General features: G+C 30.4%; 2 protein-coding genes, 2 long non-coding RNA genes and 1 other non-coding gene across 7 annotated transcripts; 1 reads left to right on the top strand and 4 right to left on the bottom strand.

Annotated features, from left to right (window-relative positions):
• Positions 1 to 26079: 26079 nt before the first annotated feature.
• On the bottom strand, positions 26080 to 27012 carry LOC108468871 (uncharacterized). Its single transcript, XR_008269665.1, has 2 exons — positions 26636 to 27012; positions 26080 to 26128 (listed from the first exon to the last, which is right to left on the bottom strand). It is a non-coding gene; the product is annotated as an uncharacterized LOC108468871 (long non-coding RNA).
• Positions 27013 to 29743: 2731 nt separating this feature from the next.
• Positions 29744 to 30664, top strand: LOC108469245 (uncharacterized). Its single transcript, XR_008269705.1, has 2 exons — positions 29744 to 29923; positions 30238 to 30664. It is a non-coding gene; the product is annotated as an uncharacterized LOC108469245 (long non-coding RNA).
• A 2399-nt stretch (positions 30665 to 33063) lies between these two features.
• Positions 33064 to 33170, bottom strand: LOC128280196 (small nucleolar RNA R71). The gene has a single exon (XR_008270376.1). It is a non-coding gene; the product is annotated as a small nucleolar RNA R71 (small nucleolar RNA).
• Positions 33171 to 42214: 9044 nt separating this feature from the next.
• On the bottom strand, positions 42215 to 46938 carry LOC128279512 (L10-interacting MYB domain-containing protein-like). Of its 3 annotated transcripts, none has more exons than XR_008269714.1 (4): positions 46772 to 46938; positions 46639 to 46674; positions 45916 to 45990; positions 42215 to 42656 (listed from the first exon to the last, which is right to left on the bottom strand). XR_008269714.1 is itself a non-coding variant. In XM_053018470.1 (3 exons), the coding sequence occupies exons 1-3, from the start codon at positions 46816 to 46818 to the stop codon at positions 42383 to 42385; spliced, it is 357 nt and encodes a 118-aa protein (XP_052874430.1). In that variant the 5' UTR covers positions 46819 to 46938; the 3' UTR covers positions 42215 to 42382. The 3 variants fall into 3 exon arrangements, 1 of the variants encoding a protein (XP_052874430.1); XR_008269715.1 differs by having other exon boundaries at positions 45916 to 45982; XM_053018470.1 differs by lacking the exon at positions 45916 to 45990.
• Positions 46939 to 51650: 4712 nt separating this feature from the next.
• Positions 51651 to 52541, bottom strand: LOC108469406 (mitochondrial pyruvate carrier 3-like). The gene is made up of 5 exons (XM_017770294.2): positions 52416 to 52541; positions 52177 to 52278; positions 52038 to 52090; positions 51895 to 51968; positions 51651 to 51810 (listed from the first exon to the last, which is right to left on the bottom strand). The coding sequence occupies exons 1-5, from the start codon at positions 52468 to 52470 to the stop codon at positions 51768 to 51770; spliced, it is 327 nt and encodes a 108-aa protein (XP_017625783.1). The 5' UTR covers positions 52471 to 52541; the 3' UTR covers positions 51651 to 51767.
• Positions 52542 to 65208: the final 12667 nt, after the last annotated feature.

Below are 65208 nucleotides of genomic sequence, written 5' to 3'. Positions count from 1 at the left end.
AACTATTTATAGGACAATCTAATAATATTAGAAAATGAAGAAGGATAGAAAAAACTTTTTGAACTTGTTGGTGTGTCTTCCAAATGAAATTTCATTCCTATTTATAGGAATTTTCATGTCTCTTCATAGAGACATCTTTCAATAAGTGTCTTTATGAATAAATAAATAATAATTTATTTAATTTTATAACTATTCAAAACTATTCAAGTAATATTGTTTGAATAGTTATAATTCTTTTTTAAAATGAAATGATATAACTTCGACAAATGATCAAAAGATTTATCTTTTGATTAATTACATCCATTCATTTATAGTTATTGGAACACTATAATTTTTTTGAAAATGTTCCAACAATCTCCCCCCATTTTCAAAATATTTTAGATTTTGACATTCATGGAAACCAATTTGCATAAATGAAGGTGTCTTACGATTGAAGCTTCACTTAGTGAAAGTATGTTAAAGTTAATCGAAATTGCATGGTAGACTAAGCTTTGAACCAACTATTCCATTTGATTAACCAGACACATCTCACATAATGATTTCAACATCGGTCAATGCATAGTATCTAGGGACACTATAAGGCTATATGTCTGTGTCCTCTTTTCATGAGTGCTGTCAGAGTCAAGACCTTGAGCTCCTAGAAGCGGCCAAACTTCCACTCACATAGGTAGATCTCATCAAGAGTGTTCGCGTAATTATAACACTCTAACATATTTATGTTATGGTCCATTAAGAGTACATTACTCATCCTTCCCTTTTCATTACGAGTACCTAGCACTTTAATCTTAGGATGAATTTATTTACAGTGCTAACAGTCACATACCAATGATGTACTTTGTCTCATTGAACTCAAAACTTGATGTTATGCTAACGTTGAGTCGAGTTTCCAACATGGGTGACTCTAATTAATGGGCTTGAGTCCCATCACTTTTGAGGTCATTTTTACTGCATCTCTATCAAGACTTTTTGTCAAAGGATCTACCAAATTTTCACTTGACCTCACATAATTAATAGTGACCACTCTATTAGAAATTAATTGTCGAGCATAGTTATGTCTTAATCCAATGGGTCTAGACTTTCCATTATATACTTGGTTATATGCCTTTGCTAGAGTAGTCTTACTATCACAATAGATAGAAATAGGTGAAATTGGCTTATGCCATAAAGGTACATTATAAAGTAAATTTCTTAACCATTCTGCTTCTTTAGATACAGTGGCTAATGCAATAAATTCTGCTGCCATGGTGGAATCAGTAATATATGTTTGTTTCTAGGAATCTCAAGAAATGGCTCATTTATTAAGAATGAAGATCCATCCACTATTAGATGCATGATCTTCCAAACTTGTAATCCAACTAGCATTGAATACCCTTCTAAGACTAGAAGATATCCATTATAACACAATCTGTAGTTAATAGTTTTCTTTAAGTACCTAAGTACTCTATTCAAAGCTTGCTAATGCAAACTACTTGGATTACTTGTGTACCTACTCAATTTCCCAACAACATATGCAATATATGGTCTTGTACAAGTCATTATGTACATAAGACAACTAATTAGACTTGCATATTTCAATTGATCAATTTTCCTACCAACATTAGATACTAATTTTATTTGAGGATCCATGGGTGTAGATGTTGGTGTACAGTTGAAAAGATCTAACTTTTTAAGCACATTTTCAATGCAATGTGATTGTGATAAAGCTATAGTGTTTTCATCTCGGGTTATTTTAATCCTAAGAATAACATCTGCTACAGTTATATCCTTCATAGCAAAGTTGTTTGAAAAGAATTTATTTGTGTTTTCTATTTGTTCCAAATCCGTGCCAAAAATGAGTATGTCATCTACATATAAGAAAATTATGACACCTTTTCCATTTTCAAATTTGCTATATATGCACTTATCGGATTCATTTATTTTATAGCCATTAGCTAAAAAAATATTGTCAAACTTTTGGTGCCATTATTTTGATGCTTGTTTAAGTCTATATAAATATTTAACAAGCTTACATACCTTATGTTCTTGTCCTGGAATAACAAATCCTTCCGGTTGTTTCATGTACACTTCCTCTTCCAATTCACCATTTAAAAATGCAGTTTTAACACTTATTTGGTGAACAACCAAATTATATATAGAGGTAAGTGATATTAAGAGTCTAATTGTAGCAATTCTTGCTACTGGAGCATAGGTATCAAAGTAATCAATACCTTGTTTTTGTGTAAAACATTTGGCTACAAATCTTGCTTTAAATTTATCAATGGTTCTACCGACCTTCATTTTCTTTTTGAAAATCCATTTACAACCTATTGGTTTGGAACTTGGTGGAAGATCAACTAGGATTCAAGTTTGATTATACATTATAGAATCCATCTCATCCTTTATTGCTTCTTCCCAAAAAGAAGAGTCTTGAGATTTCATTACCTCTTCAAATGTAATAAGATCAGATTTCGTATTATGATAATAAGGTATCTTATTGCATATACTTTCACTTTTTCCTTCTACAAAAATCATAATGAAATCTGGTCCAAAATCTTTGACCTTTTTAATCATCTTACTTCTTCTTAATTCTTAACAAGATTCATCATTATTATCAATTTGCTCCAATGGAATCTCATTCTCATTTGAAGAATGAATCAATTGTTATGGCTTTAATTGTCTTGAAATAGAATTAAATTTATTTTCATCAAAAATAGCATATCTTGATTCAATAACAGTATTAATTGAAATTGAATCATTTGGTTCAATTACCATGAACCTATATGCCTTGCTATTATGTACATATCCTATAAATATGCATTCAATTCCTCTTTCACCTAACGTTTTATGTTTAGGTGTTGAAACTTTGATAATAGCTCTACAACCCCAAACCTTCAAATAATTAATGTTTGGTTTCCTTTTCTTCTATTGTTCATAGGGGGTTATTTTAGTTTCCTTATTAAGAACACTATTCAATATATGACAAGCTGTTAGAACAGCTTCTCCCCTAAAATCTTGTCTAAGACTTGAATATGATAACATTAAATTTACCATTTCAGTCAAGACTCTATTTTTCCTTTCAGCTATACTGTTTTGTTGTGGAGTGTAAGGGGCTAAAACTTGATGGACAATTCCAGTGGATTTAAAATAACTTGGATTATAGTATTCTCCACCTCTATCCGATCTTAAACACTTGATAAATGATTCACACTGAAGTTCAACTTCAGATTTATAAACTTTAAATTTATTAAGCGCTTCATCTTTTGAATGCAATAAATATACATAATAATATCTAGAACAATCATCAATAAAAGTAACAAAATATTTCTTTCCACCTAATGTAGGAGTACTATGCATGTCCCATAAATCACTATGTATCAAATCAAGCAATTTTGTTTTCTTTTTAACTTTAGGGAAAGGGTTTCTTGTAATTTTAGTCAATATACATGTATTGCATTTTTCAATATTATTATTAAAAATAGGAATTAAATCTAACTTATACATGTCATTCAATTTTCTATAATTCAAATGACCTAATCTATAATGCCACAAACAAAAGATTAAACCATATAAGCGAAAATAGTATTTTTATTCTTATTAATAATATTGAGTTTGAACATACTCTCATACATATACACCCTTTCCCTACAAAAATTCCTCCCTTAGACAAAATAAACTTATCTGCCTAAAAAACAAGTTCAAAACTGAACTTATTGAACAGACTTCCAGACATTAAATTCTTCCTAACTTCTGGTTCATAATATACATCATTTAAGGTTAAAACCTTTCTAGAAGTGAATTGTAGTTCAACAGACCCTTTTGTCTTTGATTGCTGAGGTGGAAGAATTTCCCATGTACAAGACATTGTCATTTTCACATTGTGTGAACTTTGTGAACATGCTTTTGTCTATGCACACATGTTTGGTTACTTCGGTATCAATCTACCATGTATTTTCATCTTATGCCATATTAATTTCAGATATCATTGCAACGAACTTTTCGTTATTATCAGCCTTAGAAGATGTTTTCTTCTTTAAAAATTGACATTCATTCTTGAAATGTCTCGGCTTACCATAATGATAGCATGAGCCCTTTTGTTTCTTTCTTAACATAGGTGCTCTATCAGTCTGTTTAAACTTTCTCTTGAATGGTTTAGTAGTCTGTACTTCCTCCATAACACGCACTTTGGCATTTTCAGAATTTAGGTTCTGATATTGCATTCGATATTCTTCTTCAATACGAAGATGGTTTGCCAAAGCCTCAAGAGATATTTCCTTTTTTCTTATGTTTTAGATGTAATGCCTCAATCTCTCAAATCCTGAAAACTGTGTTAAAATTATTGTTCTGTGTATGTGACGTGGGTGTATGTTTACCTTAGTAGTTTAGTGCTCTAAGAGTGTTTGGGAAGTCTTGGGTTTAATCATTGATCTTAGCAAATTTTTGCTTCTAATTGAATCAACCTTTGCTTGTTGTTAGTATACTTTTAAATTTAAATGAGTAAAACATGGCAATGTAATGCCTGCTAGCTTAGTGGTAAGTGGCGTGTGGTGTGTGCCTAGGGGTTTTGAGTTCGAGCTACCCTATCCACAAAAGAGTTATAGTTTGCTGCTCTTGCAAGGTAGGTAGTTGGGGTTGACCGAAACTCTGATGGTGGGGTGGTTGAGTGGGGGGTGAATAGCCGATTTTGAGAAGGTAAAGGTGGGATGAGTTTGAGGAGTTATCAGTTGAGAGATATGGGGAGGATTTCGTGGAGGAAAATTAGGAATGTGGAGGAAGAGGGGTTGTTGTGCCGAAATAGGATGCTTCTCAACCTTGAGGGTTGAAGTGGGGTATCTAGTCATTCAGTCATGCTCCTAGTGCCGAAAGTGAGAGCTTGTTGCTTCCATATTGTTCGATAACCTTTTCTCTTTCTCTCGATTTTTGTCAATTTTCGTATTTTTCCTTGGCATACTTCTTTTGTGGCTACCTCGATACTGTTTCTTCCCTATTCTCTACCCTCTCATAAATAATCTTCTTGGCTGAATACCTCTGCCTTAGTGGTGAGCCGACTCTCTTCTTCATCTCCCTTAATCCAACGTTGTACCCCATTAGGGCGAGCATCTTCTTTCTTTGCCTTCTCTTTTCTTTTTTTCTGTGCCTTTTTTTTCATGTTGGAATCTTGGCCGAATGCCCATCTTACTTTGTCATTCTACTTTGGTTTGGTAGGTGTGTTGTGATCTGTTTAGTTGGGCAGGATTCTCTTATCTCATGCTTGTACTTTTGTGTTGATCGAACATTGCAAGGTAAGCCTCAACGGGTTTTCTTTCCTTTCGATTCGTCACCTTATTGAGTCCACTTCTTGCATTATCTCTTCCTGCCGATTACTTTTCTTTTTCCTTTTAGATTAATCTCTATTTTTTGTGCAGTGTGCGTTGCATCTTTAGTGTAATCTGCTCAGATGTATTGGTAAGTGTGGTGCGATTATGATGGTATTATTATTACTTCAGGTGCGGGTCTAATATGGAAAAGCAAAACCTTTTGTGTAAGTAGTGGTCAAGTGGGTCGGCACTTCCCCTAGGAACCAAGGGTACATTTTTTAGGGACTTTTGGTAAGAAAACCATAATCGTTGGAACCCTATTAGTTTCTTTTTTAATCATGAGTTACTAACTGAGTGATCGAATTATGAATCATTCTTCAGGTATAAGAGTGTCCGGGGCACAAATTAACTCCAAATCGTAACATGTGTGTAATCACACTACTTCAATTGTGACACGAAAAAAGTCAAAAAATTGGTACCATCGATGCCACACGGGTGTGCGCTCGCTCGTGTGGTCAACTAAATGCATAAGCGCGAGCATGTGATTATAGAGGCCACTATGAGCGATCTCGTAGGTTTAGGCTGTTTTGGGCCATATTGGGCCGAAATGGGCTGTGAGGGCCTCACGGGCTCGTGGGCCCCACACAGGTAAACCACACGATGTGTAGAGTTTTGTGGATCAGGTTGTGTAGATTACACGACCAAGGTCATTATTGGGCTTAATTGGCCACACAGGCATGTGGGCCCACATTGGTCTTATTATGGGCTTTGGCCCATTTCCACTGTTTGACTGTTAAGGTCGCATGGATCGCCTAAGACAACTGTGGGCCTACTGATGAGTCAGTAAGTACACTTAGACCCCTTACTGATAAAATGGCTATTATACCCCTAGAGGTAAAATGATCGTTATACCCTTATGCTATATTTGATTGTATTCGAGCATGACATTTTGCATACACGTATATATCATAACATGACATGTTGCATGGGGGTGGGTTTGATATATTTAGAGGAAGTGTACTGTACTGGCAGCTCTGCTGCATATACTAGTTAGTTTCGTAACCGGTGCTATATTCTGGAGTGTAGGGATAGGTGGGTCGATTTTATCCCCACGTGGAGTATAGGGTTGGACAGAGTGGAGTGTAGAGGATGGTTGGGTAGGACCTCTGATTGCATCTTTGATACTGTACTGAATTAGGCTAAGGCCCACACTGATACTGTTATCGTAGTGGGCTAAAGCCCACATTGATATTGCTACTAATAAGGGCCTAGGCCCAGACTGTTTACACTGCATGATTTACTGTTTGATAAATTAGAATTACACACTGAGTTTCTATAAACTCACTCTTCTGCTTATTTGCGCAAGAAATCCTTAGGCGAATCTGTGCTGCGAGGGACTCGGAGATGGCCACACCATATTTTATGTTTTTCGTTTTTTATTTCTAGTAAAAGTAGTTTAATATGGGTAAATGATTTATATCTGGGATTTATTTACATTTTTTTTATATTTGGGAATTTATTTAATTCGATTTATATTTGTTAGCAATAGGACTCGATTTTTCAAAAGGTGGATGACTTTCAACTACCATACTACGCAATTGGTTTTAAAAGCTTTCGCACGAATAATGTTTTTAAAGTGTAATACCGATTTAGTATGACATATGCTTTGCTAAACAAACCTGCGAATTTAGCAACATAAGTTAGCTACTCATAAGGATCGCCAACAAGGTTTAACACCAACGGACTTTTCTAATAGAACTATGGCTTGTAAAACTCACTCCAATGTGACATCATAGGTTCGGCCATAACGTCTAGGCCAGGTTTGGGGTGTTACATTAGACTTTTTTTAAAGTCTTCCCAAGATGGAAGAAGTTTGTCTATTATGGATGATACAACAATCATTTCATCCATTTTCATATCATATTGCTTAAATTGATTCAGCATTTTTTCAATATTACGAAATTGTTCCATAACAGAACAACCATCAACCATTTGATAATTATTGAAATGACTGACAAGAAATTTCTCACTTGTAGCATCTTTGGTCATGTATCTTGTCTCTAATATGTGGCCCATGTACATGTAATCAGTATTATCCCATTTTTGCCTTTCGCAGGTTGTAGCAACAAATTGTTTTCATTCTCTTCATGTCTTGGAGTATCCAAAACATATGCAATCTTCAAAGTTGATAATAAGAAGTGCATCTTTTTCTGCCATTGTCGGAAATTGCCAGCATCAAACTGATCAAGTTTGAAAAAGTTGAAAGCCAACTCCTTTAGTGTTCCACTTTCATGTGTTGTGGTAGTCATAATGAATTGTAACCTTAAAATTGTTAGTACAAATCTCTGATTAGGAAAATCTCAAACACATGAATGAAACTCAAATAGAAAATGAAGAAATAGGATAAGGCTCTAAGACATGTATCAAACCACTATCTTTAAGGTTATATTTGCCTCCACATATCTTCAGTGTGCAAAAGAGTTTCAAGCAAATTAACCTCAAGGACACAATAAAGCCAATGACTATTTGCGTTTTACACTGACGAGAGAATAGTCCACTAAGCACTTGATAAATGTATAACAAGAAACTCAATTTCTACAATGAATTTTTGCAGTAACTCTTTCTAGAACAATCTAATAATATTAGAAAATAAGGAAGGATAGAAAGAACTTTTAGAACTTGTTGGTATGTCTTCCAAATGAAATTTCATTCCTATTTATAGGAATTTTCATGTCTCTTCATAGAGACATCTTTTAATAGGTGTCTTTATGAATAAATAACAAATAATAGTAATTCATTTAATTGTATAACGATTCAAGAAATATTGTTTGAATAGTTATAATTCTTTTCAAAAATCAAATGATATAACTTTTGACAAATGACCAAAAGATTTATCTTTTGATTAATTACACCCATTCATCGATATTTATTGGAACACTATAATTTTTTTGAAAATGTTCCAACATTTATTAAGGTTATGTTTATGGTGAATGGTGAAATTTTAAATACATATAAACTTGACATTCGTAGGTGTCAAGCTTAGTAGAATACATTTAAGAAGGTTAGGTTTAGATAAATGGTTTCACCTATAACTAAACCCGACACCCACAAATATCGAACTCTTATTAAGGCATTTATTAGAATTAGGTTTGCGATGAATGGTGATAATTTTAAATATATACAAACTTGACAATTGTGAGTGTTAAGCTCAGTAAAATGCATCTATTAAGATTAGATTTAAGAAATGACGAAATATTAATTAATGAGGAAATTGACAACCATCAATGTTGGGATCCTTTTGAACGGTAAAAATTAATTTCATATAACTTAGATATTGTAGGCAACTCGACACTAGTAAGCGTTTATATCTTTGTATGCTAATTATAATTAAAATTTTCAAAAATCATTATTAAATATAGATACATTAATTGATTTATACTCAACTCGAAACTTATGTGTGTGAATACTAATTAGTCTTTACATAACTATTATGTGTGAGATAAAAATTGTTGAACATTTTTTATAACGTTATTGTGAAAGACAATTACAAACTTCGAATATGGACCGTCAGACATGAAATAAAAAAAAACCTTTGTTAATATAAAAAGAAACCTATAAATTAATATATTTTTTATTAAAAAGTGGCAGGCCTTTTTTGTTTCACACGTTGGGGTGGTTCCTCTTGTCAATGGATTTTTTAAGGGTCCCTTTTAATGACTTTAACTGCGTTAGGTTTGGTTTTCCTGTCTTCAATACTATTGCCTTGATTTAGGGGACAATGTTGATCCAAGGTTTTGACAAAACCATTTCTTTTTACTAATAAATAAATGTCTCATTAAAATAATATTTAAAGAAATATTTATTATTTGTGTACTTTTTAATTCAATAAAAATATATTAAATATTTTTCTACTATTTTAACGATCCTTAACTAAATCTATAAAAAAACCCAAATAAAAATTATATTTAAATTACTTGGTACAAATAATTAACATATTTTGACTAGCACAACTCAAACTCTTATCACACTTGGAGCAATGAATACTATATATATTTACAATTAAAAATCACTTATATTATATTGTTATTAAGGGTTATCCTACCTAATTTTATTCCAATCCAATAATTTACTATTAATTTGCTTGGTTAGAAGATTGTGTTGCTTATTTGTTTATTGGATTGTATTATGTTAATGGATACATTGCACGACGGTCTTCATTTCTTCATCTATTTTTTTCCTTGTATGATCAATAGTGAACAAATATATATACCATGGAGTAAAGCCAAAATAATTTTTTTTGAGAGGTGAGAAATATACTATAAAATTTTAATATATAGTTTACTTTTGAACTTTTTCAAAGTATTTAGTTAGTATTTGAATTTTTTTTATCAAGTTGGCACCTAAACTTATATTCCGTCACACACACTTGAGATTGTTCAAAAATTATACATTTTAAGTTAATTTATATATTTTAAAATATTTTTAAATTTATGTTCATCACGTGTCATACTAAGAGACTGCCTCGTGTCATTATATGATTAGCCATCAATGTCACGTTAGCACAAACTAATAGCGTTAGTATAAAAGAACCAACCTAAGTGACGAAGTATAAGTTCAAATGCCAACTAAGTACAAAAAAATTCAGGTACTAATTAAATACTTTTGAACAAGTACATGGGCAAATTGCGTATTAACCGAATTTATTGTTTTGAGGTTATGCCCTCTTCGCCTGTACAACCCTTGAGTAAGAATATAAAAGTTAAAAAGAAAAAAATGTATTACTTTATTGGCTTAATATATCATTTGATATTTGAGTTTAACATTTTTTTAATATAGTGCATGTGTTATTTTTATTCTAATCGGTACATGTATTTAAGAATATATATATTTTGGTACTCAAAGATAATAATGCTAACTTTTTGTATTTAATTAGGATTTTATGGTTGATTCAATGAAAGATATTTGTTAATATTATGATATTTGAATTTTCATGATTTTATCAGTAGAATAAATTTAGTGTTAATTACTAATTTATTTAATTTTATTTAAGTTGTCTAATACAATTCTATGGGTGAGATTTAATTTATTATATATATATTTAGAAAAATGGGTGAGATTTAATTTATTATATATATTTAGAAAAAAAACCTGATAAAATGAAGTAATTAATTAAAATATTGTTCACGCATTTATTCTCCTAATTTGACCATTTGTTTGTTGGTTAACCTGATTTGACCATTTTTTTCCCCAATATTCTTCGTGCTTGGGGTGGCACATGGGACGGTCATGGGTATGTTTTCTTCAGTATAACTTTTTGAAAAATATGATAAAAGTACTATAGAGGTATTTATATTAAAAGTTAGATCATATTTTATTTTTTATTTAAAAAAATAAGTAAATTTATCCTTGTACATTATAACAAAGAACAAATTAGTCATTTCTATTAAAAATTTTATTCATTTCCACTGTTAAAAACTGGTATGGTTGATAAATAACTAAACAGTAAGACATGGCATGCCATGTTTACTTTATACTGACGTACTGAGACCTGTTTATAACAATAAGAATTGATGAAATTTTTAACAGAATGATCAATTTGCTCTTTGATGTAATATATAGGGACTAATTTGTCCATTTTTGAGTAGAAGGGCCAAAATACGATTTGATTTTTAATACAGGAGCCCCTATGATACTTTTATCGAAAAATTCCATTGAAATTTAACATGTTAACTTTTTTTATTAGTCCCTGCATTTTGTGTAAGTTGTGGATTTCATCCTTATAATTTAATTTAGTAAATTTTAGTCCCTATGCTTTTCGATTTTTAAAATTTTAGTCATGACCCAAAACGTGTAGTTAAATTAGTTTGGTTAAATCTTGCTATCAGTCTTGTACACTGTGTAAAGTTGTAGGTTTAGCACATATTCTCCAATTTGATCATTCTTAGTCCCTATACTTTTCAAATTTTGTGATTTCAATCTTGATGTAAATGATAGTCATTAAACCCATTAATAAGCTTTTTTTATGAGTAATATGTGAAAATAATAAGTTGACAAGACATTATACATGATAATATGTTTATAATATCAGATTTTGGAACAGAATGAATTTAATAGCTACCATTTGACCATGACAAAAATTTTAAAATTCAAAAGTAAACCAACTAAAAATATTAAATTAAAGTATAGGATTAAGCCAACAACTTACGCATAATACAAGGACTAATTGTAGAAGTTGACCAAATTAAAGCATTTGAAAATAATTTTTTGACTTTTGATGACAAATACTAAAAATAATTTCAGACTCTTTTTATAAAAAATGGAAAAACGTGTTTTAAATTTAAATTTGAAAAGCGTTGGAAAATATTAAAATGGCTATTTTCTTCTTTATAGCATTATTTATCCTTTAAATAACAAATCGGTTGAATTTAATTTAATTTAATTAATAACTTTTATTATAAGTTTGAATATTATCAAAATTACTTTTTGTATGACTTTTATATAATACTTTGTTTTTTTAAATTATTTTTATATTCAAATTAAAATATATAATTTATTACAAATAACATAAAATTCAATAGAATTAAGTGTATTTACCTTTATAAAACAATACATTCAATCTTAACGTTTAATATTCATAAAATAACAATAAATTTTTATAATTTGGGAAACTAAAACAATTAACTTCAAAAATAGTCATTTATGTATGTTTTGATTTTCTTTTTTTGGGTGAAAAGAAATGTTGAATTACATCAACTGTATAAACAACCATTAACTTTATCTACTTGAAGTAAGTCTAAAATTTCCTTAGGAGCCTCACCAATGATTTGTAAGCTTGATTTCCAACTCAAACTAAGTTTAGCAAGATGATCCACTACCAAATTTTAATTTCTTGGAATATGCTTAATCTTCCACTCCCTTTCCTATTGCATGATGCGCTGAGTTCTTCGAAGCATAGTAATCCTTGAGTCTTCCAAATCTAAACCAGTCAAATTTTGGACGACTTCAAGGTTATCAGTCATGATGATGATCCGCCTATAGCCCTTACTTAGCAAAATAAAAATCCCATCCAAGATGGCCCAAACTTCAGCCTCAAACAGAGAGCATACACCTAAGAAGCGAGTGAATCCCACTATCCAATTTCCACCATGATCACAAGCCACACCTCATGTTGCAACATATCCAAAATCTCTGACCACAGCCCCATCAGTGGATAAGTACACCTAGTGTCATTTGAATTATTCGTGGAATTTGAACTTTGATTATTATTTTTGAACCACCAAGATGTGATTTGTATTGACGAGCCCATCAACTAGAGACTTTCACCACTTCAGTTGCTACCTAGGAAATATGCTGGAAGATGAATAAATTTCTATTCTTCCAAATACGCCAAGCAATTAATCCAAACAGACATGACCAAGTGAGATCATTACCCTGTAATCTTTCATGAAAACAAAGATTAAGAATAAGCCAATCCTGAAAAGAGACAGAGAAAAATCTTTGTTTTAGCTGATCTGGAATCACAAGCATCCACACTCTTTCGAGGAAGGACAATCTCAAAGAACATGCACCAAATCCTCAAAGTCATGCCCACATAAGGTACAAGAGTTACTGTGACTAATTCCCCGTCTAGTACGTTCCGAATTAGTAAGAAGTCTTTGCTTAAAAGCTAACCAAAGAAAGACTCTTACTCTTCGTGGACCTGGATATTTCCAAGTAATCTTCCAATGCTTCTCTTGAGAGTTCCAAATATCCTCTTTCAAAGACTAATAGGCACTACAAACTGAGAAGACTCCTGATGCTGATCGGGCCCATATCACTCTATCCGAACCGGAATCTAGGTGTGGAGGGGGAATACTAGTAATCCTACTAATCACATTTTCATATACCCAGACACGAAATAGATCCAAGTTCTAACTTCCATCTAAATTGACCATCTCCCTAACACAACAATCCAAATCAAGGTTAACAAAAGATGGAATTTTTTAGATTAAAGGGCCCATAATTGGAATCCAAATGGTCTTTCCAATAACGAGCACTGGCACCATCTCCAATCGACCAAACTAAGTTCTCACGAAGAAGTGGCTATATCTTAGAAAGTGACCTCCATAAATGGGAGCACTGATTCCTACTAATAGAGTCTTGAAACTGTTCTTTCCAACCATACTTGGAACGGAGAACGCGAACCCAAAGCGCATTGTTTTTAGAAACAAGGCTAAAACCAATCTTCATAAGGAAGGACAAATTTTAGTCGTTCAAATGCCTGAAAGCAATTCCGCCCTGAGCCCGTGGTTGATATATAGAATCTCATCCTACTAAAGAAATTTTAGGATGACCATCTACACAACCCCAAATAAACTATCTAACAAATCTTTTAATATCAGCACAAACACCTTTCGGAATCATCAACGACTGCATAAAATAATTAGGGATGGAAAGAAATACTGCTTGAGCCAAGGTGATTCTTTCTGCTGAAGATAACTTTCTGGCATCCCAACTCTGCAATTTCTGCCTTACCTTATCAACAACAAAATTCAGAGTATTCTTGGTTACACTATTATGCAGAAGAGGAACACCTAAATAAGTGCCAAGATTATAAACTTCCTGGAATTCGAATAGCTGACTAATTTGATTATGGACATCAACTATAGTATTCTTGGAAAATAAGATATTACTCTTTTTAACACTAATTCTATAACCAGAAATCTCACAAAACTAAGTAAGAATGCTATCTAATAACCGTGCTTGGTCAAGCTGAGCTTTACAAAAGATCACCAAGTCACCAACAAAGAATAAATGAGAAACTGCAGGTCCTGTGCGTGAAAGACGAATTGGAACCTATTACCGATTTTTATTTAACTCGAACAAGATGGCCCAACCATTCCATGCAGAGCACAAAGAGATACGGCGAAAGAGGACATCCCTGATGGATTCCTATAATCGGTTTGAACTTTTGAGTAGGTACGCCATTCCAAAGAATTTGCATAGAAGAGGCAGAAATAGCTGACATAATCACATTTCGTAAAAAAAGAGGGATCTCAGCCACAATCAATGAAGCGCTTACAAATTCCCAACTAACTCTGTCATAAGCTTTCTCCAAATCCAGTTTAATAGCCATCCACTTCCTCCCCTTCCGATTGTACCGCATAGAATGAATGATTTCTTGTGCTAAAATAATGTTGTCAGAAATGTTTCGCCCAACTATGAATCCAGCTTGTTCTTGAGAGATCAGTTTAGGAAAAATCACCTTAAAATGATTTGCAATCACTTTCATCACCAACTTATAAAGAACAAAACACAAACTAATGGGCCAAAAATGACTGAAATCCTCAGGTTTCTCTTTATTAGCTATAAGCACAATCAACATATTATTCAAATTCGGCTCAATCGACCTACCAACAAAGACATATTTAACCCACTGGCACACATCATTCCCAAGGTTATCCCAATGACTTTGGAAGAAATGAGCATGGAAGCCATCACTTCCAAGAGCTTTCAATGGAGCCATATCGAACAACCCCCTTTTAATCTCCTCATCAGTGATAGCAGCCTCCAAAAAAGTAACCTCTAAAGGATTAAGACAAGGGAAGCCATCATTAGGAACATCCTTTAAGACAGGGGGAGCCTCACCATAGAGTCTTTCAAAGAATTTCCACCGCATTAAACTACAGGATGTCATGATTTGAACACCATTCCCCATTATCAATATGCAAGGTTGTGATTCAGTTAAATTTCCTTCTCCTAACCGTACGACTGTAAAAAGAATTTGTATTATGATCCCCTAATTGAAGTCAATCGCATCGAGCCTTTTGTCTTCAAAGTAAGTCTTTATGGTCAAGAACTTTTTCCAACTCATCCTAAATTTCCAACTCATTTTTAGCTAAATGAATAGAGGCAGAATGTTCTAAGGCATTTTGAATATTGTTGAGCGATCTCATGAGATTTCACTTGCGAGTACCCAAAAAGCCATACACATTCATGTTCTAAGCTTTAACAGAAAAAGTAAAATTATTTAAGGACTCAACCATATTACCTGCAAAGTTCCACTTTTCTCTGACAAAATTGGGGAAATCATTGTGCTCTGTCCATCCTACTAAAAATATGAAAGGTCTGCCTTTAGTTATACTAAGATCTGGCCTAGTAGATAATAAGAGAGGCCGATGGTCAAACTTAATGAAAGTGAGGTGATGTACTAAACACTGTGGAAAAATAGTTATCCAAGCATCATTTTCTAAAGCCCGATCTAGTCTGACAAAAGTACCACCTCGTTGCCAAGTGAAAGAAGGTCCACTATACCCCAAATCTTGCAACTCATAAGAATAAACAAAATTACCAAATCAATCACAACGCTTACCTATGGTAAATGGGCTCTTCTTATCTACAAGAGATAAAATGGCATTAAAATCCCCCTTAATTAACCTAGGAATAAATTGATTTGGGATTACAAATTTTAACTCTTCCCAAAGAAGCTTTCATTTTGACCTATCTAGACTGCCATACACAAAAGAAATAAGAAAAAAATTATTGGGAATAAGATTATCAATACGTAAATAAATAAATTGTGGATGATTTTGAATAATTTGAATTTGAATAAAATCCTTCCACCCCACCTAGATACCACATGAAAAACCAACGACTTCAACCTGATGTGAGTAATTAAATCCCAATTTCCCAATAATAACATTAGCCTTTTTACCACTCACTCTTGGTTCAACCAAGCAAACAATATCAGGTCTGTGCTCCTCATCGTATTCCCGAAAAGCTCGAATAAAATTCCTGCTAGCACACCCTTGACAATTCCATGTAAAAATTTTTAGATTTAACCCCATAATAAATTGATTTAATACTAAGAAAAGTAAAGTATAACAAACCCCAAAGTTAAAAAAAAATACATAAAAAACAAAAGAACAGTTAAAAAAACCTTACTGTCCAGGGAGATTAACTCTCTCATTCAGCTCATCAGATTTAGTGAACATTTCAGAATCAAATTTGTCTTTGGAAAAAGCCAAAATGCTCTCTGCAAGTTGTTCCATTAATTCCTTTAGTGACACACGTTGAGATCCAAAGGTTTTGAAACGAGTGTTATTACCATGAAGAATTTTGTTTTGTTTTTTAGTAATTCCTCTGCCTTTGTTTCTAAATCCCTTTCCCGAACTGGAGAAAACCATCGGAGACAGACCCAGTGTGTTGTTCAAAGAAAGAGCACTGTTTTTGTTATTGGAATTTTTGCTTTCATTAAACACCACCACTGAATGCTTGCCGGAATCAAAACTTTCCATTTCCACTACCACTTCATTTCTGTCACGCCCATCAATTTTTGATTTTGCCTGAAAAGTTGAAACCTCGCATTCGATATAGAGACCCATTTCAGCGTTAGTTTCGCTTTGCAATCCTACCACCATAAGGGATTGACTACAACTACCAGCAGTAATAGAGCTATACTGGGCTATTAAATCTGGACCAAGCTAATCCAATAGACCCCGGGCCTAAATATCTAAACTATGCCTAAGGCCCAAACAATTGATCGACTCTTTAGCAACCTGTAAGTTTTCATTAATACTATTGAGAGTCAATCTGGACCCCACATTTGGCCCAAATTTCTTTTTAATAATCGAGCCAAGACTAATAATAGAGCCCACCTCCTTTAACTTGCCTTTGTTACTATTTTTTTTACTTAATTCTATTCTTTCGTTATGATGGGAAACAGATTTTTTCTTGAGAAAATTTCCATTTATAATTTCTTTCCCTTTAGAACGCCAAGAATCAGAAAAATTTCCCTTGTAAACATATTTGTGCAAATCCCTATTATTTAGGATCCTAAAACGAGATCCTTCCTTTCACTCTCTTGATTACCTAATGAATTCAGCATATTTTCTCTAAATTTCTGCCTTGATTTCCTTTCTACGATCATCCACGGCCCATAATTTTCGTCATTCTTCTCTGAACCGACGACGATCGTGTTTCGACTCTTCGATGTCATTTCAGACGGGTCAATTTTCTTTTCACCATTGAGACCAAAATTTCTAAAGGTACAAAAAGTTTTCCACATGACATACTTCCCACAATGAAAGCAAATTGTAGATAAATATTCATATTCTGCATTCTGTTTTTGACCATTGATCAAGATTTGGGAAACCAAAGCTTTTCCAAGTCAACATAAACTGCCATTCTAGCAAAGCGCCCCCTAGCTCTGCTATCAGTGTTCATATCTAACTTGATCACTTTTCCAACCATTTCCGCTATCTCTGTAATAATTTTATGGTTTTACAAGTAACTAGGTAAGCTAGGAAATCTACTACACGCCATCACAACACTTGGTAAGCATGTGTGGAGTCAAAAGCTAACGTCCAAGGAATAATCAAATATTGGCCAAAAATGGTCCAAAGACCTTCAGAAAAAGCCTTTTTACAATCCAACTTATTTTGAAATTTGACCAGGAAATATCCTTTTTTAATATCCATCATATGTAAAGGTGCTGAGGGTCTCCACAAGTTATATATTTTATTCTATAAAACCAAAAATCCAATATTACAACTAAGAAGTTTTAAAATCACGGTATTCTACATACCTTAAATGAGGATTTAGTGAATCCTATCCGAGAAAGTTATAGAAGGCATGCCATTCACAATTGATTTCTGAATGTCCCCATCCCATATATCAAGATCTTCTTTTCCTTCTGATCCATTAAAGGCATCATTTGATGATTGGCCGACGAGCTTATCTCTCCATGAGGTAGGTTGTTCCAAAGACAGATTGATCATCATGTCATTACTCGTATCACCATTTTCCGCTCTGAATCAAACCTTTTTAGAAATCAACTCCTCCGCAATGGATTTTTTAGAACCAGAATTTTCATAGAGAGAAGACATTTTTTTCTGTATTTTTTATTTTAAAAATGATACTTTGAGATGAAAGTAAAGCTAAGCAAACTCTAAGAATAGAAAACTGTGTTGGTTGTAAAAGATGTAAAGTTGCTTGTCTAACAGATTTATTGAGCATTCGAGTTTATTTATGGTACGAAACAACTTGAAGTATGGATCTAGCTTATTGGTACAGTCTAGAAAACCTTATACTTTCCTTGGTAGTTTAGGTCACCGAAGTTTAATTGTTATGAAATGGTTACTAATATTAATGATTTGTAATCATTTCAAACAAAAATTTTAGGTCAAATTCCATATCTAATCCCTATACTTTTTCTTTAAGCAGTTTTATTATTTTTCGTTGGGTAAAGTGCAAAAATAGTCACTAAACCATTGACATCATTCTATTTTGATAACTCAACCATTAATTTTTTTGATTTAATCACTAAACCTTTTGAAATTAAATATTTTAGTTACTTTCCTGTTAATTGCAGTTAGATGAATAATAGAAAGCTAACGTGGTTTTTTAATTAATTTAATAAAAAATTTAGCTCTCTAATATTTACACATTCTATTAATTCGATCCTAAATATAATAAATTTAATAAATTTAGTCTTCAACATTTACAAAATATTTAATTATTTATCTTCTAGAGTAAATTGGGAATGAAACGTTTGATTAAGTGGAAAGGCAATTATATGATGACTAAGAAGCTAGGTAGAGCAATTTCAAACTTGTCGTAGAAGGGTCAGGAGCTATTACAACAGAAGCTCAAACAGTCAAAAATGGCGTCAAAAGAGCATTACTTGTCAATGAAAATCAAGGTTCAGTGAATCCAATCAAAACCTTTCTTCTTCCTCCTCTTTGTTTTTCTTTTCAATGAACAGCAATCGAATTTAGTGCTCCAGCAGCAGCTGGTAATTATTTGAAAAGACGGGAACTTTGTAAACAATGAGAGCTGAATTTATTGAATTTTTAAAATTTTGAACTAAAATGAGAAATTTTGTAAACATCCAAGAGTTATTGTTGATTATTTTTTCATATATAGGATCAAATTAACCGAATGTATAAATATTATATGGCTAAAATTATTATTAGACCTATAAAATGTTCATGTCAACTATTCGTCATTCATCTAACGATAACTATCATAAGAGTGATTGAAATATTTAATTTTAAAAAGTTTAGTGAGAAAATCGAAAAATTAATAATTAAGCGATTAAAATAAAATGGAATTAATAGTTTAATAACCATTGATGACAAAATAGCACAAAACCAAAAAAAAAAAAAAGGACTTGTTTTATAATGTACTTTTAGGAAAAGTACAGGGAGTAGATGTGTAACTTGACTTGAACTTTTTGTCTGAAATGGTTATTTAACATGTCATGTCTACTTATTGTTATATATTTAATAACTCAGTGATCAAAATGTTACATATCAATAACGTTAGTAACTTATTTCGTAACAAATTAAAATTTGTTAACTAGTGCATAATTTAAATCATATATAAATGTCTATTTCCAAATTTACTCTAACTCAAATTATGAGTACCAAAATAGTTATTAGTAATACCCTTGGTTTAGAAAAACTCTCTCTATGTCATAGGGTTAGTAAATTATCAACATTTCGTTACTCATCTAACAACAACTAATGAGAAAGTTTACCCACTAAATCAAAAAAATTAATAGTTCAGTGGCCAAAATAGAACAAAGACAATAGTTTAGTGACATTTTTATAGTTTACCCAAACATCTTTTATATTATATTTATTAGCTGTTTAAAATTTTATTTTTAATACTTTACCTAATAGAGTTAGTGTCGAGTTGACTTGTTACACCAACTCAATTGCACATTAAATAATAGTATAAATATAGTTATATTATATATTATTATAAAATCTCTTATTGAATTAGTGTCACACGTTAACCCAAAGACCAAATCAATTTTAAAAAAAATTTAAAATTTATTTAAAAAATAACAAATATACCTATAATAATATTTTTTATCTAATTTTTATATAAAATCGATAAACAAATCAATTTAAATCACTAGTTAAAATAAATTACTCTTTTTTTAAAAAACCATATTCGTTTGAAAAATTACCATTCATTTCTATATTTTTACATTATATTCTAAAATGTTTTTTTTTTACATATTTTTCAGCTGTAAAATAATAATTAAAAATTTGTAAATATATAGTGTTTCTATTACAATTTATAAATAAACCCCTAATTTGGGCACCTAAAAATGGTTAAACTTTTATCACTATAATTTTTAATTACTATATTTGCAATTATTTTCCTCTTCATACAGATTAAAAATTGAGAAGTAAATGATAAGAAAGTTTAGAGAACTCTTTTTGGTTTTTGTGGGATGATGTGTTGAGATGGTTGTGAGAGTATGAGTGAGAGTTTGATGGGTTTGTGGATAGGAATTTGTGAGGAGAATTAGATGTGGGAAGTATGGTTGTGTGCGACTAGGTTATCACTTCGCTACCTATTGAATCGTTTTGCCGTTGTGATTGCTCATTTCTTCCTATCGACGTTCTGTTTTGCTACACTTCATATTCTTCTTTTTGCTGCTTGATTTCTGCATGCATCTGCATCATCTTCTTGATCATTTCCTTTGGGATCTCTTGCTGCTTCTCTTTTCAGCTTCTTGCTTTACATTTGGCGATTACTTCTTGGAATCTCTTGTTGTTTGCTTGTTGGCCATCCTATTGATCTTTTGATCTTTTTTCCGTATGTGTACATTGTAGATTTATTTCCTTTTTTCTTGTATTTGTTTTACATGCGTATTGATACGTTTTGATACTATGTCATCTTTCACTTTGGTCATGTCGTTAGTTGGATCTGTGCATTATTGGTTATCCACTTTTATTCTGATAACTGTTTGATTATTGTAAGTCGATTTGCTAGTAACTATGTAATTCTTAATTGTCAATCTCATTATTGTTAGCTTATTATCAAGTTACATCAGATACTTTTCTTCTAGTCTGTCTAAATCTCAAATGTTAACCCTATGTGACATATCTGGACTTGGTGAAGTAGTGGACTTATGAAATTTCATAGATGTCAACATGAGTCTAACATGTGATACACAACTTGTGAATGTAATGATGTCAGAATCACCACTTAGATTTTGGATAAAAGTCAGATTGGCAACCATTGACATTTGGCAAATGTTCCATTGCATTGTGACTAGATTAGTCGATTTGAGCTCATTTGGTATGTAGCCCTAGAGTCATTCTGTATGGTCATATGATAATTTCAATTGATTAGAATGCTTTCATCGTATTCTGTGAGATATCAAAAATTGAGTTTGGATGCATAATAGTCTAGGTCATCTTGCATTGCACATGTAGTCTACGTGCTTTAGTAGGCCCATATCCTGTCGATTTAGCGCTTGGTTTGGTAATCAATTGTTTGACGTTAATTAGGTACTACTCACTTGAAATGCATACTAAGCATAGATAAAGTATGATGGTATCATTAGTATTATCCTATAGCTATATTTACATATTTCGTCAATGATCACTTGATAATGTAATAATTGACTTGCAAATTGTTTGTATGTATAGAGAAGTTTTAGATAATGTAGATTCATATCCTAGAATAATGTATTTATAGTGGAAATTTGATTGTGTACAGATTTAATTATGATTTAGATTAGTATGTTTAAGAGTGATCTATAGATCGTTTTAGAACATGATGTTTACTAACTGATAGTTAGAAAGTTTGTAATATATGTCAAAGTTATACGTTTTACAAACTAGATTCTATAAGACTATCTCGATATCATCAACGATATAAGCTTATTAGAGTTTACATTTTAACTCACTACTGATATAGTCAATGATATAGATCATTATTAGTAGTACATTAGATTGGTTTAGAATTTCATAGATATTGCTCATAGATTATCTCATACTATCATTATATATTGGTAAATGTAAGATTCTAATTGTATTATCATTAGAGTTGTCATAATGTACACATAATTTGTTTAAATGATATGAATTCACTGAGATTTACTCATATATCTTGTTATTTGGAATAATTACATTGCAATTCTCAGATTTAGCACACTAGACTATTTGTTCAAGTGTTTCAATTCAATTACAAACTATTAATTGAAATTTGTCAAAATATGATATAAGCTTCATCTATAGTGACTCATTGACATAGATTGTGGACTTATTTAATACGATGTTTAAATGACATTCTAAACAAGTGCAATGACTCATAAATGAAAAGACTGTCATACACTATCATATTTAATTAATAGCTTTTAACTTTCAAGATTAATGGTATAATAACTTGTCAACATATAGATGATTAAGACTAATATGCTTCAGTTTAATATGTCATACTTTTGACATAATTTTACGAAATATATACAATAACAGTTTACACCATTGATTGTTCATAATATTTAAATGATCAATCATTTACTCAATAGTGCATTTAATCAATGAATCTTATCAGAATTCTTTAATTAATGATTAATCAAATAATCAATTAAGATTAGAAAGCAAGTTTATGTGATTAGTGATTGTCAATATTGTACTTACATTTTATCATATTAGCTGAAATGAATTCATATAATTCATATAAGAATATAGATAATTTCTAATTACTACCTATTTTAATTTAATCATCAATAATTCATTTATAAGAATTTGCTTATATTATCTATTTAGCATGATAATTCAATTATTTCTTATATTTGATTGTACCATAATTATCAATATATACAAATAGAAATCGAACAAATATTTTAAGAATTCAACATTAATTACTATTAAGTAATTTAATTCAATTTTGATATTGATTAAATTTACTTTATTTGATCAAATGAATTTATTTAAGTTATAATTTATGATTCTCACTAGACTTTTGTATAAAGTATTACTTAATTAAATTTTATAACATTATGAAATTTAACAATTGAAGTTATATAGAATCTTATAACTTTTAAGTAAATACGAAATTAGCAAATTTATAACTTATTAAATCGTTTCTAATTAATCTTGTAATATTTAATACAAAATGATTAGGTTAATGCTAATGTAATATGTTTGACTAATTAAATGCATTTAACAATTATGATTGCTTTAAAACTTTAGAGAACTTAAGTTCAAATAACATTAAATTTATTGAACTATTAATTTTAAATTAGTTAATTTTGTGATATATTAATTATACTAAATTTAAATTTAAGATAATTAAGATAAGTTGATAAGTAATAATTTAAGAATTGATAATATTATATTGAAATTTCATAATTAATATTTATATCTCTTTAATTTATCAATTCTAATTGGTTCTTATATATTAATTTAAGTGAATTATAATTTATAATCTTACTAAATTAATAATAAATGATCTACATAATATATTATTTGAAATGATACATATTTTAATTATTTACACTTATTGTGAATATTTGTATGTTTAATTATATATTAATAATATTCGTACATTATATTAATGTTAATATACTTTAATTAATAATTTTCAAATTTCAAAAATTAAATTTTTTATATAAAAACGTTATTCATAAATGATTAGTGAGCAATATAATATATATCAATGTGTCATGATAGATTTATGAGTGAACTTTTAATATTATGAGTTTTCAAACTATGTTCATGAATGAATAACTTCAATTTAAGACAAATATAGCATTTTTTTTTAAGCTTATAATGCACTTGAAGTACATTTTTATAAATGAATTTATAACCTTTATGAATTTTGATATATATATTAATTTTAGTTCAAAATCTTATAATATTGTAATCTAACTTTATTACAATAATATTTAAATAATATTGTAAAATATTAAATATTTGACTTATTCAATAATCTTGAATCTTTTATATTTAACTTAATATTATTAGATACAAATATTTATCCCTAATAATTTATTACTTAGATATTGATAAAATTTGTTATTTATATTATAATATTTTAATGAGAATATTATATATATTTAGACTATACAATAATATTTTAATTTCAATTTAGTTCCAATTTACATTCAATCTAATGTACATATAATATTTTGAAATTTTGATAATTAGAATATTTTAATGACTTCAATTGTTTGAGTTTCTCAATAACATTTGTTAATAATTATAAATCATAATTTATATTAAAATTAATTCAATTTTTTAAGAATTGTAATATACTATTTTAATTTAAATTATTTACTTGCTTTAAATTTATTTCGTATAATATTTAATGCAGTTTAAACTAATAGCTTATCATTTTAATAATACTTGTATATTACATTTAAAATGAATTTAAGTTTATAATATTTATTAAATATTATTTATATTCATTATTATTTTAAATATGCAATAGAATTTATTAACATATTAAATTTAAAATCCATTATATTTAAACATTTAGTGAATTTAAATAAAATAAATTTAAATTATGGTAATATATATTTAATTTAGTACTATTTTGTCTAAATACATGTAGAATTAATTATCATACCATATTTATTAATTTGTAATAAATCTTAACTATTGATTAAGATCATTATTATTAAAATTATTTACTATTAATTTATCATTGTTTGAATTGTATTAATTTTAATTATTAGTATATTAAATCAACTAATTATTAGATTAATAGTTATAATCATTTAAAGATAATTGAAATTATTTTATTGAAATATTATAATATTAAAAAATAATGTTAATATGACTATTATTTAATTTAATAATTTTTATTAATTAACAATTATTTAATATAATTTTTAGTTGCTAATTATTATAATTTCAATAGTAATTTTGTTATATAATTTTGAAATTGATAATTATAATATTTAATAAATTAATATTTATTTTAAAAATTAATATTTAATTTAATTTAAATACATTATTAAATGTATTTTAATTATTTAACTTTATCAATGTTATTTGTCTAAATCGTGGATGATAGTGTTCATATACTTAGTATCTAAATTTATAAAAGTATGATTATATTTAAAATATATTTTAATTAAGTTAATTCATAAAAATTATTTATAAAATTAATAAACAGACATGATAATTATAACCAAATTTTATAAAAGATATTATATTAACTTTATTATATTATTAAATTAGAGAATAATTGTTATACGATGGATATTTTTATCTTAATATTATTTATGTTTTGATTTAATATTTTTAATAAACTGTTATTTTTTTATTATCTGACATTGTATTTTGTTAAGGAATAATTTGATATTTGATTGTAACTTTTAAAATTATTCAATTATCATCTTAACTTTTATGTAATTAAATTAATTTAATATATTTATAAATATTGTTAATATTTATTATGATTGTATTTTTATATCAATAATAAATTAGTTAGTACAATTACTTATATATTTTACAATAGTTAAATTATATTTTAAACAATAATTAATTTTATAAATAAAAATTAATAATTAAATTAATATTAAGCATTGTTATAATATTACCAATAATTTGTTATATTAATTTAAAATATTATAAATTTAACTAATATTTTTAATATTTTTCAAATTGAAAATATTAATTTATATATTTAATATAAATTAATATCCATAAATAAATATTTAAATTAAATAATAATTATTTAAATTAAAAATTTTCTTGTTTATAAAAGATTTAATTTTATTATTATTAAAATTATTTTAAGCACTGATAATGTTTATTTTTCAAATCAAAATTAATTCTTTATATCACTATGAAATTTATTTGGAAATAAACAATAATAAATAATTTTAGAGTAATTTTCTTTTGATTAATTATAGATAATTATAATTAAAACAACCAATAATTATTAAAGTATTTATATTTTTTATACTTTTTAAATATTTAAATACGAAGCACTTGGGCGTACTCTTGCCCGTCTTCCTTGAAGACAAGCTCACGCTTCTCATCGTCTGCTTCGTTCTTTCCTCTCTTTCTGTTCTTTCCTCCTTTTCCCTTGTTCTTCGGCATGGTTTCTCACTGTTTTTTTTTTTGAATAAGAAACAAACAACACAATTCAGCAATCACCAAAGAAGCTAAAGATTGACATGTATTTTAACACAACATAGACAAATGTATAGATAAAACAGACATAAAACCCTAAACAAACTGGAAATTCCAAAATTCCCATTTCATAATAAAAATTTCTAGTGCTGTTGATAATAAAATTTGTGTAAAAGTTACTTCTTTTATTTAATAGGCAAAAGAACAGTTCAAATTTAAATCAAATATAATTAAAAGAAAAGCAAAAGAAAAAGAAATTAGGAAAATAATTCAAGTATATATGAACTTAAACAAAAAAGAAAAAAGAAAAACAGAAACGGGGTAGGAATCATGCTTGAATTAAGTATTATATGATGAATAAAACAGAAGCTCAATCAATCATCAGAACATAACGCTAAAAAAGTTAAAATTTAGGGGAAGGGAAATAAAATGGAGAATTTCATCAAGATCAATTTAGGGTATTAGTTAGAAGCAACTAATTACCAGAAAATTGAAGCCAAAGATAAGCGAGAAACGAATCAAAGATGGTGAAAAGAAAATTCAAAAAGAACTTTCGCGCTGGTGGTGCTGAGTAAAGAGGTGAGACAAGAGGCAAAGAAGAAGAAGAAGAAGAAGAAGAAAAAGCGAATTTGAAACCGGACTCTCCGCTCACTCCCCCAACCCTAAGCTTAGCTGAGGACAGTCTCACGACGAACCAACGTTTGGGTTTTAATTTTGATTTGGGCTGATCCGAGTTTATCAAACCCTGTCTAATCTAATAATAAACCCAAACGGTTGGCAATAAATTGTGGGCTCAAGAATCGGTCTTCCATATTAAATGGCTACTGAATTTAAAGGCTCAACAATGGAGTGCACCAAGGGAGAGTGAAGCAGTAATTTGAGCGTAAAGTGGAATATTAGCTTTCGAGTATTTTATTCATTCTTGAAAATTTAATTTATAATTGTTGATGCTGTGATCAAATAAAGTGAAATTTAGGTCCCGTTTATTTGTCACTAAAATATTTTTAAAAATATTTTTTGAAAATGATTTATTTTTCTGATGTTTGGATGAATCTGTGTAAAATATTTTCTGTTATTTGGTAGATTTCTTAAAAATATTTTCCGAAAAAGCTATTTTTACATATATTAATAAATTTATATATATTTATATTTTAAATTATTTTTACATATATTGTAATGATTTATGTCGAAACCCTTTTTATTTTGAAAATAATAGGGATCAACTTTTTTAAAACAGAAATGTGGAGTCTCCACCAATCTCTTGGTTTAGGTGTGATTGGGCTACCTACTAAAATGTTTTGTTCCATTGAAAATAATTTTGGTTTATAAAATCAAAAATCAAATGGGTTCGGGAGTCGGTTACGCATGAGGAATGGTGAGCACCCTCATTACGCCCAAAAAATTGGTACCATATTGACTCGATGCTATCCTTATATCAAAATTTTTCAAGGGAAAAAAAAACTTTCAGAGCATGGTTCTTCAAAATGTATAAATAATTTAAGTTAACTGTCAAAAGTCCCTCGTCTCAAATATATGCAGTATCATACTCAACACGATTGGATACGATCCTTTATACCTTTAAAAATACGATTGATTTTTGACTTTTGAAAACTTGTACACTAAAATTATAAAAGGTTATCCAAATATTTAGCTCACCGAAAAAAATCATACCCAGCACGATTGAGCACGATTTTTCGAATTCCCAAATATTAGATATTGCCTTATTTCAGAATTTTTGAATAATAAGGAAAATTGAAAATTCGCTCAAACACGTTTATTTGTTTTAAAAAAGGTAGAACACTTAATGTATTGTATCGAAACATTTACATAGAAAAGGATCAATGAACAAGAAATAATATGATACAATAAGCCACAATTTAATAAATCCAACAATTATGTACAACGATTCTAAGTAAAATATAACCAAATTCTTAATCATGAACGGAGAACAATTGATAAAACAGTGACTAAATAATATACCACAACAATAAATGTAAAACAACCCACAAAACATGTACAAAATAAAGCGGAAATTAGCAAAGGATGTAGTATAAGACAATTTTATAATAATTACGAATTAATGAACATTTAATATACATACTATATGAGCAGATTAATTTACATAAAAACCAAGAATATATAATTATTGAAATAAAACATTTGAATCAAATAATATGCAAAATATTAAACACAAATTCATTTAAAAATGACAATATGCATGATAACTTAAATAATATATAAAACATAAAAGAATAACAAAATACATAATAAGATATAATGTATATATAAATAAATTTGGGAATAATTATTTGAAAAAATAGCATGATAATAATGTATGAAAAATTAAGTACATATATAAATTATACATGTGACAAATTTTAAAAATATAATCATATACACAAAAGGTAAAAAACTATATTTATAAAATACATAAATTTAGTAATGTATATTTATAAAACTATATCTATGAAGGAATTTTGAAACAAACGATATATAACATAATTTTACATGTAAAAATTGATTTGGATTGATGGTACATATAAATAATACATACATAAGGATAATAAAATATGAAAATATATACAATAAGTAAATTGTACAATTTAAAATATGGTCCTTAAAAGAAATATATTATTCACATAAATAACTTTAAAGGAAGATATATACATAGAAAAATATTTACATAAAGTTTTATGAAATTAATAACATGTACTATAGTAAAAATAATTTAATATGGGCAATGTATATATAAAGAAATTTTAAAAATAATTGTATGTCAAAATAGCATTGAATTAAAATATGAATTATAAGATTAACCTAATTTTATCATGGATTATATACGTAATAAATTTAAAAACACAATTATATACAAGTTTATTAAAAATTATATGTATAAAAATATGACTTTAATAATGCATGTAAGTACTAGATATATGCTTAATAACAATTTAAATGATACATAAAATAGATGACTTTCTCAAAAATATATATATAAACATTAAAGTATATGAATAAATTCAAAAGAAATTATAAAATAACATAAAATTAATAGCATACTTAAATTAAAATGAATTTTATTACAAATAATACACTAATTATTAAAATGATAGAATAAACGAGAAAAGATTATAATAATTTTCTTAAAATAACATTCAATTATCAAAGCAACGTGAAATATTGCAACCAACAATCAAACATGTAAAAGAAAATGTATGTGCATTAAAATAAAAAAAAATAAGACTTAATTAAAAAAAATTGAAGCAAGAAGAACAATTTACAAATAAAATAATTGCAAAATAGGATCAATGTGCCATGCTCACAAATGTGCAGGGACTGGAATTGGAAATATCCCGCGCCCACAACGCTGCACTGAACTGCGGACCAAAGTGAAAAGCACACAAATTATAAGGCCAAATTTAAAAAAACAAGGTAAGCAAATAGGGCGCAAATTGAAGGCTTCGCGCGAAGGGAAGGATTTGTCCCGCAAATTCCCCATTTTTGAATGGAAATGTGCAGATCCGGCCTGCTAAATGGGTTAACGCGCAGACCTTTCCCATTATAAATGGCACTGTTTTATTAACAGGTTTTCAAAACCTTTCTTTTCCTATTCCCTTTTCCAAACGCAGCCATCATTTTGGCCAGAAATCATAGCCCTAAAGTTGATTTGTTAGGGCTCATTCCAGCGACCTCCAAATCCACCATTTTCTTTGGTGATCGGTGGTGCACCAACGCCGCCCAGAAGCCGTCAAAGGCCCTGCTCAAGGAGAACAGGTAAAACATTCTATTTTTCCTTTCTTAAAAAAAAAAATAAAACTCTTAGTGACACCCCTGGATCCCCCTTTCAACTTTGATTTCAACGAAGTGAACAGAGGTCAAGGGCTGATTCACAAGGTAAGACTTGCCTTTCTCACTTCTTTGTTTTGAAACGCAGATAATGCAAACAATGGCAGGCAAATAAATGAAAATAACAGGAAAAAAAAATTAAAAAGACTAAGGAAAATCACCTTTCCAGAAATTGTTTTTTTTTTTTGAATATGCGTATAGTGTATGAGTGTATGCTTACAGTGTGCGTAAGTTTTTTGCAGGTACATTCGTTGGCTTTTATAGCCAGATTTACAGAGTAAAATCAAAAAAATAAAATTACATTTTCTTGCTGTCAATCGCTGTAACTTCTGTTAGCCTCTTTCTCGTGCCTTCCTTTGCTGTTTATTTTTCTTTCTTGTAGGTTCCGTTGACGTGAATGTACGGAGGCGCACCTGGGATGTACGGAAGCAGACGTGCGTGAGAATCCCTCGTGGGAAGCCGACCCTTTAGTTTATTCCAGAAGATTCTGGCATTCTCAGACTGCTAAAATTATTTTTGGGTGTATTGGGCCTCGGGTTTGAGCTATTAGGTTTGAGGATTTATTCAATTGGGTCATGAGTTATTGGACTTTTATTGTATTGTTTTTCATTTTAGTTTTGGGTTTTGTAAATGGACTTTAGCCCTATAAACAATTTGGTCTTTCATTTATTTTTGTTTGGTTTTATAAATATATTTTATTTTTGGTTTTTTTGTTTTTTATGGGCCCGGCAAATGGGTCTATTACAATTTATTTATAAATAAATAAATCAAATTAAATATAATAATACACAATTATTAAGTTAGAATATTAACTGTTATAAATTGAAAACAACCAAAATCAAATAAATTATTTGTAATTGTGTTATAAAAAATAAAACAATGATTGAATAATTATAAATTAGCTTCCAAACCACAATTAATACTAGAAATTAATAATATTATCCAAATGCATAATTAGTAGTACACCACATGATAACAACAACATTGTTCGAGTGCATAACTAATATTACACCGCATTAAAAGTATCAATATCTTCAACCTTAAGAAAATTTTTGAAGCCAAATTTTTCTATGCTTCTTACTTTTAACTGAAAAAGCTTTGGCATCTGATAAACCAAAAATGTAACATATTTTAATTCCATGCTTGGCATATTTTTGGATAATTAATGATGTAAATTAGTAGATTTGATGCTCCTAATCCCTTAAATTCATGTTTCTATACTTAGGAGAGCATTTGGGAGCAAAAGGAGCGAAAAAGGGGACAAAATCGGAGTTTTCAGGATCCACACTGGCAGGCAGGCCACAAGCCCATATTGCAGCCCGTGTCGGTATCGCTCCTTGTTTCCCAAACACGCAAAAAAAAGTCAATTTTTAGGGTTTCTAAGCATTCAAAAGTCTATAAATACATACTAGAAGAAGATCTAATGGGACACGAAGAGTAGAATGCAGAAATTACTCGAAGGAAGCCTTTAGAATCATCTCAGAAGTAGATCCACTTTAAGATTGAAGATCTCCATTCAAATTTCTCTCAAAGTTTATTTGGGTTTTTTATGTTTTGTTGTTTTTCTAAATTTGAGATGTCTTCTTTTTACATTATGAACTAAATTCCCTAGATACCTAGGGAAGATGAAACCTAAGACGGATCTTATTATTTAATGTTCTGAATTTAATGATAAATACTTGTTCTTGTTCTTAATTATGTATTCTTAATTCTTAATTTAATATTTTCAGGATATTAATTCAAGTTGATGTGCTTATTCAGTGGAGCAAAAGTCCCTGTTTAGGAGTAGATCTATCATAATTAAGCGGAGTTGCATGCAACCCTAGAAATAGGGCGACATAAATCTGCCAGATTAGAGTCAAATCTAATAAGGGAATCCATAGATTGAGTTAATGCGACAATAGGGGTTTTAATTAGAAAGAGATTTCAATTAATTAACCTAGAGTCAGCTGTTCTTAGTCTCGAAAAAGATATTAACATAATTTAGGGATTTCTACGGATCAAGACAAGTGAATAAATCATTTGATTCAGAATCGGAATAATAAGTGCAGTCTAGGTGGATTCTTACTTGGGGATTGCCTTTATCTTTGGTTTATTCGATTATTTTCTTCACTCTCTGTCGCGTTCAATAGTTAATTAGTTTAGTCAATTTTTAGATTAAAATAAATTCCTTTTATTTTAGGTTAAATAATAGAAAGATAGTTAATACTAGTACTTTTAGTCCTTGTGGATGTGATATTTTGGACTCACCATAGCTATACTACCATTTGATAGGTGCACTTGCCTTAGTCGTGATCGTAGTCTAGTTTAGTGATTCATAAAACGATCATCAAGTTTTTTGGCACCGTTGCCAAGGACTAAGATATTAGGAACGCTTGATTTTTATTAATTTAGCCATTTTTATTTTATTTCATTTTATTTTTGTTTTAGTTTTATTTTTAATTACTAATTTTTTTTCTTTTGTTTGCTTCTGGCAGTTTCTTGTAGTTTATGACTAGAAGAAATCCATCAGGACCTTTACTTTTTGATAGTGAATTGAAAGCACAGCTCGCAGAAATCGTAAATAAATAAGGCGGAGTCTACAGTATACAGAGGAATAGCACGAGGACGATACCAATATTACCGAGAAGATGGCTGAAAATCAGAATAATCCGTTACCTCCTGTAGTTGCCGCTAATCTTGTAAATCAGAATCCTGCTCCTCATACTATGTATGATTATGCTAAGCCCACTCTCACTAGGGCTGAATCGAGTATTGTTAGACCTGTCATTTCTGCAAATAATTTTGAATTGAAACCTAACACTATACAAATGATTCAACAGTTTGTTCAGTTTGATGGTTTGCAAGATGAAGACCCAAATACTCATTTGGCCAATTTCTTAGAGTTTTGTGATACTTTCAAGATAAATGGCGTTTCTGACGATGCCATTCGCCTACGATTATTCCCTTTCTCGTTGAGAAATAGGGCTAAGCAGTGGTTGAACTCCTTACCATGAGGGTCCATCACTACTTAGGATCAAATGACCGAGAAGTTTTTATTTAAATACTTTCCACCAGCTAAGACAACTAAGTTGAGGAACGATATCTCGTCCTTCGTGCAAATGGATTTAGAGACTTTATATGATGCATGGGAGAGGTATAAAGACTTATTGAGAAGGTGCCCTCACCATGGGTTACCTCTATGGTTACAGGTTCAGACTCTTCATAATGGTTTGAACCCTTTAACTAGGCAGATGATCGATGCAGCTGCCGGTGGTACCATAAATAATAAAACACCTGAGGAAGCTTATGAGTTCATAGAGGAGATATCACTGAATAACTATCAGTGGCAAGTCATCAGGACAAAGCCTAATAAAGCAGCCTGTGTTTTCGACCTCGACGTGGTCACCATGTTATCAAACCAGGTAAAGCTCTTAAATAAAAATATTGATGGTTTATGTGTTTCTACGTAGGTACATCCGGAAATACAGTGCGATGCAAATGGAAGAGGAATGAACAACATAGAATATCCATCCTACAACCGTAGCATACAGAACGAACAGATCCACTATATGGGTAATAATTCTAGACCTTAGAATAATCTATATAGTAACACTTATAATGCTAGTTGGAGGAACCATCCCAATTTCCCGTGGGGTGGTCAAGGATATCAAAAATCGCAACCCCTTCCAGGCTTCCAACAACCACCTTACCAGTAGAAAAAGAAGTCAAACCTTGAGGAGATGCTAACAAAATTCATCTCGGTTCAAGGGCTCGAAAATTAAATTGGTCAACTTCCCAAGATGATTTCAGTATGACCACAAGGTAGCTTACCAGAAATATCGAAACTAACCTAAGGGAGCAACTTCATGTGATTACTGTTCGAGATGAAGAAGGGTTAGTTGAAGATGAACCAAAATCGAGACAAGAAGATATTGTAGGTAAAGGTAAGGTTGAGGTGAGCCACAACGAGCAAAAACAGGTCATTAAGGAATATAAACCTCATGTTCCATGTCTAAATGCGACAAGGAAAGACCACGCAAATGAACAATTTGGTAAATTCCTTAAACTGTTGAAAAAATTACATATTAACTTATCGTTTATTGAAGCTCTTTCGCAGATGCCAATATCGTTAAATTTTTAAAAGAGCTTTTAGCAAATAAGCGGAAGTTAGATGATTTGTCGCACGTGCACTGGAGCTAAATGTAGTATGCTCAGCCATTTTGCAGAATAAACTACCCAAAAATTGAAAGATCCAGGGAGATTTAATATTCCTTATTTAATTGGTAGTTTAAGTGTTAATAATGTTTTGGCTGATTTAGGGGCTAATATTAATGTCATGCCCTACAAAATGTTTAAGCAACTAGGTCTTGGGAAACTCAAACAAACTAGGATGAGCATTCAATTGGCAGATAGAACAATTAGATTTCCTAGGGTATTGTTGAAGAAGTATTCGTCAAAATTGATAAATTCATTTTCCCAGTTGATTTTTTTGTTCTAGACATTGATGAGGATAGTGATGTACCATTGATTTTAGGACGGTCTTTTTTGGTAACTGCTAAAACTATCATAGATGTTGGTACAGGTAAGTTAATACTTCGTGTAGGTGATGACATGATTCAACTCCAAGCTCGTGATTCTGTTAAGATATCTAGTGTAGCACCCTAAACCCAGCCCAGAAGTTATGGCCGGATCCGGCATGCCACATCAAAAACGTTAAAAAAATTTTCCATTCTAAGTCCAGAAAATCGTACTTGATGTTCAAAAGATTAATTTCATTATAGGTTAAAGTGAATGGAAGCTGTGCACTAGGTAGGAAACTGGAAAAGAGGTGGTGAGTCCATCGGACTGCTTAAGTACCAAGCTCCCTTCGAATCCAATCCTAGACATGCATACCGCCATTGCCACACCTTAACGTCATGGATATTTCTAGGAAACCGATTTGATTATGTCATTTTTAGGAAAAAGTGATTAATTTTGGAAAATACTTTCATTGCGGAAGCTTTGCTTGTTGTCGTGTTATTTTGAAATCAATTGTTGTTTTTCAAAACGCGCTCTAAAGCTATCCAATTTCAACAGTTAAAATAAGTAATACCTATCTTAGTAATACATATTAAAACCATCAAAATAATTAAGTGGCCTTATTACATTTAAAACCCAAAACTTCAAACGTAAATAAAAGGATGTCCAGTTCACCGAAGAAAATCAAACTTTCGAACGGTGGCCACTCCAATTCCCTCACGACTCCAAGTCCACTATGGTTGGGGATTACTGCGTGGATGAAAATAAAAGGGTGAGTTTGGGGAAACTCAAGTGTAAATTAACCCAACCATAGCCTATATCAGCTCAAACCACGAAATAGAATAAGTTGGCCTTAGCCTGAGCGAATTCAGAATAAAGCCCATAGGCCCATAATGTAACGTAATGATATTACATGTTTATGCGAAACCCAACCATATCCAACCGTATACACCCCGGACCAACCTTACACCGTGGGGAGACAACTCGACCCACCCAACCGCTACACACCATAGAATTTGCAGCATGGCTGCTGAATGTATAATGTGACAGAGTCACCAGATATGATAATCGTGGCGAGCCACCGTATCGATATATGTGGCGAGCCATCGATCGGATATTTGTGGCGAGCCACCAGTCGATATTTGTGGCATAGCCACCGTAACGCTTCCTCCATAATATAACCCATGTCCCCATGCAATGATATATAATAATGGCATACATCATACGTAATCGATCGTCATGCTTTTCACCAAAATTAACCCTAGGGGTATAACGGTAATTTTGCACCTAGGGGTATAACAGAATTTTCCATACATAGGGGTATTATAGTAATTTAGCTACTTTTAGGGTTTTCATGCATATCCTAACTATTTACGTACTATCGAACACTTATCACAAGATACTTATCGAATTGGGCGTTGGCCCATGAACTGATCTTTGGCCCATTAAGCCCAAATTATCAAAATGTACGAAATCGCAGCGTCGCAGTTTATTACTTTAGATTACCAAATATACAAACCCAACTATCTTACGAGCATTCAGACACTCAGAAATTCCCAAAATACCGACTTTTCGGCATTTCGCTTTTCGCTTTTCGCTTTTACCAATCTAGTCTATGAGAGGTGTCGTTACACACACATTTGCGACGATATGTTGACGAGATCCACACACTAACTGCCTACAATTGGATTACTAACACGTTAATCTAACTATTCAAATACAAACTACGATTAACCCCTTACAATATTCGCCAACCACACCTACAGATCATAGTAAGCTTATAAGAAATCAATAAGCAACTCATTAACAAATTTTTGTCAATGTTTACCACATAATCATAATTTCACTGCAAGCTGTCTTCCTGAGCAATAGTCACTAAATTATTTATAACTGGAGGTACGAAACTCCAAATCAAGTGCCGTTAATTTTCCCTGAAAATAGACTCATATATATTTTATCCATAAAATTTTCAGAATTTTTGGTATGGCCAATCAATACCAGATTTTTCTTAAAGTTTCCCATGTTTCACTGTTTGACTAATATGACCACTCTTCATTACGAATCAAATTTCTCATTGTACAGAATTCAAAATATGTTCTTGTTTATTTCATTAGAAACTAGATTCAATAAGCTTTAATTACATAATTTAGTTAGCTTCTAATTCATCTCCCACAATTTATGGTGATTTTCCAAAGTCACGTTACTGCTGCTGTCCCAAGCAGATTTATTACCAAATCACTCTTTCACACGTACCTTGCATGCATGTTATTTAAACATGTATATCACCAATCAATTATCACATATATATGATTTTACTTAAGTATAATCTCCATTTCATCATTTTAAAGCACAACATGTTAGCTGATTTTTCCCTTTAACATCTAAGGCACATGCATGCTCATTTGTTTGGCTCAACTTCATCTATCTTCCATTTTTCATCAAAAGAACATGAAACAACAACCATTTCCTTCATTTTAATTCATGACTAAATGCTCACAACACAACTAAAAATCAAAATATACTTCAAGAGTTAAGGTAGAATCAAGAAGAACTCATGAACCTCAAAATAGAAGTAATGTACCAAGAACTTACCTTCAATTTTCCTCCTCCTAATGACCAAATACTCAAGAGCTTTCTCCTCTCCTTTCTCTTTTCTAACTTTCAGCTATGATGAACAAAGATGGACAAAACTTTGTTCTTTTCACCCCTTTTTCTTTTAATAAAACTTCATATTTCATCCATTTAATTCTTTAATACAAAAGACATGAAATTCTTATCATGAAACATTTACCTAATCCATTATCATGAAACATTTACCTAACCCATTATCATGGAACATTTACCTAACCTATTATCATTGAACATTTACCTAACCTATTATCAATTTGTACCATAAATTATGGATATCAAGTGTACATTTTGTCTACAACAACATGATGGCCGGCCACTTCATGTAAAATGGGAGGTTTGTCATGCAAATCCTCCTATTTTGCACTCCTATTTATTTGGCCACTTCAATTTAGCCTATAGCATTTTCAAACATTTTCACATAGGTCCTATTTCATAATTTCACCCCATTTTTCTTATGGAACAAAAATTAACTAAAATTGTCGGGTTCTATCTTAAGTTTGGGCTTTCTAGAGGCCCACTAACATAATTAAACCTATACCAACATTCACAGAATTCCCGAAAATTGGGGCGTTACATCTAGTGATCGAGATGATATTACGAGCTTTGTTAATGTTATTAACCTCGTAGCTCAACATTCTTTGCAGGAAACACCTCGAAAAAACGTGATAGAGCCACAATCTAGTTTACATAACAAAAACAGAACAAATCCTGAAGAAAGAAGATTACAAATCAATAAACTAGATGAATGGCGGACACACGTCAAGGAGAAACCTAGAATACACGATGAACCAAAGCGACTCCATCACGAGCTTAAGGATGAGACAAACTAATTTAAGATTGGGGATCAGGTATTGTTGGATAAAACGGACCCTCGAATCGCCACTTCAGGGCATAATACAAATGGAGAAACTCCTTTTACGGTACTGAATATTTTCTCATACGGTACAGTCGAGGTAAATCATTCTAAATTTGGAACTTTTAAGGTAAATATTACTTGGCTAAAACCTTATGTTAATAATAGAATTGATAGTGAGAAAAAGGAGTCTCAACTCCGTGAACCACCTTAACCGTGAGAATACGAGCTAAGTTAAGATTAGACTTTAAATAAGCACTTCTCGGGAGAAAACTCGAGTGTTAACACTGCTAATTTTCTTAACATTATTTCAAGATTTTTTTTAAATTAATTAATTTTCAAAATCTAAAAAAAAAGTGTTTTTGACCAACATGGCCTGGCCACACGGGCGTGTGGGATCTCACATAGGCATGGGAAAAGCAAAAGAAAACACACACGGCCTGGCGACATGGCCATGTAACCCACACGGCCTGGACACACAGGCGTGTCCTAGGCCTTGTGAAACCTGGAGCTAATTTTTTTCAAAGTCACAGAGTTACAAGGCCTAGCCACACGAGTGTGTAGAGCACACGACCTGGGCACATGGGCGTGTGGGATTTCACATGGGCGTGGGAGAAGAGAAAGAAAGCACACACGGCCTGGCAACATGGCCATGTGACCCATACGGCTTGGACACACGGGTATGTCCATGGCCATGTGAAAATTGGGTTAATCACCCCAATTTTATTTTATTTTATTTATTTTAATTTTATATTATTCATTTTTAATTTACTAATTAATTAATTAATTCAGTATTCTTATACTTATATTTTAATTTTTTATATTTTAATTTTTATATACTTTTATTATTTTTTATTTTGCTATTCCTATTTTTTTCTTTTTTTTCGTATTTTTTTTTGCTATTATCATTACAATTACCTTTTAAGTTTATTGATATTATTGAGTTTATTATTATTATTATTTTATTTTTTAACTTTCTTTTTAATTTTGTTTTAGTTGTTTTATTTTTTTCTCTTCAACTTATTTTCATTATTATTTTTTGAAAGATTTATGGTTGTTTCTAATCGAGTTATAACCTTTTAATTTTCTTTATTATTTGTGTTTATTTTCTTGTTAGTTTGCTCGGAATCATGAGTTACATTTAAATTTGACTGCAATTCCACTTTTCACTATTCTGAAGATTTCATCCAATATTCAGGGCAGTTTCAATTTTCTCCCTCTCTTATGATATTCTGTTTATACTGTGATTATATATGTTTGTACATTGAGGACAATGTACATCTTAAGTGTGGGGAGGTTATCTATAGAATTATTAGAAAATCCCTGAATTATGTCTTGTGTTTAAGTAATTTTCTCACATTACTATTAGAATGAATTCTTATTAATTTATGATTATCGTTGATGTGTTTTAGATTAAATTCATAGGTAATTGTGCATTGATTGTTTAAACTTTAAGACACTAGAGAATCAAGCATTATAAGTCTATTTTCAGAATAAAAAAAATTTTAGGTTGTTTCCCTAAATTGAAGTATTATTTTGAAGTTTGAAATTTGCAAGATTGACATCAAAAGCCATAATTTTTGTGAGATTTTGAGCCTTTAGAGCATACATTTTTTTTCTTGCTCACTTTATTATTGGTTATGAATGTGTCAATATTGATTTGTTATTCTAAAACTTGCTTCGATTATATATGTCAAGACCACACATTTGATTTAATATACTGAGATGATAAAGGCACCTAGGTTTTAACCCACTTATCCCATAAAAAGCCTACCTTCATAATTGACCCTTAGTGAACTCCTTTGAGCCTAACAAATCGTTTCTTGATTCACCCATCAATATTAACCCGTAACTTTTTTATTTATTTATTTGTTGTTCCCTTTTTATTGACTCCCTTTTTGTCGGGATCTGATTTGGTTAGTTGCCTAACTATGTTCTGTTATTTCAATTGTTTAATTTTATCTTATTATTCATTCAAAAAGTCAATATATATATATATACATATATATATTGATTATTATTATTTCTTTGTTCTAAGCTTAAGTAGTTAATTTCATATTCTGTGAAGAAGCTCTTGCTATTCTTTAATAATTTCGATTGATGTAATTATTCAGCATTAGCTTATTTTTCTAGTTAGGCAATTGATCAATTCGATCTCGATTCTAACCTTCTTTTTCAACCTTTATTCACACCTTTAAACCGTGCTTCATTACAACCCTATAAAGACATTTTGATTTGTGTATCATCTCATAGTGGTGGAGATTTGATTTTCATGCAAGCCTATGGTAATAACTTTTCATGTTTGACTTTTGAGTGCTTAATTTTTAAACCTTAAACACTTTGAGTGATTTGAGTGAATTTTTAGTAAGGATGTTAATTCTTGTCGGTTTTCAATTAAAGGTAATTACTTAGATAAGGGAAATACCTATGTTTTCATGTTTTAAAATAAAAGTTTGACTTGGATTGTTTGAATCTTTAATGGTCTTTTAGTTGAATTATCAATGTGTAATTATTTACGAATTAGATAAAACATTATTGATAAGAATTATGAATTGAGAAAGTTTAATTTTAATTGTGAGTTGAGGATTTTGCTTGAGGATAAGCAAATGTTTAAATGTGGGGATATTTGATAAACCATAAATGTAACATATTTTAATTCCATGCTTGGCATATTTTTGGATAATTAATGATGTAAATTAGTGAATCTGATGCTCCTAATCCCTTAAATTCATGTTTCTATACTTAGGAGAGTATTTGGGTGGCAAAAGGAGCGAAAAGGGGGCCAAAATCAGAGTTTTCAGGATCCACATGGGCAAGCGACACGCCCATGTGCCAGCCCATGTCGATATCACTCTCTGTTTCCCAAACACATGAAAAAAGCCAATTTTTAGGGTTTCTGAGCATTCAAAGGTCTATAAATACATACTAGAAGAAAACCTAAGGGGACACACAGAGCAGAAAGCAGAAATTACTTGAAGGAAGCCGTTGGAATTATCTCAGAAGCAGATCCACTTCAAGATTGAAGATCTCCATTCAAATTTCTCTCGAAGTTTATTTGGGTTTTTTATGTCTTGTTGTTTTTTATAAATTTAAGATGTCTTCGTTTTACATTATGAACTAAATTCCCTAGATACCTAAGGAAGATGAAACCTAAGACGGATCTTATTATTTAATGTTCTGAATTTAATGATAAATACATGTTCTTGTTCTTAATTATGTGTTCTTAATTCTTGTTTTAATATTTTCAGGATATTAATTCAAGTTGATGTGCTTATTCAGTGGAGCAAAAGTCCCTGTTTAGGAGTAGATTTATCATAATTAAGCGGAGTTGCATGCAACCCTAGAAATAGAGCGATATAAATCTGTCGGATTAGAGTCAAATCTAATAAGGGAATCCATAGATCGAGTTAATGCGACAATAGGGGTTTTAATTAGAAAGAGATTTCAATTAATCAACCTAGAGTCAGTTGTTCTTTGTCCCGAAAGAGATGTTAACATAATTTAGGGATTTTTACGGATTAAGGCAAGTGAATAAATCGTTTGATTCAGAATCGGAATAATAAGTGCAGTCTAGGTGGATTCTTCCTTGGGTATTGTCTTTATCTTTGGTTTATTTGATTATTTTCTTCATTCTCTGTTTCGTTCATTAGTTAATTAGTTTAGTTAATTTTTAGATTAAAACAATTTATTTTAGGCTAAATAATAGAAAGATAGTTAATACTAGTACTTTTAGTCCTTGTGGATATGATATTCTGGACTCACCATAGCTATACTACCATTCGATAGGTGCGCTTGCCTTAGTCGTGATCGTAGTCTAGTTTAGTGATTCATAAAATGATTATCAGCCTCGGATTCATGACTCACTAGATAATCAAACACAGAACACAGGAAGTCATCATCAAATCCTTCTACCTCTATCGACATCACTTTTTCGTAAAGATGTGGTGTCTTATCCGCAGTAAATTGTTCCAAAGCATTAGCAATTTTGCCAAGTTGTTCACCCACAAATTTAATTTGTTCATTGTCATTTTCTTGAGCATTTTTTCTTTTATGTTTGGATGTGTCAGACGAAGATACTTTTGTTCTTACCTCTTCAGTCTCTTCATTGTTGTAGTCTATAGGCACTGAATCTTGGTTACCATCATCCAAATCTATGTCAGCAAATGTTTTGGAAAAATTCCCTGTTTCCATATATTTGCCAACAACTAAAGCCATTTCATCATAATGATCAATGCTTTTATTCAAAAATGGTTCATACTTCTTGTGTGCCTATTAGATATTATACACAATTAGAATAACAAGTAAAAACAATTGAAATATACTTAACATATATATACATATATTACCACCACTGCTGCATCATACGTCACTCTATCACATGTGATCATTTTTAAGTTATCATCCTATCCAAAACCACTTTCACCCAGAATTGTACATATAATTTGCCATTGGTTTTTTAAAACCCTCGAATGATTTTTCACATGCTTTGCATCGCATTGGACTTGAAATCTTTCAGAAATAGCTTCGGCAACTCGACTAATAGAAACTGCTTTGAAAGTGTTAGAAGGCTTATTTCCTTTCTGGGCCTCCTCTGTTAGAATTTCAAGAAAAAGATGTTCCATCGGTTTTGTCCACCTGAATTGCTTGGAGGTCCCTTCTTTGTTGCCCTTACCCATTCTACATTAATAATTTTCATTGTCAATCATTTTAATATCCAACAAGCTTAAACATAATAAATTCAATATCTACCAAATTCAAGACATAATAATTTCAAAATCTAGCAAACTAAAATTTCAATATCATTATCCAACCAACATTAACAAAAAAAAAAACAATTTTAATACTAAAACATACATAACCTAGAAACAATAACCCTAAGCCCTAAACCTACCTAATATTTTAGCCATATAATCAATCCATATAGTTTGTGCAATTTCATCTCTCTTAGCAGACCATTCTCTTGCTTCTTTTCTTACTTCTCGCTCCGTAAGAGTTGATATTATCAAATTAGATTGGTATTATCAAATCAGACTTAGGATCCTCTATAATCCTTGATTAAGTAAATCACTAGGATCAATTCCCATTATATGATTATGAATGATACAACAAGCCAAAACTATATCTACTTTAGTTTGAAAATTCCAAAATGGTTCAGCATCTAATACACGAAACTGTTTCTTCAAGATTCCAAAAGCACGTTCAATAGTAATTCACAATGATGAATGACAAAGATTAAAGAGTTCCTTTGCATTTTCAGGCCCCTAAGCGCTAAACTCTTTTAAATGATATCGGACACCATGATATGGGGTAATATATCCATTTGGGATGCCATATCCAACATCAGCAAGATAATATTTACCTACAATTTTACAAAACATAATTATTACTAATAAATTATGAGCTTAGTAGAAATATTTGGTATTTAATGATTTATAATTCTTACCTTCCGGAATTCTTAATCCTCTTGGGCGTGAAATTTCATCACTTAAAATACGAGAATCATGTGCACTACCTTCCCAACCAGCTAGAACATAGGAAAATTTCAAATTAAATGTAATGGCAGCCAATACATTTTGTGTCGTCCCCCCTTTATGGCTACGAAATCTTCCTTGAATGCTAAGTGGAACGGATGCACGAACATGAGTTCCATCTAATGCTCTAATACAATCTTTAAAATAAGGATAAAACCTTGGATTGTTTCTGATTTCACTAGGAGTTGACCCATCAGGTAATCTAATAACTAGCTTATACAATTTCAAAATAGCTCTCAATACAACCCTAAAGTAACGGTGAATTGTCTCAATTGATCTATAATATCTAGATCCAATCACTCGAAACTTTTTATTATGACCAATTATATGTAAAAATATAACTACTTACTCCCTAATATTCACAGATTTAGTTGACTGTAACAAATTATTCCTACTAAGAATATCACACAAATTAAAAAAGGCTATCTGTTTCATCCTTATCACATCAATACAATGCTAGTCACCACTATATAAAATACTATTAATATAATTTTCTCTTTCATAATTTCAATTCGCACGAGGGTGAGAAGCAATTTCCTTCCTAGTTTTAAATTTTTTAATCCAGAGAGCCCCAAAGGCTAAAACTGAAGCCGCGACTCCGACAATTGTATTTTGATCTTGATTACGATCCATCTACACAAAATAATGCCACACAAATATTTGATCACTACAAAAAAGATGCAAACTTTTCATAATATCACATATATGACTAAAGTTACCATGACTAAAGTTATCATGACTAAAGGGAATGGAGTTAACTAACCAACCCCAACTTATCAAACAAAACAAAGTTTAGTACAAAACCAAATAAAACGCAGCAAGAGCATATAAAAAATAAACCAAAACCTCATCTGATTCTCCACTTTTAGCTAAACTTTGGGTATTTTGTTAACATTAATAATTAGTTACTATCATAGTACTTGGGGTATTTTCTTTATTTTAAATTTAAGTTGAACTCAACTTTAAGAAAATAGTTGGGTGAATTGAATACAAAAATATAGAAAACTGAAACATTAGATTAACTTTTTGTTGGTTCAAAAAAGAAAAAAGAAGAAGAAAGAACAGAAAAAGTCAAATCTCAAGCAACAAATGATCAAATCTAGTAATTACTCTTACATCAAAGGATTAAACAAATTTGAAACCACACATTGTGTTGCATATTTTAAACCAAAAAAGTTCAGTCAAAAACATCAACTTATCTCAAGAATCATCCTAAAAAAAGATGCAATTAAAACATTATAAAACCACGTCAAATATGCAGGCTAATTATTCAAGAATTCCTCTACTAATCTATGCAATCAAGAGGCTCTACTAGTCCCAGTTACTCAAGTAACCAAAGTTACTAGTTTGTACTTGTTGGCAATGGCTCCTACTCCTACTTCACGAGATTCTTGACTATTCTACCCGTTCCTAAACTTCCTATTCAATCTGCTAAATGATGTTGCAATGGTGGAGGGGGTATAATTATTTGTGATTATTCTACACGCCTTTCTGCAGTGAAGATTGTAGACAAGAACAAATCGAGATAGATGAAGCTAAAGAAAAGAACATGAACCTTTCTTCCTCAATAAAAGCTATGAGAAAGAAGGGCCAAAGGGAGTCTACATCTCTGAATGAAGCTCAAGGTTACTCTATTCGAACTAGCACAGTGGCAGTTGCTTAAATCACACCACAAAGGAAATAAACAAAAACATATCTACCATATATATATAAAAAAAAAAAACATACTGCTACAGTTTTAGCTCTGTGAATGTTATATCTATATGAGGATATGAAATTAGCCTGCCTAGGATCTACTCTATGATATGGCTCCTTTTTTCTTAATATATACAAATATCTTGTTCGTGATGTTATTTCCAATTATGATAATAAATTTTTAATTGTTCTATATGTGAAAGTTAATGAAGAAGAAAACAAGGACCATATACTTTCATTTGTCTTTTTATTGCATTTATTCTCATGACATAATATAAATATAATACCTTTCTTTTTTAATATTTATGAATCATAATTATGGCATATAATCAAATTTAAAAGGCATGATTACATCAACATCAAGAATATAAACATGGAAAAGGAATGAATAAAGAAGGCATTTAAAAACACCATAACCAGAAATAAATGGCCTTAAATAGCTTAACTAAAACTTAAAATTTATCCAAATAGTATAAAAGATTGAGAGCAGATCAGTCAAAAATGAAAAATTACAAACATTTTAGAGACAAAATTGATGGGATTCTTGAAATTTATACACTTTGAAACATAAAACTCCATCAAAATAAAAATTCAAACTTTTAGCAGAAAACTGGGAATTATTTGGGTATTAAGCAAAGGAGAAAGTTGCAAACTTTTATGCATAGAATAAGTGAAAAGATGAACTTTCTTTTTTTTTTCCTTTCTCTTACCTCAAGAAAATTGGATCCAAGAAAGATCAACCAAAAAAAAAGGTTAATCACCCATTTAATCCCTGACCTTGAAAGCTCCAAGTAAGCAAAAAAAAAAAGTCAACTTTTATCAGTTTGATAGAAAGAGCAAAAAAAGGGAAGAAGGCAAACAATACAAGCTTTCAAGCACTGTGTATATATATATGTGTGTATGTATATATTTTTTTCTTTTGTTAATAGTGAAAGTTGGTAAGGTTTAAACTGTTTTAAGGCACTAATCAAGGTTGCTTGTTTTGCCTAAGGAAGATATAAAACAAAGCAAAGCAAAGCTAAAAGCACCCAAAAACTGAAGCAAAAGTAGTGGAGAGGGGTTGATGAAATTGAAACATGGTGTCCTAATATAAGCTAAGTTTTAATTTAAGTAATCCCAGTTCAACCAGAAGTGATTAGAGAGACTTCAAAACCTGACACTGTAATGACTAAAAAAAAAACATTTCTCTACTTCTCGTAGAGACTTAAACATGCATTTCATGAAATTTGGCTCAACCATAAACCCAACATAAAAATCTGAAATGATATTGCAATTACAGAAGCACAGGCAAAACCCTGAATCGATAGAATTTACCCAAACCCAAAAAAAATTAAAAATAAAGAAACAAAGAAAGGCATAAAATTTCAGGCATAAAATAGGTAAAAATGTGGACAGTAAATAACAAGAAGAAAAAAAGAGAGCCTATGCCATACCTTAGCCAAGACCTAGCGAAGAAGAATGAGATTTGCCTGAGAAAGAGAGAAAGAAAAGAAATGAAACAACAGCATGAGAAGAGAAGATATGCGACGGAGTAGAAGATGAAGAACGGAAGAAGAAGACTTTTACCTGGATGAAGGAGGAATCGGAAAATGTCTTACAGAAATGAAATCCATAAGATGTTTTCCCTAAAATATAAGGCATTTTACCCGTTTCTTGGAAAACATTTTCCATTTGGAAAATGTTTTCAGTCAAACAAACATCGGAAAACCAGGAAAACATTTTTTGAAAATTGTTTTCCTACAAACAAAAGGAACCTTATTGTTGTGGTGGTAATTCACTTAGCTTAAGGCAAGACCCAGAGTTATTGTAGGTGGTAAACTGAGATTGTTAATGATATCACCATTGAATTCATGAGGTTCTTGGAAAAATTGGATTTGTAAACCGTAACGAAAAATAAATTTAAAGAAAATAGAATTTTAAATTTTTTTCAAAATAATATTTTGGTTGTGATATATAAAGTAATAAATATTTAATTAAAATTATATCTTTTCGATTCATCTGTTAAGTGTAAGCTCGCTTCGAATTAGAAAATTTTTCACAAAAATTATCAGTGGGTTAATAAAAAATCTCTTTTCAGATAATTTTCTCTTTTCACATAAAACTTAATCACTTTAATATTATAACATTAAATTTAATTTATTATTAAATTAATACAATACTTTAAAATAAGTATTAAATTTAATTTAATATTAAAACATTAAAATAATATTATTTTGAAATAATTAATCTGAAACCAAATTCTTTGGTAAAATCCACTAGGAGTGTAACTCTTTTATGGCTCAACCACCGAAGACCAGCCATTGCAAGCCACTAGAACACCGCCAACACAGCCGTGTTCGACGATGCAGTTGCGACATCCTTTCAAAATTTCGAGCCGGTTCAGTCCAGGTCAGTTGACGACCTAGCCAGTCCAATCTAGCCACTGGTTGGACTATCGGTCTGATTTCACATATCAGGCCAAGTTCGACCAATTTTTGGGTCTTGGTTTCAGTTTTAGGCTTTCGAGCATAATTTACGATCTTAGGTCTAAATTTCAAGTTCAATTACCCATTGAGTCAATTGTCTGACTTGAAAATTAATTTCCAATAATATCATATTAATTTTAAATAATTTGATTAATTTAATTTTACTTGATCAAAATTATTTTTTCCCAAAAATAATTTATTATTTCAAATTAATTTTTCAAGAAAATTCTTTAATCAAATTTTCTAGTTGAACAATTCTCATGACTTCCTAATTTAATTCCACATTGAATAACTCGACCCAATTAAATTATTTCCAAAGTAGTAAAATTTTCGTCTAATTCAATGCAGTCCGGTCGAGCTTTTGTTTAGCTAGAGAAGGGACCAATCAAACATATACAATTAGGTTTTAGTAATTGCAATTATGTTTAGAAGCTTCGTTCCAATAATTTGCAATTACTTAATCATGGAGTCAGTCCACAAGAAGTATCATGATTGAAAACTCCTAATTATATACTTTTTACGAAAGCAATTCATTAAACTACTTTGTCCAATGATCTCGTCATATATGTGTTACCCTCATATTATATTCTTGATTCATTTGAGTTAAATTCGTTCACTCAATACAATCCTATTTTATCTCATTATTACCATTGTGTCTTCTTAATGATTAATATGATCGTTGTCAACAAATGATTGTGATAAATTGCTCGTTCGAGAATAAGCGACCCGTGGTCACATTCCATATTTATCAATCCACACAATGTCAATGAAAGGATATTATTAACTCTTTAATTGAGTTATGAATACCATTGTTTCTAGTAAAGCCATGCCATACACAAATCATGTATCCAATGTCGAGACCATTTTTAAATCGAGTTTTGGAAAATGGGAATCGACTTTAAGAAAAACGAAAACGGGAGTCGCCACCAATCTTTTTAGGTGTGATTGGATCACCTTATAAAATGTTTTGTTTTAAAACATTTAATTTTGGTCTACGAAAGTCGAGAAAACAGATTCGGGAGTCGGTTACGTACGAGGAAGGGTTAGCACCCTCGTAACGCCTAAAAATTGGTACCTAATTGATTATCAAGTGTCTTTAATGTCGGAAATTTGAAAGTTTTAAGATGCAAACCTCTTTTAATTAGAACGTCTCAATTTTGAAAATTAAGGCTCACTTATTTCAAACGAGTCAAAACATCACATCCAATAAGTTAGGACGCAACATTTTAAAACCTTCGAAACTAAGCTCGTCTTTCGTAAATTTCTATCTCGAAACAACAAAACACCATATCCAGTAAGTTAAGACACTATGTTTTGAAATCTCGAAATAATTGTTTAAATTTTGAAAACTCAAAATCACTTAGAAAGGTGCTTGACTATTCGAATTCAACGAGAAAAGTCGCAACCCAGTAAGTTAGGGCACTACCTTTCTCGAAGGTTCCAAACATCAAGCATTGCTTTTTATTTTTTTAAAAAAAAACCTTGGAATATTATTTTAAATGACGTTTTAGGATGACGTTTTAATGCATCATGAAGCATAGATGTACAAAATATTCTAACATTTCCATACAAACATAAATAATATCATTAAGACAAAACTAAATAACATGAACATACGTTTAATGAAAAAAATCATACTAGGGTAAATATAAGATAATAAACAAATAAAAACATGATTAAACTAAAAGAAAAACATAATACATGCAAAAATTATACGACAATATATATCATAAATAAGCACATAAAAGAAATAATTAAACATAGCATATAAAAAAATGAAACTATGCACAAATAAGATAAATGACATATACAAAAAAATGAATAAATAGAACATTTACAAATTATAAAAATATAATGCAATAGTTCAAAATACATGAAATGATAATATAATATATATATGCATAGAAAATATATATTTGAAAATAAACTATATAAAAGGTTAAATATTATAATATATAAAACACATAATCAAATGTATAAAAGATAGGAATAAATATACATATTTGAAAAATGAAGAAATTAAAATAAAAAAAGGTTGAAAAACTAAGATAGACGAAGAATAAAATAAGAACAAACTACAGAGAGTAAGAACGCAAGAGGGAGAGAAATTTGAGTGAATGCTTTCAAGAATTCTTATTGCTTCCCAAAACTCAAGTGATTTACAATGAAGGGAGAGGCCTCTATTTAAAGTTGAGCCTCCCCAAATCCAACGGTACAGATCAATTACATCAACGGTTAAGATTAGAGGATATCTACAAATTAAATCTCCAAGATTACAAGATCATATCTTCAAGATTGCATATCATATCTAAGATTGTATCATATCTAAGATTGCATATCATATCTAAGATTGCATATCCTTAAAGATTATATTTTCATATGAGTCAAGCTTATAGATGGACCTTAAATCTTTTCAAGTAATGGGCCATTCTGATTGGGCCAAATTATATGTTTGTAATTTTGTACTGGACTTGGACTTTATTTTATTTTTATTTTTGGGGGATTTATTATTTTAAATACTGAAATGGGCTAGGCAAAAATGGGCTATTACATCCAACATATCAGCTATGGGCTCGATCATCTTTAGAGCATAAGCCTCCACTTATATTAAAGCACATGAGTTGTATATGCATGGTCAGTGACAAACTCAGGATTTGGTAAAGCACACCATGAACGCCACAAGTGAATTAATTCACAAACGGATTCAAAATAAATTCATCTTGGGTCCAGTCCAATGTATTATTCTACCAATGAATACATCTATGTCTCTCTCCGTGGAGTCAACTGCTCTGATTGCCAAGACTAGTCATCTCCCTAATTGGAATTGCTGACAACATAATAATTCTTCTCAGTATTTGAATCAAATGCTCACTTTAATTCTTTTACGGGATTATGGGCTCATTTAGATTACCTACTGAAGTAAGTTGTCTTTCTCACAATGTAAACGTTCTTACAATGTCAATTATCTTCAGTTTGAACTTAGACAATCAATGAACTAATATTTGCTTGACACAATTTCACTATGCATGCAAAATATAAGAGACAGAATTATAAAAGATATAATAATGAAATGTGAAATTAACTTTATTTATTTTTTCATCGTTCAAATAAATAAAAAAAAGGTAGTTACATGTTTACTACAACATGGACACATTTCCCAATAGAGACATGATGGTAACGGTGAGTGTTCGGTCGAATCTAGTAAAAAAATTTCGAGTTAATATAGTTGACGAGTTATATTTTATCATCCTAACTCAATTTGATTTTTTTTAATCGAGCCGAGTCGAATAAAGTGAAATTGTTCAAGTAACAATATAACTTATTCCATATTAGAACACATAAATTTGAAATTATAAATATTTGAAAACTTTTTTAAAATAATAATACTTTATCATATCACTAGTTAACTTATTTAGGTCCCCAAGATTATTATTCTAGAAAATTTTTAAATTTTTTACTTTATATATTTTTAGAATTTTTTTGAAATTTTATAATTTTAAAATATATATTTGAAATTTTATAAATATTTTGAATTTTAAAATTATTTTGATTTTTTGTAATTTTTATCGAGAAAGAAGTCAATTTGCTTGTTTTCAAACTTGATAGGGACTAAAAGGGTATTTACACTAATCTGTTATTCAAATTGTAAAATTCAACTTGAAACTTAAATTATTTATTCAAGTTGATTCGAATAACTCGATTCGATTAACTCAAAATTTAAATTTCTTTCAATTTATTTAAATCAAATTGAGTTTTGGTCATTTATCAAAAAAAATAATTAAGTGACACCCTAATAGTATTTGGAATGGAAAAGTTGTTTAAAGGGGTTCACCACGAAGAATGGTTCTCGGACTTGATCACAAAGAGTCCAATCGAAGGATATTGACGTATTTCAATCAACCCAATCAATATCACAGAAATACTCAAATCCGAATTTCAGTGGATCTTAAGCTAAACTAAAACAGCATAAACGCATCATATACACCCTCAATTTATGCATTCAAATTGGATTTGTTAATGAAGACAAAAGTTTGTCACTTATTCAACCTGAAGAGTTCACTCCTTTTTTTATCAAATTCAATCAAACAAGTGTATCTTCAACATTCTTCCCCAACACTCGACTTGTGGATCAACTCATACCTGCAACATTAAGTTTACGATAAAATTCTTATCTCTACCAACTTATTTCCTTTATTTTCAGCATTAAGTAAGTGAGAAACTTACTGAAATTTACGTGAAATCTGGTAAGAAGCAGTGGCAAACATAGCAATGCTAACACCGAACAGGTTCCAGTTCTTCTGCAATATTCTCAGAATTAATGGTTTGCCATTACAGCCATAAAAACATAAAATCAACCTTATACGTACGGGGGTAATTACAGTGCTGTACTTTGCCCAAACAAGTCCACTGCATGCTAGAGCTGAAAAAACCATTTAAAAAATATTCATATTCAATACAAATTCAAACAATATGACCGATAATCTTCCCAAGAATTCAGGATTAGACCTGCTTGTTGAGGGTAAGAAACAGTTTCAGCTGGCTTTGTTGAAATGTCAACAACGTTGGCAATGTTGACAGCCCATTTGAAAGTTGGTGCCCAGAAATGAACTGTGATTAGGGAATATTGCTAAATAACTCAGATTCAGATAATCATAATATAATGAACCCAAAATTGCAAAACACACATAATTATTAATTAATCTAATTAACAGTAATTAAAAGGATGAAAGAAAGAAGGAACAAACTAGTTTTCGGCCCCGCAGGATGGTTGTAGAAAGCTTGGAACTTGGAAGATGCCATCCTACCTTTCTGCTTGATAGGAAACCTAAGTTAATATCTTACCATATACACTTGTCTTTAAACAGCTAATCAACTTATTGACTTTATATATATATATATATATATATATATGTGTGAGACAAGTTTTATTATATATATATATATATATTTGAAAATATTTAGAATTTTTATATATATTATTGAATTTTTAAAATTAAGATTAAATTGAGAATATTTGTAGATTTAGAGGGTTAATTTTTAAAAGTAAAATATGTAAAAGTTGTGAGCTAAATTTCTTATCACACTAATTCTTTTAACTGTTACGTCAACTTACCTCAAGATGACCAAATTGTGTAACATGAGTTACTTAAATTACAAATTTTTTTATTTTATTTTAGGTATAATTGAATGGTATCTTACCCTAATATATTTTAGTCTTAGGATGACTTAATTGAAGAGGAAAGTTCGGGGTAGATGATAGTATTAGTTAAAACCCCAAATTAAAGCTTTGTTATTAAAGTAATAAAAATGATCTTTCAAATGATCTCATATGCTTCTGACTTCAAATGGCATTTCTTTATAAAAAAAATGCACTAAAATTGTTTTAAATGATAAAACAAATACGAGGATCAACTGTGGAATTTATTGGCAAAGGTGAATCTGAGGGGAGGAGTTGGGGAGGCAAGTTCTTGGCCCTATATATAGTGGAATTACATTTTCTTCACTTTTAAAAGTAAAATTTTCAATATAATTATCTTATAAATAAAGAAATTTAATATATAATAAAATTGTACTTTTATCTTTTTAAAATAAAAAATTATTTAATCCTTTTGAAAGTGTTAGAAAATATGAACTTCACACACAAATATATATATATATATATATATATATATAATAAGAATAATTAGAAGTTACTATTTACTATTATAAAAGGATAGTTTAAATTAACAGTGATCTAATTTGGTTAAAGTTTATTAGGCTTTAATTATTACATAAAGTATGAGCTAAATATGTGTAGATACTTTAGTAATTAATTTCTAATTGATGATATGTTAATTAGAAATTAAAGTTAATGTACAAAGTTATAAATTTGGATTGTGATCCCAAATTACACATACTAACTTTTTTGATCTCCTATCTTTAGAAAAGAGAGAGTCATTATCTCTAAAATACTTGTGTGTTAGTTTGAAAGATCGAAGCCACAAGACTTAAAGATTTCAACATATTGATAGATTTTAGTACGCTTTCACATTTAATTTTGTTATTGTCTTATTTTTTATGTTATGATACGACAAATCCTGATAGATTAAATTTTGTATCAAAATTTTACTATTGTAATATAAAAGACTTGGACATGCAATGCTGCAAAGAAAATGACACCAACCTCAACCAATCAAAGGCAAACAGCTTTTATCACCTTACTCGCACATTTTATTTTTGAAAACAACACCCAAAGAGTGTCATTAAAAGAAGGCTTAGATATAGTAATTTTAAGGTATAACCATAAAAGCTACCATTGCTCTACAAAACTATTCTCTCAAGCTATAATCACATTTTCTTTCATTAACTTAAAACATTGAAGAAACTTCCATAGCATAAGCTCTAACACTCCGTAAAATTCTATGATTCACTTCAGAATAACATAATAACAAATCACTTAGATTTTTTAAACAAATATTTAATACGTAAAATACTAATTGATTAAGTTTAACTGATTAAGTTTATAATTGTGAAGTTATGATTTTTGCATATGAATGAGTTAACTTATGCATTGTTTTAGTGTTGTTCACTTAATAACAGCTAAATAGGAGAGTTCACTAGTGGCATTTTCATATAAATCAACAGGGATTAACATTTAAAAAAAGAACATACCAAGAAACTGTCGGTAAAGCAATGATATTAAAAGTACAATTAGCACAGAAAAGATTCGAAAATTCACTATAGGAAAAAAGACTTTTAGCGGCGTTTTTTTTGCCTTTAGCGGCGTTTTTAAGCGCTGCTAATACTTTTAGCGACGCCTTCCCAAGCGCCGCGAAAAACGTCGCTATATGCAGCGCCACAAAAATTAGCGGCGTTTTTTAGAAAAAAAGGCCGCTAAAGACCAGGACCTTTAGCGGCGCTTTTTTAAAAAACGCCGCTAATTTGCCCAGTTTTGCAATATGTATTTTTGCACCTATATCCAACCCTCCTGGAAGAAATTCAATCAAAAATAGCAAATATACCATGAAATCCAACCAAAACACGCAAATTTAAATAATACAAAATTATACGAAAAATATATTATATAAATTGTAAATGAATATTCAAAATATTCTTAAAATAATGTTAAAAGTTACAAGAAAACAAATGTCTATGATGGCGAATTTTGAAATTGCTGGAACATAGTCATCATAGATCAAGTCATTCTTTGGAGTTCATTGTATTTCTGCTCGCTCGCCTCCTCGCTCCGCCTCCGCCTCCTCGCTCTCGCCTCCGCTCTAAGTTGAGAAATTTGCTCATCTGTGCTAGCTTGTATCTGAACTATCGATCTTTTAACCTCTGAACTTCACTTGACTTTGACTCCTAAGGCATGTATTGGTGCGAGGTGGATCCAAAATATTGGTCGGGTTAACACGGATCCTTGAAATCTAACCCGACCATACCTTTCAGACCCAAAACTTCATTAATAATTACATTATCAATATCCTCAAAATTAACAGAACTATCAATCAAGCGATGCTTCATACTCGCCTTCTTATCTTTTAGTTTCTCCTAATAAATCGCTTAAAGAGTTAGAAACGAAATATATAATAAAAGGAATACAACATAACATTATTTAAAATAAAATAATAAAACGATTTAATTAAAACATTATAATTAAATATTATAAATATTTATAATGAATCAATTTTATTAAGTAAATATACCATAATTTCTGCACCTCGGATGACATCGGAGTTCCATCTTTTTCTCATATGCGTAATGTCAAAAAGTTGAAGGCGCCCAACTTTTGACCAGACGAGGCTTCCTACAATATAGTAGTAAAAATATTATTTAATAGTAAAAAGTTATTAATACTTGATAGATTTAATAAATCCATAGTACCGCTGCTTGAGCTACACAAGCAAAACTTTTCGACACTACCGGTAAGCGTAAATTTTGTTTTTGCTCGCTGCTTGTTCCAACTCGCTCACGGTCCTACATAATGAAATTATTATTACGTATATAGTAAATACTATAAACCGAAAAATTTATAACAGTTTGCAAGTACATAATACCTCTCCTTTCTTCGAATTCTAAAATCGAACCGCATCTTCCCATTGGTACCTCAAATTCCGGTGGGACATTTTGCAATTTTTCTTGAGGCTTATGGGTTTTTAAAATATTCTTTTTCAAAATGCTTTTATTGTCTCTCCATTTTTTACCCAATGCCTTCTTAATATAGGCATCGAGACCTCTAAAGCAAACCTATCCTAAAAACACAAGTTTAGGAAGTAAATATAAATGAAACTTAAACCAAAGTATTATAATTACATTAACGTTTTGTTACCTTAATATTAGAGAGCTTGATTTTTATTGCTATCGGGCATGTTATGCCATGATTCGTAGTTGATGGGCAACATATTGGCATTTCGTGCTATAATGCCCAAACACTGCTAAAAGTTGAGCTTCTTGTCCAACAGTGACCATGGTTGCTTCTAGTTACTTTGACACGCTCGATGAAATTTAAGTTATATAAATCATTAGGAGCATACGTCCTCGACCTCTGCGCGTCCCACCATTTACAGCTGAAAAATAATAAATTATTACTATATTGAAATTTAAAAATAAATTAGTAATAAAATTTAATACAATTTGTAAAATAAACTTAACATTACTTTAAAATTCCACAGACTTGTCAAGTGTCTCCGGCACGCTTGAAGATCCAACAACTGTCTGCTGTTCAGTACTTACTTCTTCTGAATTTGTAGTATTCTGTACAATACTAAGATCTCTCAATCTTCTTCTAGGCATTTTTCCTGCAACACATAAAATAGATAAAATTTTAGTAAGAAATAACAACAATAGTAAATATAAAATAGTTAAATTATATAACATGACCAATGTTAAAATTATAACATTACATATAAATAAAAAATCATAAAATCTTACTACATCATAAATCGTAAATATCTTCGTCTACATCCTGACGAACCCATTGAAATTGTGTACTAGTACTAAGGATATTTTCATCTAAGTCTTGTTCTGGAAAAGGCAAAGTTTCTGATCTTTCAACGATGTCATCTCTACTTACATTCCCCATGTCAAACAAGTCTCTAGGGGTGTTTCGGAGTACAACGTACCAACCCTCATCAATTGGATCTTTCGAGTAAAAAACTTGTTTAACTTGAGAAGAAAATACATACGGCTCGTCTATCAAATGTTCTCCAGTGTGAATTAATCGAGAGAAATTCACCCTTGTAAAACCAAACTGATCATTTTTAATTCCGCGAGCAGTATTAGCATCAGCCCAATCACATCGAAATAAGACAACTTTCCATTTTCCATAATAATCCAACTCAATAATGTCGGTTAGAAGTCCATAATGCTCCACATTTCCCTCGACAGGATTACTGTCCCTAGCACTAGCGTAACTTGTAATTAAAGAATTAACAACTACTCCACAATTTTGAGTTCTCCTCAATCTCTCGCGATATTTGGTATGAAATCTGAATCCATTTATGATGAAGCCACTATATCTTTTTACTGCTCGATTCGGACCTTGGGAAAGCCATTTAACTTCGTCATTAACGACATTCCCACTCCAAACCTATTGAATCGAAAGTAAATTGAGTAATTATAAATGTTATGAGAAAACATTATTATTTGTCAATAAAATGTTGAGTTGCATACCGTTTGGCTTAACCATTCATGAAAAGATTCTGCGAATAACCTATTAATCTTGCGATGTTGTAATCTTCGTGAGCGTGGACGAGATCTTAAGATTTGTTTGTACTCACTATGTTAAACACATGTTTAATTCGTTAAAAAATAAACAAATCAAAAAAAGAAGAATATTTATCATATTCTAGAACTTACTTGCATAATTGTTCAAGTGCATCGTGGTGGAAAAGAACATATCTATGTACTTGTATCCAAGATCGGTCATCTAATTCTACAATTTCAACTTTGCCGATTGGTTCTCCATAACTTTGAAATAAATAAGTTTTGTCCAAGTTAGGATCATTGAGTCTGGCATTTCTACTTGGTCTATTCAATCTTGTTTCAACATCTAAATATCTAGAACAGAATGTCATACACTCCTCTGCCAAGTAGCCTTCAGCAATTAATCCTTCCGGATAACGCTTGTTACGGCAATAAGACTTCAATTTGCTTAGGAACCTAAACACCATATACAACATCATCAAAACTGGTAACTATAGGTATAAAGGTGAATGCCTTTGAAATAAATTAGCACCTTTCAATTGGATACATCCAACGATAGAAAACTGGCCCACCAATTATTGCTTCACGAGGAAGATGAATGACAAGGTGCACCATAATAGTGAAGAAGGAAGGTGGAAAGATCTTCTCCAAATTGCATAATGTCAAAGCAGCTCGATCTTGTACTTTTTCAAGTTTTTCAACATTCAGAACTTTGCCACAAATTGCTTTCATTATATTGGACAGCTCAATTATACAGGACGTTACCTTCTTTGACATACAGCACCGTAAAGCAACTGGAAGTAGATCTTGCATCAGGATGTGATAGTCATGTGATTTTAATAAATATAGTCTTCGATCTTTAAGACTTACACATCGAGATATATTTGATAAATACGCATCCGGAACCTTTATATCCTTCAACACCGTGCAGAACATTTCTTTCTCTTCCTTTGACATTGTAAAAATTGTAGGCGGCAACCAATATTTTCCATTAGAAAGTACTTGGGGATGAAGATCATGCCTAATTCCCATGTGAACTAAATCAAGTCGACTCTGAAGATTATCTTTTGATTTACAATCGACGTTCAAAATTGTCCGGATGATGTTCTCGCAGACATTCTTCTCAATATGCATCACATCAAGATTGTGGCGTAATATGTGATGCTCCCAATAAGGCAACTCAAAAAAAATACTTCTTTTCTTCCACAAGTCCGCCTCATTAGAGTCATCCTCCTCGTCAGATTCATCATCAGATTCATCCCTCGATCGTATATTTGTTTGCTTGTTAGATGGTTGATTCAGGTTCTCATAACTGAAATCCATATCTTTTAACATGAATAAGATTTCAGATCCAATGGTCTGCTCAGGAGCTTTTTTCAACTCTTCAGTACCGTCCAATAAAGCCTTCTGAAATCTATATCTATGATTTTCATCTAACCACTGACGATGCCCCATATAGTAGAACTTCTTCCCATTATATAACCACTGTGAACACGTTTGAGCAGCACAACAAGGACAAGCATAACGTTCTTTGGTACTCCAACCCGATAAATTCGCATATGTCAGGAAATCATTAAACCATAATTGCACACTAAACCACTTTTCATATATATATATATATATATATATATATATATTAAAATAATAATTTATATATATTTATCTTATATACATTTATCTTCTAAATTAAAATCCAAAATTATACTCTAAATTTAAAACCCTAAACCTGAGACTCTAAACCCTAAACCTTAAACCGCAAGCACAAAACCCCTAACCCCAAACTTTAAACCCCAAAACCATTCAAGAACCCTTAAACCAACCATAACTCCTAGACCATAAAGCCTAAACTATAAAGTACTTTAAAAACTGTTAACCTTAAACCATAATTGTAAACATATTTTTGGGAATTCGTGTGGCCAATGTTAGTGTAGTACAAATTAAAACACATATATATATATATATATATATATGTTTATATTCTTATATTAAATAATATGAGTATATACAAAATAGCATGAATCTTAGTAAAATCCAAATGTTCTTCGTTAATTTCTAGCTCATAGTATCATTTCCTTAAACCCTTAACCTAAACTTAATTTTTAACATATTTTATTTGAGACATTCTATTGAATCTAAATATATTTAAACAAAAAAATAGATAAAAATACACAATAGCATTATTATTTATACAAAGTTACATAACTTTAATAAAACAATTTCTCTATTGGAACACTCTAGTTATAATGTCCACTTTGTAAGATATTTCTATGTTATATAAGCTTGGAAATTATACATAGTTCAACAAATGCTAATTCGACATTCAAAATCACCCTTTCTTAATAGCATCCCATGTAAAAATCTGGAAAGGAAATTATCTCTTAAGAAGTTAATAATTGTCCCATTGTAAACTTCAACCCTAACCTTTAAACCCTAAATCATAATCCCTAAACCCATAATTCATCATAAACCTTCAAATACTAGTTAACTCCTAAACTGTATATCTTAAACCATAGTTAACTCATAAACCCGCTTAAACCCTAAACCAATATATATCTTAAACTATAATGATAATTAATTTAATATTTTAAATTCAATACTATCTCTTTTACGATTATAGAAGAAAATATTTAATATATTGTATAACCATAAATTTTAATAATTATTGTTTTAGGGGTAATAGATTAGTGTTTATGATTTTTTTGGGGGTTTAGAGGTTATATGACTTTTAGCGGCGTTTTACCAAAAACGCATCTAATGCTTCGGTTTTTAGCGGCGTTTTACCAAAAGCGCCGCTAATGCTCTGATTTTTAGCGGCGTTTTACCAAAAGCGCCGCTAATGCTCTGTTTTTAGCGGTGTTTTACCAAAAGCACCGCTATTGCTCTGTTTTTAGCGGTGTTTTTTACTAAAACGCCGCTGTTGCTCTGTTTTTAGCGGCGTTTTAAAAAAACGCCGCTATTGCTCTGTATTTTAAAATTTTTGCGGCGTTTTTTGACAAAACGCAGCTAAAAACGCCGCTAAAGCCCTATTTTCCTGTAGTGATTAAGTTAGAGAAAAAAGGGTTCTCATGATGTCTTCAATTATTGCATGCAATAGACCAATTTGCTGCCATTAAGTACACAGGCTGCTGGCATTACTTTCCAAAGGACATATGCAAGACCGATTGCATCAAATACCATTTATGTTCCGTGTTGGGTTGTAACTGCTACGGTCACATGGTCAGAGTTCCAAGTTGAGCATTTTCCTAATCTTTCTGATCCCACACATTTTGTACTTTATTACATGTATGTGCATGGGGCAGGGCTTTAATTTGTAGACGTATTGTGTCGTATTTTTCTTGATTACAAATATAATAAATGTTATTATAATAAATGATGACAAATATCGATGGCCAAGAACACTGAAATTGCAATACAATTAATCGTAGAATGCCACTTGATAGATTAGAAAAGAGTATTAAGCAAGGATAAACATAGTAACAACGTAACAAAATCAGAACCCTAATATTACTTGGGTAAACTACGTTAGTAACCTCTAGCCAAAAAAAAATTTACACTAGTAATCACTTAATTACTAATAATAAAAAATTTTGGCCACCCAACAATGAAAAATTACAAAATAATGATGCAACTATTAAAATTTTTCTTTTTTTATCACGGGCTGGCTAATAGTAGCGACTTTTAAAATTGGCACAATAGCAACTTTAACCCTCAGCATGTCGAAACCATTTTTTTAAAAAACGGGGATCGACTTTCGTTTTGAAAATGATAAACAAAAATTTGGAGTCGCCACCAATCTTTTTTGTTTAGGTGCGATCGGATCACCAAGAAGTTTGGTCATTTTAATAAAATATTTTGGTTTACTAAAACAACAATTTTGGTCTGCGAAATTTGAGGAAACGGGTTCGGGAGTTGATTACGTACGAAGAAGGATTAGCACCCTCGTAACGCCCAAAATTGGTACCTAATTGATTAATTAATGTCTTAATGTCGAAAATTGAAAAGATTTAAAATAAATTTTGAAATGCCATCCATTTTTATGAATGTTTGTATAACTCGAGGTGGATATTAATATTCTCTTGTTCCGAAGAAATAAAATATCACATCCAACATGTAGGACACGACATTTCAAACCCTCGATACCAAAATCATCTCATGATTTACAAAACTCATGCATTGAACTTTTAAAAAGGATATTCGGTTGTTCGGTCAAACGATAAATCGAAACCCAGCACGTAGGGCACGATTTCTCGAAATTTCCAAACACAAAATATTGCCTTGTTTCTAATTTTTACGATCCCTTTTTATGTCGCTGTCGATTTTGAAAATGCTCGAATTAGCTCAAAATGATTGCTAAAGATTTCCTTGTCTCGAGGTATCAGAGTATCACATCCCGTAAGTTAGGACACGATACCATGAACGCCCGAGCGCAAGTTTGTCTTTAATTTTAATTGGAATTCTATGTGTTTCAAAACTCAAAAGGATACTTGGCTATTTAGAATTAACGAGAAAAATCGAAACCCCGTAAGTTAGGGCACGATTCTTTGATATTCCAAAACGCAAGACATTGCCTTATTTAGAAAATTTTGTTTTTAAAACCATAGCAAGTGTGATACTTAAGCGACGTGTATCATTTGTTTGGATTAAAACGGTCAATGTTTGGACAAATACATTTGAGGTAGATGCACGATATGATTTAAACGAAACAAAATGAAAGGGAGTATAGACCATGAAATAATAATACAAGAATAACATCACAAATGTACGACAAATATAAATATGCAAGTGAATGAATTAAGGTACACGCAATAACAATAATCACTCAACATGCATTATTTAAATGTTAACATTAGTAATCAAGGAGAAAAAATAAATAAATGAATGAAATAACATATGTGATAATCTAAAATATATAGCATAAAGAAAATTAAAACGAATAAAATATAAAAACTATTTAACATGATAATAACTAAGTTTTAAAAGTAAATAAAGTGAAAATGGATCTTTAAAATCAATAATATATAAAATGATTTAAGAAAAGATGATACGTTTATTTACAAAAATTTTAGATCAAATGATGCATACACACACATATATATATATATATATATATATATGTATATATAAGTATAAAATATGTAATAATATAAGGAAATAACTTATAATGGGTGATAAATAAAATAAATAAATTGAGCTCTAAAAAGGAGGCATAAAACAATTCAAAATAATAAGACAGTTTTAAATAAATAATACATAAAACAATTTTAAAATGAAAAGGCAATTTAAAGTAAAGAATATAAAACAATTTATAATAATTAATATATATAATATCTTGGGCATAAAATAAAGTAACATATATAAAGCAAACTTCAAATAAACAATATGTTAAATGAAATAAGATGAATAATACAAAAAATAAAAATAAAATAACAAGAACACTTTAAAATAATTTACCAAAGAGCTTAAAATGTGTAAAAGAAAAATTTTAAATAAATATTGTTCAAAAATAAAAATATATATATCCAAAATAATATTTATAAAAGTTTTTTTAAATAAATACCTATATAGTCTTAAAATTAATAATAATAAAGGTTTACAATAGATAATAAAAGAGTTTAAAATAATTTTCATATAAAATAATGTAACTAAGTAATATATAAAAATTTTAAAATAGAATTTAGTTCAAATGACATACAAAATATTTAGAAAGAATAACATGAAAAAGAAATTTGATGTAAGATGATGCATAGAAAAATGTTTAAAATAAAAAATATATATATAGGTATATATGTAATAATCTAAAATACCAAGATACGTATAAAATCTAAAATAAATACTACATATGATGATTAAATGAAATGATATATATAAAATATTTAAAATTGGTAATAATTTAAAATGCATGATATGTTCAATAATAATAATAATAATAATAATAATAATAATAATAATGTAGATAAATACATAAAATGATATAATAATAATAATAATAATAAACTAAGGAATAACAATGATACTAATAATATAAATAAAATATAAACAACAAAAACATAGCAATAGCAATAATAATAATGGAATGAAGGTGATAATAATAATATTAAATAATATGCAAGAGAATAAAATACAATTATAATACCATAATATCAAATGATAAAATAAAATATAAAAGAAAAGGACGAAAAGGGGCTAATTTGAACTCTAGACAGAAATTCGAGGCAAAAATAATAAAATAAAAAGAAATAGGACCGAATTGCTAATATGCGTAAGTTTCAAAGCCAAATTAAAAAGGAAGTGAAATAAATGTGGCATGATTGAATGTTTGCGCAAATGAGAAGGACCTAATTCACAATTCCCCTATTTTCAATTAAAAGGCACATATTAGGCCTGTTAAACGGGTTAAAGTGCAGGCCTTATTTTGTGTTTCCAGCCCCTATTTTGAAAAGCAAAAACAGAGAGTTCCTTAGCTCTCTCTCCCTCATTTCCCCTTTTGCTAGGGTTTATACCCATCATTGCCGCAGCCATGGAGCCACCGTAGGTGGTGGTCGGGGTTGCGCGAATGGGGTCTTTTGACCCCGATTTTGGGGGCGACCGAAGGCCCTATTTTCTTAACCCGAAAATATGAAAGGAGAGACCCCCATTTTCCTTTTTGAGAGCCGATTTCAACGACGGAGTAGGGCTCCGATGTCGCGGCTCCGAAGTTCAAGTAAGTCCCCTTTCTTCTTTTTTATTTTTTTGTTTTAAAACTGATTTTTTGAACAAAAAAGGAAAATAAAAAATAAAGAAACGAAAAAAGGAAATAAAACTCAACCTTTGTTTTCTTTGATTGCTTAAATCCTCCCCCTTTTACATCCGTTTTTTAGTGGCTTTATAGCTGAAAAATAACAATACAATATTATTCCTCGTTACTGTTTATGTCTAGGTTCTGCTCTCTGTATGCTCTTGTCCTTGCTACTGTTTTATCATTGTTTCAGCCTCTGTTATGGCTGCTACTTTCGTTTCTCTTTTTGCTCTCTTTGCAGGCTTTGAAGGAGGTGATGGGATGGAGCAGAGGAGTCAAGCCTCGGGACGAAGCGTGGGTGGTGCGCCCGAGGAGGAACGGCGGCAGCTCTTAGGCTAGGGTTTCTTTTTTTGCTGAAAGTTAAAGTTATGGGCTTTTGGGCTAGGTTTAGTTTGGGTTCAGAGTTGTAAAGTGGGCCCGATCAAATTTGGGTCTCTACACAGCATTTATACATTGTGTCAATTGAACATTGATTATAGAAAATCTAACCTTCAACATTTACACATTGTGTAATTTGATCTTTTTTGTAACTTTACTTTTCTATGTGATCCTTTCACCTAAAAAGCTAAAAAAATAACTTTATTAGCTAAATTTTATTGAAAACGTAAATAAAATAAAAACACCCAAAAATTCAAGATAAGAATTTTCATCTTTTCTCATTCTTTTAAAATTAACCCTTAATGTTATAAAGAAAAGAAAAATTGTAAAAAGAAAAATCAAATTACACAATGTGTTGATGTTGATGATTATTTTTTCTAGGATCAAGACTAGATTAACATAATTTATAAATATTGATGGTCAATGTAACACCTTAACCTGTCTCCATCACCGGATTAAGGCTATGAAGTATTACGATAAATAACGAATCCCAATATATCATAAAAGCAAATCAAACATTAATTTAAATACTATTCATTCATGACATTCATACAAAAACGAGCTTTAAATCAAGTATACATAACTTAAAAATCAATTTGGAAACAATTAGGGACTAATATGAAACAAAATAGAAAAATGTAGAAAAAACTAAAAACAGGGGTCACACGGTCGTGTGACAGAACCCAGGTTGTGTGGCTTAG

The sequence above is a fragment of the Gossypium arboreum genome, chromosome 8, assembly GCF_025698485.1.
Source record: "Gossypium arboreum isolate Shixiya-1 chromosome 8, ASM2569848v2, whole genome shotgun sequence".
NCBI classification, from domain to species: domain Eukaryota; kingdom Viridiplantae; phylum Streptophyta; class Magnoliopsida; order Malvales; family Malvaceae; genus Gossypium; species Gossypium arboreum.
This window is presented reverse-complemented; position numbering and strand designations above follow the sequence as displayed.

What these genes read in the sequence shown, in the direction of transcription:
- LOC108469406 (XM_017770294.2), bottom strand. Translation starts at nt 52,470, where the DNA reads ATGGCATCTTCCAAGTTCCAAGCTTTCTACAACCATCCTGCGGGGCCG. An exon ending in TCCTGCGGGGCCGAAAACTA is followed by an intron (nt 52,279 to 52,415) that starts GTTTGTTCCTTC and finishes CCCTAATCACAG; the next exon opens with TTCATTTCTGGGCACCAACT. An exon ending in ACAGCACTGTAATTACCCCC is followed by an intron (nt 51,969 to 52,037) that starts GTACGTATAAGG and finishes AGAATATTGCAG; the next exon opens with AAGAACTGGAACCTGTTCGG.
- LOC128279512 (XM_053018470.1), bottom strand. Translation starts at nt 46,818, where the DNA reads ATGGATTTCATTTCTGTAAGACATTTTCCGATTCCTCCTTCATCCAG. An exon ending in CCGATTCCTCCTTCATCCAG is followed by an intron (nt 46,675 to 46,771) that starts GTAAAAGTCTTC and finishes TCTCTTTCTCAG; the next exon opens with GCAAATCTCATTCTTCTTCG. An exon ending in TTCGCTAGGTCTTGGCTAAG is followed by an intron (nt 42,657 to 46,638) that starts GTATGGCATAGG and finishes TTATTAATGTAG; the next exon opens with AATGGGTAAGGGCAACAAAG.